This window comes from Callospermophilus lateralis, unplaced genomic scaffold, assembly GCF_048772815.1.
Source record: "Callospermophilus lateralis isolate mCalLat2 unplaced genomic scaffold, mCalLat2.hap1 Scaffold_659, whole genome shotgun sequence".
Taxonomy (NCBI): Eukaryota; Metazoa; Chordata; class Mammalia; order Rodentia; family Sciuridae; genus Callospermophilus; species Callospermophilus lateralis.
Window position 1 is genome coordinate 686,752 of NW_027514876.1, and position 72,089 is coordinate 758,840.

The 72,089-nt window shown below is 45.1% G+C and overlaps 1 protein-coding gene across 1 annotated transcript; it reads right to left on the reverse strand.

The window, feature by feature from the left end:
- Nucleotides 1-18,593: 18,593 nt before the first annotated feature.
- Nucleotides 18,594-50,298, reverse strand: LOC143386892 (palmitoyltransferase ZDHHC19-like). The gene is made up of 7 exons (XM_077108394.1): nt 50,168-50,298; nt 49,686-49,807; nt 49,000-49,139; nt 48,070-48,242; nt 47,530-47,619; nt 33,438-33,453; nt 18,594-18,683 (listed from the first exon to the last, which is right to left on the reverse strand). The coding sequence occupies exons 1-7, from the start codon at nt 50,296-50,298 to the stop codon at nt 18,594-18,596; spliced, it is 762 nt and encodes a 253-aa protein (XP_076964509.1).
- Nucleotides 50,299-72,089: the final 21,791 nt, after the last annotated feature.

Here is a 72,089-nt window from a genome sequence, read left to right on the forward strand (position 1 = left end):
AGGAGAAGTTTGGTGATGGTCATCCCCCTTTCAGGCCCAGTGCTAATTGGAGTCAACAGTGCTCATTGCTCATCCTAGCTCCACTTCTTCCTTTTTGTTGTAACAGAGCTCCAGTTTGGGGAAGGAGGTAGAAATCTACCAATTAAATATCTTCCCAGTTTACTCACTTCCATGGTGGGATTTATGATGTAATTCTCTCTCAAAAATAAAATGAGCTGGGGATGTGACTCAATGGTTAAACAATTCTAGGTTCAATCCCTGATGATGATGATAATAACAATACTAATAATAATTTGTACATATTTATGGCATATAACATAATTTTAAAAATGTTACATTGAAGAACGTCTGAGTCAAGCTTTTTAACATATACATTACTTCATATTCTTATTTGTGGTGAGGACCCTTAAAATCTACTCTTTGAGTCATTTTTAGTGTAGATAACATTATCAACTGTACTCATTCTGTTGTATGTTATTATTAACTGTAGTCATTATATTGCACAATAGATCCCTTAAACTCATCCCTCTCATCTAAGTGAAATTTGTTCTCCTGGGACCAGCATCTTCCCCCTCCACAGCCCAGCCACTCCTGGGCCCCTGGCAGTCACCATTCTGCTCTCTGTTTCTATGAGTTCAACTTTTATAGATTCCACATGTAGGTGAGATCATGTGATTGTTGCCCTGTGCGTGGCTATTTCCCCCAATAAAACGTCCTTTGGCCTCATTCATTTGTCATAAATGACAGAATTTCCTTATATTTTTTTAAATACTAAAGAGTATCCCCTTATATTTCTAAACCACATTTTCTGTATCCATTCATACACCGATTGGCTGGACCATAGGGTAGTTTTTTGTTTTTTGTTTTTGTTTTTTTTGGTGCTGGGGATTGAACCCAGGGCCTTGTCCATGCAAGGCAAGCACTCTCCCAACTGAGCTCTATTTTTAAGTTTTAAAGAAACTTCCCATACTAATTTCCATAATGACTGTACTAATTTACATTCCCCCAAACATAGTACAAGAATTCTAGTTTCTCCACATCCTGACCAGTACTTAAAATCTTTTGTCTTTCTTTTTCTTTTATTTATGATGGGGGTTGAACCCAGGGGGACTTTAACCCTGATAGCCATCTGGAGACCTTTTTACTTTTTATTTTGAGATCAGGTCTCACTGAGTTGCTGAGGTTTACCTTGAATTTATAATCCTCCTGCCTCAGCCTCCTGAGTTCCTGAGATTAAGGCATGTGCCACTGGTTCTTTTGTCTTTTTGATAATAACCATTCTAATAGGTGCGAGAGGGTATCCCATTATGATTTTAATTGCATTTCTCTAGTGATTAGTAATGTTGAATATTTTTTTTTTCAGATTTCTCTTGGTCAGTTGTGTTTCTACTGAGAATGAAGTGATGTTTGGGTCACAGTCTACCACCAAGTTTTATGTCAATTTCGGTTGTAGCACAAGAAGAAGGGATGACATGCATTGGGTCATGGAAAAAGGTTAGGAGTGGTACTAGAATCATAACTACCAGGTCTATTGAGCTTTGGAGCAGACCATGCTAGCCTTAGGGTTTCTCTTTTTGTTTTGTATTTTTCATTAGATATATATGACAGCACCATGCATTTTAATTCATTGTACACAACTGCAGCACAAATTTACATTTCTATGGTTGTACCTGATGTAGCGTTCACACCATATGTGCATTCATACATGTACCTAGGGTAATGATGTCCATCTCATTCCACCATCTTTCCTACCCCCATGCCCCCTCCTCACCTCTGCCTCCCCTTTGCCCCATCAAAGTTCCTCCATTTTTCCTTATCAGAGAGAATATTCAGCCTTTGGATTTTTGGGATTGGCTTACTTGATTTAGCATGATATTCTCTAACTCCATTCATTACATGTCGTAATTTTATTCTCTTTTAATGCTGAGTAATATTCCATTAGGTATATATACCACAGTTTTTCTATCCATTCATCTATTGACGGGCATCCAGGCTGTTTCCACAGTTTAGCAATTGTGAATTGAGCTGCTATAAACATTGATGTGACTGTGTCCCTGTAATATGCTGATTTTAAGTCATTTAGGTATAGACCTAAGAGAGGGATAGCTGGGTCAAATGGTGGTTCTATTCCAAGTTTTCTAAGGAATCTCCATACTGCTTTCCAGATTGGGTTGCACCAATTTGCAGTCCCACCAGCAGTGTATGAGTGTACCTTTTCCCCTTCTACATCAGCATATATCGTGGTCTGTCCTCAGCACACAGGGCACTTTGTGGCACAACCACTGTTCTATGTGGTTTACATGAATTAACCCACAATTCCTTGTTTTACAGATAGGGAAATTGAGTGACCAGGTGCTAAGTGCTACCCAAGGTCTCCCTGCTGGACAGTTGTAGAGCTGTGATTTGGACTTATGAGGTCTGGCTCCAGAGTCCTTGCCACCAACCACCAAGCAAGTGACTCCAGGAGGAGTTGCAGTCAGGGGGCTGAGTAGAAAGGGAATGAAGTTGGAGCATGGTATCAGTGCCTGAGATGGGTGCTGGCAATAATGGAAAGGAGCCCTGATTGGTGAATCCCAGAGGGCACACCACATTTAGGTCCCTTGAGAATAGTGATCCTGGACATGGAGGTAACCATTGTGAAAAGAGCCACCATTCTCCAGAACAGAAACCTACTCTCCAAGTACAAGGATTTCACCAGAGCCTTGTCCCTCAAGGGGGAAGGCGTTTCTCCTACTCCAGGCTCTTATCTCCTGCAAGGTGCTAGTGGTGGTGGAAAAGTAGGAAACACCAGTGAAAGTCACACCCCAGCAATACAGGCTCACTCAACACCATGATCTAATCATAGACCACAGAATCCTTCCTTCCTCTCTACTGTGCCACTATACCAAAAAGCCTCCGCACAACTTTAGAGAATTAGAGATGAAAGAGTTGAAGACACAAATTCTTTCTGGCAAGAAATGAAAATAAGCACATTATAGGAATCTGAAAGTTTCTGGCCTCTTTGGCAACAGAAAACACTAAACATGACTGAACTTCTAGACAGATGAGCACAAAATCTCACCAAATAAATGGCCTATTTACCTCAGTTCCTATTATTCAGTACACTGTCTAGCTTTCAATCAAAAATAATTATAAGGTATACATACTAAAAAGCAAGAAGAAAGGACATAAAGCAAGCATTCGAATGAGACCCTCAAATGATGAGGCTGTGGGAATTATCAGACAGGGATTTGAAACAACTATGATTGAGATCCTAAGGGTTATAGAGGGTTAGAGCTGAACAAGAATATTCAAGAAAAGATAGATAATGTAAGCTGATGATGGAAATGGTAAACAAGAAAAAAAAGGAAAGACTGGAGATAAAATGACTAAGATGAATGCTTAACACCTTTGATGGGCTCACTAGTACCCTGGACATGACTGGGGAGAATATTAGTGAACTTGCAGATAGGTCAGAAGAAATTTCTCAGGCAAAATTGCAAAGAGAAAAGAAAAATTGAAACAGAAAATTTAAGAACAACGGGGCAATTGCAAAAGATAAACACACGTGCAGTTGGAATAGGAGGAGGAGAAGCAAAATAGAACAGAGTTGAGGAAACACTTCGAGTAATAATGACAGAAAACTTTTATGAAGTAATAGATACAGGGAGTTCTGAGAACATCAAACAAGGCAAATACCCAAAATCTACACCTACCATCTTTCAAATTGCTGAAAATCAAAGCCAAAGAGATGGTATTTAAAGAAATCATCTTACTCATACAGGAGCCAAGATAAGAATCTTAGTGGACTTCTCCTAAAATGTGCTAGAGAAAGAGAGTTGAGTGAAATTTTGAAGTGTTGAAAGGAAAACCCACCAGCCTATAATCCTCTACCCAGTGTATCATGGTTTGATATTGTGTGTCCTCCAAAAGCTCATGTGGGAGACATGCCTTCAATATACATTTTAAATTGTTTTTCTGGACACAGTTTTGTTCCTGTATCTTCTTAAGATTTATCCTTGAGAAAAAGTTTTTTGAAAAATCTAGTCTCAGCCAGTCATTGCAGGACATGTCTCCTCATCCCCACTACGCAAAAGGCTGAGGCAGGAAGATGGCAAATTTGATGCCAGCTTGGGCAACTCAGGTGGACCCTGTCTAAAATCAAGGGGGATTGGCTGGGTATGGTGCTCGTTAGTAGAGCACTTGCCTAGCATGTGAAAGCCCCTATTTCAATCCCCTGTACCAAAAAATGGGGTCCTTGAAGAGGCTAATATCAAGGCAAAAAGGATGCAATGATCATTTCTTTTTAATTTTATTAAGTTGCTAAGGCTAGCCTTCAACTTGTGATAGTCTTGTCTCAGCCTCCTGAATTTAGGCATGTGCCACTGTCCTGGCCCAGAACTTTTTAAAATAAAATCAACCCCACAGCATTGTCATCTGATAATATCAAAAAGGTAACAAAAACTATATGAAAAAAATGTTTCCCCCAAATATATGTATATATATATATATATATATATATATATATTTAGTTGTAGTTGGACCCAATGTCTTTATTTATTTTTATGTGGTACTGAGGATCAAACCCAGTGCCTCACATGTGTGATTCGGGTGCTCTACCACTGAGCTACAGTCCCAGCCTTTCAGTTATCATTTCTAGTTGGAGGCACTTTGTGACAGAATAATATTATCTCTTTTTCTGGGTGGGGGGGTACTGGGGATTGAACTCATGACACTTGACCACTGAGCCCATATCCCCAGATCTATTTGGTATTTTATTTTAGAGACAGGGTCTCACTGAGTTGCTTAGCACCTTGATTTTACTGAGGCTGGCTTTGAATCTGAGATCCTCCTGTCTTAGCCTCCCAAGCTGCAGGGATTACAGGCAGGCGCCACTGTACCCAGCCCAATATTATCTTCTTTTAGTATGATCCAACCCAGTTGTTTTCTTGAATGTTTTAAAATAAATCTGTTCTCATCATCTGATACAATGCTCATGTACTCATCAAAACCAATGATACAGCTCTTATCATTATATTCATTTGCTCATAGAACCACCCCTGAAATTGGCACCTATTTTGCAAGCATCTGAAGAAGAGGGTGATGGGCTGCACCATTGCCTTCTGTGCTTTTGGCCCGACCATACCCGTGGTGGAATCTCTGACAGATCACTCTCACTGCATGCTACTACCTCAGAAAGCCACTTGTGAGTAAATATATTTCTGCAGAATCTCTAAACGACGGCTACATAAAAATCTATAACAAATTATTATAATTTATATTATAATTTATTTAATTCTCTGTAGTAATTTCAAGCTTTACACGTTACCTTTACACTGTGGTGACCTTCCTTCTATCTAACAAACATCTTTGTGTACCGAACCACTTGTTTCTTTAAAGGATTTGGGAGATCCCTGTGCTGTGGATCAAACCCAGAGCCTCACATGAGCTAGGCAATTGCTCCATCACTGAATGACACCGTTGGACCAGAATGGAGAGATTTTACTGGGAAATTTTATTCAAGCTCTGATAGTACCTAATGAAATGTTGCTTTTTGACAAAATAATGGGTTTCTAGAAAATGATTATTTGTACCCACCAGATACACTTATGATGCCAGCCATCTGATTGACAGATTTACTCTGGGGTTGTTGATAAGAAAATACATTGCTTTTTTTTCCCCCAAGTAAAAAATTGCAATCTATTTATTTATTTTTATTAGTAAAATTTTACATAATACTGGGATTCATTATACCATTTCCTTGCATGCACATAATTTGATCAGTCTCATGTTCCAGCTAACATATTCTTTTTTTTTTTTTTTTTTTGGTACTGGGAATTGAACCCAGGGGTGCTTAGCCACTGAGCAACATCCCCAGCATGTTTTTGTATTTTATTTAGAGATAGAGTCTCACTGAGTTTCTTAAGGCCTCACTAAGTTGCTAAGGCTGGCTTTGAACCCACAGTTCTCCTGCCTCATCCTCCAAAGCCACTTGGATCACAGGTGCCACCACACCTGTCTAACATATTCTTTTGGAGTGAGGGGAGGTGGTATCTTGAACTTTTCTTTTGTTTTAAATGCTGGGAATTGAACCCAGGGCCTCATGCAAGCAACCAATTTATCACTGAGGTACATCCCCAGCCCTTGAGCATTATTTTTAATAGGTCTATCTTTTGGACACGACCTAATGGCTGGGTATCATGAGAAATCCAGTATTTTATGTGTCTGGAACTTTAAGTATATTTTCACTCAAAATTCCTGTAGGACAGGAGTTTCGCAGAGTAATGAACTGGCTCTGGTCATATTCAACAAGATGAGACAACCAGCAAATATGGGAAAGACCTAAGATTGAAATTCAGATTTATAGTACACCAGGATTCAATATCTGGGTTATGTGGCTTCTCTGCAAGAGCAAGAAGAAAGTTTTTTTTTTTCTTTTAATACCAAGTATTTTGAGCCAGGTGTAGTGGCACTTGCCTGTAATCCTAGCAGCCGGGGAGACTGAGACAGGAGAACGAGAGTTCAAAGCCAGCCTCAGCAAAAGCAAGGCACTAAACAACTCAGTGAGATCCTGTCTCTAAATAAAAACACAAAATAGGGCTGGGGATGTGGCTCAGTGGTTGAATGCCCTTGGGTTCAATCCCCGGTACTAAAAAATAAATAAATATTTTATTGTATGTTGCTGCCAGTGTATATAAAATAATTACCATTGTGAAATAGAAATTCATGAAAATTCAGAGAGGTAGATGTTAAGGATTGACAAAAGTAGAAGATTGTATTTTGGTACATGTGTTACAGGGAAATTTTTTGTACAGGCTTCAAATTAAGCTCTCTTGAATATTCACTGGTTCTTGAGCAGTGGGTTTGGGAAACCTCAGAAAGATGACTACAAAAAGGAATAGACTTTCTGGGGTCTGAAGGAACTTGTACATGAAGATACTCCAGTCAGTAGGGGATCATGGTGAGCATTCTGCAGACAAAATTTTTTCAAGTCAGCAACTGCCTGGGAAACCTTCATGTGGTTGAGTCCGGCCTCCAGCCAGAGCTGATGAACCACCTTCTTCATAGTGTCAACGCTGGAGGAACAAGACATGGTGCATTCGAGGGCCAGGTGACTCTTCTGTCAGAGAGTCCACAGGTCACCGTCAGCTGGGCCAGATGACTGGGCAGCGTATAGCAGAGAAGATTCTTTTTTTGAGGGGGTCTGTGGATTGAACTCAGGGCACTTGACCGCAATGTCACATTCCCAGCCCTTTTTTGTATTTTCTTTAGACACAGGGTCTCACGAGTTGCTTAGCACCTCGCCATTGCTGAGGCTGGCTTTGAACTCACGATCCTCCTGTCTCAGACTCCCGAGCCACTGGGATTACTGGCTGTGCACCACTGCGATTGGCTAGAAAAGAGATTCTTATAGAAAAAGAGATGAATAATTGCCAGGAATTAAGGGCTGATTCTTTTTTTTTTAATTGTTCTATTCTACATGACAGTAGAATGCATTTTGACACAACATGTATAAATAGAGTATTACTTCTCATTCACCTGGTTAAGGGCTGATTCTTTATCTGAAAACCCAGAAAGAGAAGCATGTCTCTTGGGAGCATGCAAGCAGTCATTCCAGTGTAGCTGAAGTCTGGGAAAGCCCAAGACTAACTTCATGGAGACCCCATACTTCTGACACAGAAGGCAAAAGATAACCCAATATCTTTGATAAGGGCCTAAGAGTAAATGGGAAGTCTCAACTGGTTCTAAGGATGAGTCACTGTCTATGGGGACACATTCCCCACTGAGCTAACAGAACGAAACTCAGTTCCTTGTATCTAAATAGCATGTTTTAGGTTTCCATTTTCTTGTGAATTCAATGAACAAATATTTGTTCAGCTCCTATGTTAGCCTGGGAACTCCATGAAATACTTATTTTCTGTACCCCATTGTCCAGGTTCTTGTAGCTGTCTGGCCAGCTACATGAGGACTGTGATGGTCACTTTTTTCTTCTTCTGAAACTACACCCTTATATTTCCTCCTTTACCAGTAACCGCCGCCCCCCCCACCCAGCCCATCTCCCTTTTAGTATCAATGTGAATGACATTTGTCTTTCTTCACAGTGCAATATCTAATTCCCCTCTTCTATTACCACGATATTCTTTTTTGAAATGTTTCTTATTGTGTGAAGGCTTTATTGGAACAATTCTTAGTATGTGTCTTCCATTGCAGCCTCCCATCTTGGGAGTTGAAGACCCTTCTTTTATCTCCTTTGGGTTAATTATTTCAAACAGGTAATTTAGACCATTGAAGTCCCAGGAATTTGAATCCTGGATCAGAAGGGATGCTGGAGGTGGGGCTAATGGCAATTCTAGGGACAGATTATTCATGAACCTGTGGATTTGTGCCAGCTCCCTGGAACTGCCTTGATTCTGCAATCTGCCACAATCCAGATAACTGCCTTAATTCTATGAACTCCTGATACCCTTCCAGGAATTTCTCTATTTGCTTTGTATAACTAGAGTTGGTCCCTGTTCTATGCAAATCACAGCTGGAACTGATGCAGTAAAGCTTCCATTCATTCAACTGAATATGCAATAAATTTTATTGAACACCTATCCTGCCCCAGTCAGTCTCAGTGTCTGCCAAAGTGATTATCCAAACTGATTTGTGGTAATATGTCCAAGGAAAAGATTGGAATTCAGTTTGTTGATCAGCTTTGTGTCACTGACAAAATACTTAAGATATACAACTAGAAAAGAGAAAATATTTATATTTGGGTTATAGTTTCAGAGGTTTCATTCTATGATTAGCTGATTCTGTTGCTTTTAGGCCTATAGTGAGGCAGAACATCACTGAGGGAGCATGTGGTAGACCAAAGCTATTGACCTCGTGGTGCCTAGGAAGCAAAGGAGAATTTGCTTTTGTAACAAAGCCTCTCACTCAAAACCCAGTAAACTCTGAACCATAAATGAATGAATGCATTGTTGAAGTCAGAGTCCTTGTGATTTAATCTGTTCTCAAAGACCCCCATCTTTGAACACTGCTGCATTGGGGACCAACTCTTCAACACTTGAGCTTTAGGGGTCATCTAAGAATACCCAGAATTAGCAGAATTAAACCCTAAGCTGATATTTCTTTTTTTTAAAAAAAATGTTTATTTCTTAGTTTTAGGTGGACACAATATCTTCATTTTACACTTATGTGGTGCTGAAGATGGAACCCAGTGCCTTCTGCATGCTAGGCGAGCACTTTACCACTGAGCCACAACCCCAGCCCTCTAAGCTGATATTTCTTGAGAACCATCCCCACATTTCTATGTCAAGCTAGTTACTAGAAATCTTCAACAGCTGCAAATCATCAAAGAGAGACATTTCTCCCCTGCCAGATAACTTAAATTACCCTTTGATAGAGGCTATAACTAGGCAATTTATACCAAATAGAGTAGGAGGAAACCCAGGTTATTGGCCAAGGTATTTCAAGCCAAGTGAGTCTTATAGCATCTCTCAACTATTATCAGTAATGTGAGTAATGACAGATTAGCTACAAAGATACTTTGCAAACACAGAGGAGCCTGGCAATTGAAGTTCTAGAAATGGATAGTTTTCTTTGATATTCAGAAGTTGTCAGACTACCTGGTTTTTGTTTGAAACTTACTAAGAATTCATTACATATAGGATATTCCTAATTCCTCAAAATTCCCCAGCAACCGCCTCCAAATCCCACCCAGTTTCTTTCTTTCTTTTTTTAAAGAGAGAGAGAGAGAGAGAGAGAGAGAGAGAGAGAGAGAATTTTTTGATATTTATTTTATAAGTTTTTTTTTGAGCGGAAACAACATCTTTAATTTGTATGTGGTGCTGAGGATCGAACCCAGGGCACCGAGCATGCCAGGTGAGCACGCTACCACTTGAGCCACATCCACAGCCCCTCTTTCTTTCTTTCTTTTTTTTTAGTTGTTGATGGAGACAATATTTTTGTTTATGAATTTATTTTTTAATGTGGTGCTGAGGATCAAATCCAGTGCCTCACACGGGTGAGGCAAGCACTCTACCACTGAGCTTCAGCCCCAGGCCCCCACCCAGTTTCTTAAACAAAAATTCTTGCTATGGTCTGAATGTTTGTATTTCTACTTCCAACCCCCAAATTCATATGTTGAATTTCTAAGGCTCCAAGGGGATGGCATCAGGAAGTGGGACCTATGGGAGATGATGAAGTCATGAGGGCAGAGCCCTATATTCCTGTATACAGTGCATGCCTATTGCCAGAGATTACTATCTTTAAAAATGGGATAGTGTTCTTCAAAATAAGCCAAGGACGCTTATCTGCCCCTTTCAGTAAGTGAGGACACAGCAGGAAGTTATTTATGAATCAGGAAAGCTGGTACCATGACCTTACATTTTCCAGTCCCCAGAACTGTGAGGAATAAATTTGTTATTTTTTATTTTAGCATCCCAGGAATACTAAGGTAGTTCATAAACAAATAAGTAGACTCTTTGCTCTGAGAATGATGAAACAGAACCCATGTGGGGAACAAACTCTTATCTAGTTATGTTTGTTTATACTAAACAAAATAGTAGGGGAGATATAGGTATTCACTGTTTTAAGTGTAACCAGAAATGGTGGTGGTTGTTTTTTTTTTTCTTTTTTTTCCTTGGTTGTTTGGACACCATGGATTGAGCCCAAGGGCACTTAATCATTGAGTATATCATACATCCCCAGCCTTTTTTTTTATTTTTCATTTTGAGACAGGGCCTTGCTAAATTGCTGAGGTGGCTTTGAACTTGTTATCTTCCTGTCTCAGCCTACTGAACTGCTGGGATTACTGGTATGCACCATCATACTCAATCCCAGGATTGTTTGAAATGTGTGTTAAGTCACATAGACAAAGAAAGTACTGTCATGAAGGAAGAAGGGACTTATACTACTAATACCTACAAACAGAAGGCACTGCAGGCTGTGAATGGGGAGCACACAGGGAAATACCAGGTCAGTCAGAAAACAAGGTCAGAGCCTTTATTGTGGTTTTTAAGGGAAGGACTGGGTAAAGGAGCACAAGTTTTGAATTGTTTGGTTTGGCTAACTCCAATAGGCTGCAGCATTTAGGAATGTCTCTTGCAATCTGGTACCTGGCCCTGGGGCAATTAGGTAAAGGGAACATTAAGAGCTTGCTAAAAGAAGAGGTTAGAAGTATAGCCCCCACCCCTAGTGGTTGGTATGCATATAAGAGGTGTGCCTTAGGCAGTTTTTTACTGTCTTTAGGAAATGGATAACCCCAAAGAAGCAGTCCCTTATTTAAAAACTACAACAATAACAACAAAAAGCAGAATATAAAGGTATGATTAATACATTCACAGACAGTCCTACTTGTTTTGGCACTTTTCATCTTTTTTACTAACTCTTTAAGTGTCCATCTCCCTTTCTAGGTCTGTGAACAATGAGCACGGGGTCACATCTTTCTCTTGTCACTGGTGGGTATTCAGCATATGCCTCTAAATTAATGAGCCAGTGTGTGTGTTTAGGCAAAAGTGAGGGTAGGTATAGTCAGCCAAAAGAAAACAAGCAATCAAATAATAAAAACTGTGAGTCAGCTAGGCAAGAGAGTCAGCTTCTGTCCTGCTGCCCACTTTGGCTCTTCAGATACCACTGGGGCAAAAAGAAAGCCTCCCCCCACCCCTTTTGCAGCCTTCCCCCCATACCTGTATTCTCTCCAAAACTGCAAGAAAGGGAGTAGGTACGAATGAATAGGGAGACAGCCAGAGCTATCTTCTCAGTATTCCCTCCCCAAACCCCAAACCTGCACTCCTTTCTCGGCCCTTTCCCCATTTGCTTGGTCCTATGAAATTCTAGCTTGGTCTCTGTGTTTTCTTTAGACAAAAGAGACAAGCTTGAGGACAGGCAAGCAGTGGGAGTCACTGTGTTAAAATCTTGACAGGCTCTTGGCTCATGTCCTTGTAAAATGAGGGAAATACATAAACTCAGGGAAAACTGAGCTTACAATTGTGCAGCTCCACCCTGTCTCCACCTCAGTCCTGTCCCTGACTATGGCCCTTCTACATATGTTGGACCTCCAACTCAAGGAGGGGCTTCTCACTCTTGAGACAGATGGCATTCTCCCTTAAATGTGTATCTACTTTCTAAATAAACCTTTGTCTCTGCCTTTGCCAGACTCATGCTGAAATTCTTTGCTGCCCTTCTTGGAAGAGATCTCTTCTCCATGACAGTCAGTTACTGAATTAGGCATGGTCCTGGCCACCCGCCTCCCATAGATGGCATGCCAATCACTGAACCTGTCACAGGAGAAGATATTTCTCTGAAGAATGGTCTGAGAAGTTTCCAGAGAAAGGGAGAACTTGACTCAGGGCCAGCAGCGTTCTTGCAGACATGACAGAAAAGAATTTTACCATGCACCAGTCAAAGGCAGAGACAGAGTTTTATTTGTGAAGTCGATACATATTCAAGGAAGAATGGGGGCTTATCTTAAGAGAGAGACCCCTTTGGGTAAAAGCAGGCTATCTCCAGAGAGACAGACAGCAACCTGTTGGTATGGGGTGTTAGTATTTGCAGAGGGAGGATAGCTAGGGGCTGGTCTAGAGGTGGAGGCAGGGTAGAGCTACACAATTTTACACCCTCCTTTGCACATTGCCCTCAAAGTTGCAAGTGTTGGAGGGAGCCTTTCACATTTAGCGGTTTATGGCGCTGCTTTTGACACTTAGTGTGTCTCTCTGTCTTCCCAAATTACTATCTCAAAATGACCAGTTTTGCAAACGAGAAAAGGTTTATTTAGGAGGCAGCCAAGCCAGAAGACAGATCAAGTCTCAGATCTCTCCCCCATAAGGTTTAGGGATATTTATGATAACGAAGCAGGGAGGTCCAAGGTACGGGGAGAGGTGATTGGAAGTAAGGAAAATTGAAGTAATCAGTGGTCTGTACACGTGGAATCAAATTTCATTGTCTTCATAGGACACATATTCAGAAAGTGTTGTTGGTGGGGACAAAAGGACAGTGCAAGTAATAAATAATGGGTCAGATCAGAAAGATGGAGGCTGGTTTGAAAGGAAAAGTAATAAAATGTTAATACCTCTAGAGCACTTCCCCTTTTCCACCTGTTGCCAAGGTTACCAGCCTCCAGGGATTATTCCTCCCTGCAGGGAGTTGTAGGGGCTGTTAATGAATGCCTCCTAGGCTGCTCCCTTCTTGCCAGGACCCCTGATCCACTTCCTTCTGGCCCTTGGATCACTCCATCTTTTAGGTCAAGTAAGCAGGTTGTGAGGAAGTGAAGGCATGAGAACAAAGGAATTCTAAAGTGTGTAAAAGGGGCAGGACACCCCCACTTCCTCAGACAACCAGCTCCTCTGCCCCAGGGGTCCTAGCCTTGCCTCACCCTCAGCCACTTGCAGGCCTTCTTGGGTGGGGCCCTCAGGGCAGAGCAGGACAGGGCTGAGCCAGAGGCAGCAGGAGCACTATGGGCACAGTGCAGGGTTGGAGAGGGGTTCAAACTGGCCGCCTTTTCAGTAGACAGCCCTGTGCTGAACTTCACTGCCAGCTCTAAGTTTGCCTAGAGAGTGGGGCCCTGTGGTCACTGTCCAAGCCCTTCCCCTGCTGGAATGGCCCTGGAAGCAGGAATGAGAGTGGTCCCCTGGGAACCAGAGAAAGCCATCAGGCTGATGCCACCAGGTTATCTTGGGCAAACTCTTCCCTCTGCAGGACCTAAGAGCCCCATCTGCAAAACTGGGGGTGGCACAGAGCTGGACGAGGTATCCCGGAGTCCCTACCCTCCCTAAAGACTTAAGAGTCTGTGACCCTCAGTGTGATATCTATGATTACCTTGAGGACTCCAAGTTTTAGCAAAGGGAAGACAGATTCTCCTGTGGCACATTAGTTGGCGGCAGAGCTGGGTGACTAGGTTGAGTCTCATCCTATATGCCCTGACTTCCCAAGAGGCCCATGAGGAAAGGTCTGGAGATGCTAGGCTCTCCATCCCAGGTTCTGAGAAACTGATGTGACTCCATTTTTGAGAAATCAGCTTCTACCTCAAGGCCTGTCCAGAGGGAGGGGGCATGACTCTTGTCCTTGGAAAAACCCACAGAAGGTTCTTAGGCACATACCCACCCTGCTGAGTTGTTTAACAAAAGGGATCTGTGGTGCTAGGTGACCCTGACTCAGTTAAGCTAGGTGAGGACCCATAGCAACCCCCTAGCAACCACCAATCAGCAGGAGACAGGAAAAATATCTGAAATGTCAGGTGACCTCCCAGTAGTTTCCGTGATGTATAACATGATTAGGCAACCCTGCAGTTTGGCATAGAGACTCTTGCAACCCTTCCGGGCCTAAACCAATCAGTTCAAATATATCCATCATTTGAATTCACCCACTACCCTTACCCAACGTGTTCCGGCCAGTGAATGTGCTCATCAATGTTAAGAATTGTTGTTTGATTTTCCCGCGGTATAAAATGATTTTCTGTGTGATGTTGTGATGCATAGTGTATCCCCCCAAAACCTATAAATTCTCACTAACTAAGGGTTGGGACTCACTACTCAGGACCTCTGTATTGTAAACGGGTGAGAGTCCAGGTGCGAGCCTGCAATAAAGACTCTTGTGTAATTGCATCAGATTCGGCTCCTGGAGGTCTATTGGGGTCCCACGAATCTGGCATTACGGTTCTAGGAGCTTGTGGGCACCTGGTAGCCCTGCAGGCGTGGGGGCCATTTCTTGGCTCTGGCCCAAGGATGGCAGAGTTTCCTGGGTAGGTGGACAGTGGGCCCCATAACTGGTCCCCTATAACACCCCTTGCCTTATCCATGGGCCAAGGATTGGGTGGGGCAAGTCTGAGAATCAAGGGCACATTCAGCAGAAATGAGAAGTGGGCAAAAAGGGAAGGCGGTGCAGCCCAGTTGGGTCCTCTCAACTTGGCAAGGAGTCACAAGACTGGCCCAAGGCTTAGGGTAGAGGGTATGGTGGAGGACGTCAAAGGAAGGAATGTTCTATGTCCCACTTAATGCTCAAGAAGCAATGAGCCTGATCCAAGGGTCTTTCTTAAGGAAATCCTAGGAATCCTAGGCTGGGGGCAGGGGGCGGACACACCTAAAATCTTCATCCCAGAGCAGGAAGTCTTTGCCTTTGGAAAGGCCATGTCCTCTTTTGAGAATCTGAGGGAAATTACATCCTTTTCTAGTGGGGAAACTGAGGACCAGATTGTCAAGGAGATGTGTCACATCTAGCTTAGGACTTAAAAGGCCCTTGCCTGAGACTGAGTGAGGCCCTGTATACCTGAAGGCAGGGAGCCAATGAGTGCAGACCTGAACCAGGCAGGATGGCAGGGGGAATGGCAGGATGGCAGGGGGACAGCCAGCGGGGCTGGAGGAGGCAGCATGAACTCCTCAGAGACTGGGGCCTGGCCTTCTGGGCCCCGCTTGGAGCTGGACTCCCTCCAGCACTCCCCCACCCAGGCAGTTCCATGATGCACATCCAGGCCTTGGCACAGGCTCCTGGACCACCTCTCTCCTCCCTCACTCAGATCCAGTTTATTGGGAGGGCTGTCCTTTGGGAATGAGCTTGGGAGCCTCTGGCTTCCCCACTCGGCCTTTCCCCCTGTTGGTCAGCAGGGTTGAGCCATCCCTACTGCACACACAGATTCACAGGCACTAAAACCTGGGCACAGGGACTCCTCCCCTCTTTCTCTGCCATGTGCCCATGAACTTGGGCTTCCCAGACAGAGGAAGTGAGCAGGAATAAGATTTGAGAAAAGCCTTAAGCCCCAAAAGGACTTGAGCCCAGGGAGATAGATATTGGGACAGGGAAAGGTGATGAGAAGTGTTGGAGTTCAAGCCAAGGCAGGCGGGTGGGGCTGGGCCTGGGCTTCCCAGGAGAGGTTGAGGAGGAAAGGAAGAGGGAAGAGCAGTCTTGTCGTGGGACTTTGTGGTCTGGAGACTTGGAGACACATCCTGCATCATAGGTCACCCACCTCCTAAAGTTGGTCAGAAAGGATAAGGGGCTCTGCGAACACACCCCGGAGGATGAGCTCATACCAAACATGTGCATACTCTCTCTCTCTCTCTCTCTCTCTCTCTCTCTCTCTCTCTCTCTCTCTCACACACACACACACACACACAAACACACACACACACCCTAGGGACATGCATCTGACCCCTTGGGTGACATCCTTTTGCCTCCACCTTTATCACACAAGATGGTTTCAACCAGATACAAGTATGGAAAGAAGCAGTATAGTTTGTCTGTCCTGATGCTTCATGTGGCAAGATGATATGGGGTCCTTGATACAAATTCAGAGAGCCCCACAACCACTAATAGTACTCTGGAAATTCTGACATGGTTGGGTCGCCCAACTAGTGGAGAAAATAACCATAAATCATTCCAGCTGCATCCATTGCTTGCCTGCTGTGCACTAGATGAAACACCTCACCTCCTCCTCCAACAACCTACTACGAAGGTGATATTATTCCCAGTCCCAAGATCACACTCTGGAGACTAACAGACACACGGTTTGATGTGCCCCCTGCCCAACACTCTGGGGCCTGCAGACTCAAAATTCCTGAGTCTACCCCAGGGACAGGACCAGAACCAGCACCTGATGCACCCCAGGAGGAAGGGACCAGGGTGGGACACAGTTGCAGGAGAGATGCAGGATGAATGCCCCCACCCTCCCACATCTGGGGAGGAGGCGCCCAGGAGGGGGCTCCAGACTGACTCAGGCTGGCTCACCTCCCACTAGAGGGCTGGGCCAGACTTGGTTTTCAAATTCCTGGGCAGCTGGCACCCCCTGTAGTCAGACAGGGATGCTGCAGGACAGGGCTTGCTCCATCCCTAGTGCTAGCTGGGGGTTTTTTCTCCTCCCATCTCCAGCTCTTGCCAGGAAGCCAGCCAGGTCAGTCACTGTGATTATTACTGATGCCACACTTTAAGGATGATAGAAATGACAAGTGTCTTGCTCAAGGTCAATGAGCTAGACAATGTTGGTTCCCTAGCTTGGGTTCTCAGAGAGCAAGGATCTTTCCCTTCCAAGAGGGCTTTGTTCCAACCCCTCAGAGCCTCCCTACATCCCCAGGAAACACCGCTTCTCTAAACCTAGAACAAACAGACAGAGCAGCCATAGGAAGAAGTAAAAACTATTTACAAATGTACAACAGGAATGGAAGTCTTAGCACTCCCAATAGGGGAGTGATTGAGGGCTCAGCTACGAGAGGCCTCCACATGGAGGCTCAAAAGATGAAGTTCAGATGTCCTGGTATCCAGCATTTTGAATGGGTGAGTGAGAGGCTCGTGGATGGGAGGCCAAGTCTTCTCTGTGGGCTTTTTGCTGCGGCATCGGGCTGATGGAAATCTAAACACATAAGTCAATACATGGGTGTTCTTTCTAGATTCTACCCTGCAGTTCACAGTCATGGCTCTGGGCCCCAGGAGACAGGACAAAGGAGAGGGCTTTTACCCCAAGTAATGCAAGGGCCCTTGGTGGGCACCATGGGTTATCTACCCTACTGCACTCCTAATGCTCCACTTCATATATTTCACATGGGATTTCAAGTACAAATTTCCATAAAAAAAAAAAATAAATAAAGAGCCAGGCACAGTGGCACATGACTATAATTCTAGTGGCCTGGGAGGCTGAGGCAGGAGGATCACAAGTTCAAAGCCAGCCTCAGCAAAAGTGAGGCACTAAGTAACTTAGTGAGATCCTGTCTCTAAATAAAATACAAAATAGGGCTGGGGATGTGGCTCAGGGGTCGAGTGCCCTGAGTTCAATTCCCTGTCCCCCTCCCCCCCAAAAAAGAATCTCCTTTAAAACATAAATTACTAGTCTCAGTCCTCATTAATAACTGAGGAAACTGAGGCCTAGAAAGGTAAGGGACTGGCCAAGGCCAACTAGCAAATTAGTGGTGCAGTCTTTTCTCTTTGTCTATTCAGCAACACCTGGGAGTACTCTGAAACCTGGAACCCGCACACTCAGGTTCATATTTCCGTTCCTTAAGCTCCATGTGCTTCAGCTTCAGGGCCAGCCCAACCTCAGGAGCCTCCCCCAACACATGTGTGACCCACAGACATCCTTCTCCCAATGCACACCCACTATTCCTCACCTCCTGTAAAGCTGCAGCCTCGCCACTCCCTGGGGGGCCCTGCCCATGTGTTGGAGATGTGGGCCCAGGGAGCTCTGTGGGACGGTGTTGACGGGAATATTGTGGCGAGAACCGTGTGTGCACTGGGTCCCCTTGCTCAGGGTCCCACTCCGTGCCTTCCGCCTGCTGCATCCAAGTAGCTGCAGACATGTACCTGGGGCGTGATAGACCAAATGCAGGGAGTCACTACCCACCTTGGCCTGGTCCCCCTGACCACCCTCACCCTCAGCTTGGAAAGCACAGAGCCCAGGGTTCCCAGCCAGGAGTCTCATCCAGGCTGCATTTCCCCTCTACTCCATTTCTTAGGGCAAGAACCTAGAAGGGCAATGAATAGGGACGTTCCCAGAGGCTCCCAGAGTGCCCAGGAGAAAACCCCAAAGGAAAGGAAAATGGGTGACAGGGCCTGGGAGCTGGGGTCAGGGACCAAAGAAGAAAACCCAGCTTTATCTCACCCCACTCCCACCAGCCCCAGAGATCCACCACTTGAGCCTTCAGTTTACCAACTCACTTGGGTCCCACTGGCATACAAATGGTCAAATACCAGTTGTTGGCACAGCCCTGGTCAAAGGGGTTGTTGTTCTGGAGTGATTTGCCCTGGAGGGAGATGGGGATGGGAAGAGGAGCTCAGAATCAGCAGGACTGGGCAAGGCCATCTCACAGTGACTCCTCCTAAGTCAGTCAGCTTAGCCAGGGCTCAGCCCAGGCCTGGAGCAAGATTCTAGGGGAAGGGGAGCCCAAGAGTGACCCAGGTCCTCCTGCCTTCCTATGCTCCTCGGAAGAGTGACCTCCCTTGACCCACTTGTGAGCAGCTCTCCGCAGACAGTGCTGACACTGCACTCCTTTCTCCTGCCTTCTCAGGGCTCCTCATCATCCTGTGCCTCCCTGTGCAAGATCCTTGTTCTGTCTCCATTGGCCACACCTGTCCTCTTACCTCATCCTTCCACACACCCCCCTTTTTAAAAAAAATATTTTTTAGTTGTTGATAGACCTTATTATTTTTTTTTAATTTATATGGGGTGCTGAGGATCAAACTCAGTGCCTCACACATGCTAGGCAAGTTCTCTGCCACTGAGCTACAACCCCAGCCCCTTTCAGATACCTTTTAAACTCTTCCTTGTGCTGCTCAATTGCTCCAAAGACAATGTCACCACACCACTCCCACTTCATTTCCCCACCTCTCATTTTTTTTTTCTAAAATTACGCCTTAACTGAATTTCACTATCTGGGAGGACAGGGGCAGTGGGGAGGCCCCATCATGTTTCCTTGTCAAAAATCACATGGCCCAGGAAAATCTGGGCTGAAGGCCTTCAGTACACAAAGCAGTAAAGGTCAAGCTCAAAGTAAAGGCAGACCACAGGGCTGATGAATAAAGGCCAAGCACAGAGTCTCAGGTGGGAGGAGGACCAGATATGGCAGTGGTGGGCTGGGGACTAAAAGGATGGGAGGTGATGAGCAGGTAGGCTCCTCTGTCTGTTCACTGTCTCGGGGTCTGCAGCATCCCCTCCCCCACTGATGCTGCCCACCAGTCTTACTGAAAGAGCCTTTAGTCAAGAGATTGCCATACTAAAGGAATCCCAGGGCAGAGATGCCCACCCCTATCATTCCTATTCAACACTAAAAAGAAAAAGCAATAAAGATACACAGATTGGAAAGAAGGTAATGAAACTGTTCTTCACAGATGACAATTTTCTATGTAGAATGTACAACAGCCACAAAATGCTGAGGGAGAACTCAGTGGTTGAGCACCCCGGATTCAACCCCTAGTCCTAGAAAAACAACACTAAGGACTCCTGCTCTTGGGAAGATGCTATGAAGAAAATGGAATGACAAGTCACAGATTGCAAGAAGAGATGTGCAAAACCTAGATCTGAATCTGATGTAGAAAACTCTTAAAACTCAATAAGAAAACAACCGTTTTTTCAAATGGGCAAAAGATTGGAGTAAACGCTTTTGGGGGAGTGGGTACCACGGATTGAATATAGGGACACTCAACCACTGAGCCACATCCCCAGTCCATTTTTTTTTTGTATTTTATTAGAGACAGGGTCTCACAGAGTTGCTTAGTTCCTCGCTTTGCTGAGGCTGGCTTTGAACTCGGAATCCTCCTGTCTCAGCCTCCCAAGCTGCTGGGATTACAGGTGTGTGCCACTGTGCCCTGCCAGGAGTAAACATTTTACCAAAGACCCACTGAAGTCAAACAGACATGAAAATAGGCTCAACACCATTACTCATTAGGAAAACACAACCTGGAACCTTAATGAAATACTACGACTCATTTAATAAGACAGGTTTGATTAAAAGACAAAACAAAATAACAAAGGACAGTGTGAGGGGCTGGGGTTGTGGCTCAGTGGTACAATGCTTGCCTAGTGTGTGTGAGGCACTAATTTGATTCTTAGCACTGCATATAAATAAATACAAGGTCAACTGATACCTAAAATATATTTGAAAAAAAAAAGTGTGAAATGTTGGTGAGGATGTGAAGCAACTGGAATTCCCAACATTGCTGGTAGAATTTAGAAACCTTACAGTTGTTTTGGAAGACAAATTTGGCAATTTCCTACAAAGTTCCACACGTGTTTACCTTATGACTCAGCAATGCCACCCTTAAGAATTTATTCAACAAAAATGAAAACTTATGTTCACATGCCTGTGCATCAATGTTTGGGGCAGCTTTATTTATAACTACCCCAAACTAGCTAGGCATAGTGGCCCACACCTATAATCCCAGAGGCTTGGGAGACTGAAGCAAGAGGATGGCAAGTTCAAAGTCAGCCTCAGCAACTTAGTGATGCGCTAAGCAACTTAGTGAGACCCTGTCTCAAAATTAAAAAAAAAAAAATTTTAAACATAATTTGAGGGGTGCTAGGAATGTGCCTCAGTGATTAAACACCCCCCGGTTCAATTTCTAGTATGAAACAAACAAAACAAAACAAACAAAAATACTCGCAAAAACTAGACATAATGTAAAAAATCCTTCGTTTGATGAATGTATAAACAATCTATAGGGCATCCATACGCTTCTACACAGCAATAAAAGAAATAAAATACTGATATGAGCGACAACATGGATGAATCTCAAATACATTGTCCTAAATAAATAAAGCCAGAGAAAAGAAGGCAATGACTCCATTTACATGTGATCCTGGAAAAAAAGAAAAACCAGAAGGACATAGGGAGAGAGACTGACAACAACAGGTGAATGAAAGGATATTCTGGAGTAAAGAAACTGCCTAAACTTGATCATGCTGGAGAATGCAGGACAGTATCCAGTTGTCAAAATCCCGTATCCTAGACAAAAAGGGTGAATTTTGCAGTTTTAATTTATTCCTCAATAAATGAGTTTTTGTTGTTTTTTTTTTTTAAATCCCACCATGGCTCCCAGGTTTCCACTTCATCAAAACTAAATTTCACGCTCAACTTTTAGGGGCTTTTTAATCTTGACTCCTCCTTATAAATTATCTGGCACCTTGGGTTTGATTTAGAATCGTTCCTTCCTCATTTCCTTAACATCCTACATTCGGGTTTCTCTGCCTTTTTGCAAAGGTGTGCCTCTCACAGACAACACCCTCCTGTCTTCCACCTTTGCAAAATCACACCTAGGACAGGAAGAGTGGCACGTCCTCCTCTACAATGCTGGCCTCGCCAAACTCAGTTTCTTGCAGGCTGCTACACCACTCAGGACCGACCCCCGTCTCAAGCGTTTCCCTAGGTGTCTGCTGGTGTTATTCTGATCACAGGGTTCTTATCAACACAAGCGCATGATGCACCCATCCCTCAAATAACAGGCTCTCCATGCAATGCACCCACGAGGAAGAATGACCACTGAGCTCCAGGGGGAGGAAAGATCTGAGCTGCATCTTAAGGGGTGGGTCTGGAAGGACTCATGAGGCACCATCAGGACCAAGGGCAGTGAAGATCAGCCGAAAGTGCCGGATTCCCAAAGATGCAAGATGCCTCCGCACCGTCTGGTATTGCAGTACTCGCTTACCTTGCTCACCGACACAGCCTGTATCATCAGGAGCAGAATGACAGGCAGCAGGAGTACCAAGACGGGTACAGCTACTGCGATGCTGTGCATACACAAGCTAAGAAGAACAGACAAACTCTTCTCTCCTGGCCCCGCCCAACGACCCACAGCCCTCATTAGCCCCGCCCTGGCTGGCCCCGCCCACCCACTTTTTCCTCCCTGGACTGGACAATTAATCCAGCACACCCAAGAGAAACCTCACCCCACCATGCTGGCCTCCCACTTGACCCTTTTCAACCTTCATTACCCCACTTCTTGGCCTCCCTAGATTCTTAACTCCATAGTCCATCCTACCACGCCCATCTCCCTGACCCCACTCGCCTTCAATCTGTCCTTCATAGGTCCTCCCAAGTAGCTTCTCCCTTTAGCCCTGCCCACAACATCAGCCCTCCCTCGGTTAACCCCACCTCTTGGCTGTCCTGCCCCTTGGCTGTCCGTCCCTCCCCACAACCCATTCTCTTCCCAGTGTGGGCCCTTGGGACTGGGTGGATACGCCATGGCTGAGTCCAGCGACAAGGGCATGTGTCTTGTACGAATGAGAAAAAAGCACACTGGTAGCCAGAAGAACAACCAGATAAAGGCACAGGGACACCAGCAGCAGCACGAATACGCAGAAATTTCTTTGACCTACACAATTGTTTACCCACAGGCAATGGTGGTCAAAGTCCTAGGGGAGAGAAGGCAGACCTTGAGGGTCTATTTGGCTTAGCCCAATACCCCCAAATCTTGAGGCCCCCCCTCAACCCAGCCCCTAGACCTCCTGCTCTTGGCCCTGCACGTGAGCTCCCATCTCCAGGGTGAAACCAGCACGTCCATGGATAGAGCACAGTTAGGACGCCATGGCTCATCAGGTCATTTGTCATGAGTGAGGTCTCTAGAGACAAGACCTGCCTGGTGTCACTTTGAGCAGGATACAGAAAAGCTGTGAAGCTGTATTTTTTCAGATACTGGGTAAGGATGAGAAGAATTTCTAGCCCAGCCAGCCTTCTGTACTTGGAAACCTGTGCAAGGTGTGCACATGAGAGAAGAGCACTCGGAACCCAGGAAACCCTCAATTGGACACCCAGAGGTGGACAGGCAACAATACCCAGAACAGGGCAGCAGCCGGCCTAAAGTTATGGGTATCTAGTATCAGCAAGCTAGTGGGACAGTCACTGCCTTTCCTCCCCTTCACTCCACCAGGCTCAGCACAGATGGTGCCCTTTGCATATCAGCACCTGTGCAAGCAAGGCCAGCGTCTCAGGACAAGTGCAGAACTGGAGGCAATAACATATATAAGTGACCAAGAGTGGCTGAGAGCCACTTGTAGCAGTGTGGGAAGATGATCTCATATCCACCCCTGGACCACATATGATGTGAGGTTCCTGGTCCTGGCCAGGTGCCCTGGGATGGGTTGGTGAGTGGACAGGAAGGAGGAGTACTTACCTCCACACAGATATTACAGAAGGGACAGTGGTGGGTCCGGGGTGGACGATGGAAAGAACACTTCGAGCACCACTGCAGGCGAAAGGCCGTGTTGTTCACTCGTGCTATGTATTGAATGTTGGGGTCCTCATCTAAGGAGCCTGGCAGGGGAAGAGATTTGGGCAGTGGCAGGAGGCCCTTCCACCACTCTACTGCTTGGGGCCGCCCCATAGCATCATTGGGCTACAAGAAGGGTGGGGAGGAGGAGGGCAGGGGAATCCCGGTCCCTGTTGAGCAAGCTGACCACTCAGATGGGCGGCAGTCAGAGAGAAAGGGCTGTCCAGCCACAGGAGCTCTATACAGAGCTCTCCCCTTTTGGAATAGTGATCAGTGCTTGAAGTCGTGTGTAAAATGGGAAGGCGGAGGAGTGAACTGCGTGGTTTGGAAGGGCCTGCTGGCCTCTCTTGCCAGCCTGCCCAGTCCTTCCTTCGAAAGCAGCTGGAACACCTCCAGGATTCTGTTTTTTCGCACTTCAGTGGCTTGGGAAATGAAGTGCCAGGGCCCAAGTAATGATGACATGGAGGGAAGGGCTCCTGAGGCCACGGGGGCAGGGGGTGGGGTTGAGGGGGGTTAGCATGTTTGAAATCACCCCTATAGGCATCAGCCCTTGGGATACCACCTCCTTCTCCAGGGGTCTGAGGCCTTACCTTTGTGCAAAATGCCTGGGTCTGACCCGTTGAGGAAAATGAGGCTGCAGAAGGACAGTATAAAGAATAGGCCCGAAACCACGGCAAATTCCCACTGCCCATTCTGAGCCAACCACCGGCACCTAAAACCACAGCCAGACTCAGTCCTAGTCTGGGGAAACCCAGAGCTCCCCACAAGGCCTAGTTCACCTGAGGTTGGACTCACTCGCCTTAAGGACTGATCTAAATATCCAGGTTAGAGACAGACCATGGAGACTCCACAAAATGTCACCAGCATTACCAGTCTCTCATAGTTCCCTAAATGCGTCAGGCACTCCAGACCTCTGTGCTTTCACATTGGGTTCCCTCTAAGTCTATATCCTCCTTCCCCTGCTGACCCTCTCTCTCCACTTCCCTCCCTGCCTCTGTACTGTCCTTGTCTATTTTCTCTTCTGTGTCTAAGACACTGACACCTTCAATGGGAGACTCACGGAAAGGCGAAGAAGATTCCACTTATTGTAATAAGAAGCATTGCATTAAAAGCTGGAAACAGGCTTGGTTTCAGCCATGAGGATTCGATCGGAGGTTCATTTGGGGGCGTGATACTCTGTGAAGAGGCCATGGCTAGACCACCAAGCCTCACAGACTGAAGCCACCAACGAACTCTTCTGGGTTGGCACCCAGACTGCCATGACAACAGAAGTGACATCACAGAGGTTCTGGAATGGGGGCTCTGGCTGCTTCCAGTGACTTGTGAGATCTACCTTCCCCAACCCCCACATACGCACATGTTGTAGACTGGGACATCCTGCTCTTATGATGGTAGCTTTGTTGGAGCTTGTGATGATATGATGTGGTTTGTCCCAAAGGTTCAAAGGCTGGAGGGTTGGTCCTCAGTGATGAGGTGGTAGAACCTGAAAGAGGTGGGCCTAGTGGGAGGTAACTCAGTCACTCTGCAAGATGCCCTCTCAAGGGAGTAATGGACTTCTCATGGGCCCCCATTTGCTCCTGTAAGAGGGAGTTGTTATCAAAAGAGCCAGATTGGTCCCTCCCTGTTTTCTGACACACAATCTGGTGAACACCCTCACCAGAGATCACTTGCAGGAGCTGCCAAATCTTGGATACTGAGTTAAATAAAACTTACCTCCTTATAAATTATCTGTTCTCGGGTATTTTGTTAGAGCAACAGAAAGCAGGCTAATACAGAGGCCATAAATTATGTGAAGATGGCATGGGGAGAAGTTTGGTGATGGTCATCCCCCTTTCAGGCCCAGTGCTAATTGGAGTCAACAGTGCTCATTGCTCATCCTAGCTCCACTTCTTCCTTTTTGTTGTAACAGAGCTCCAGTTTGGGGAAGGAGGTAGAAATCTACCAATTAAATATCTTCCCAGTTTACTCACTTCCATGGTGGGATTTATGATGTAATTCTCTCTCAAAAATAAAATGAGCTGGGGATGTGACTCAATGGTTAAACAATCCTAGGTTCAATCCCTGATGATGATGATAATAATAATAATAATTTGTACATATTTATGGCATATAACATAATTTGAAAAATGTTACATTGAAGAACGTCTGAGTCAAGCTTTTTAACATATACATTACTTTATATTCTTATTTGTGGTGAGGACCCTTAAAATCTACTCTTTGAGTCATTTTTAGTGTAGATAACATTATCAACTGTACTCATTCTGTTGTATGTTATTATTAACTGTAGTCATTATATTGCACAATAGATCCCTTAAACTCATCCCTCTCATCTAAGTGTAATTTGTTCTCCTGGGACCAGCATCTTCCCCCTCCACAGCCCAGCCACTCCTGGGCCCCTGGAAGTCACCATTCTGCTCTCTGTTTCTATGAGTTCAACTTTTATAGATTCCACATGTAGGTGAGATCATGTGATTGTTGCCCTGTGCGTGGCTATTTCCCCCAATAAAACGTCCTTTGGCCTCATTCATTTGTCATAAATGACAGAATTTCCTTATATTTTTTTTAAAGACTAAAGAGTATCCCCTTATATTTCTAAACCACATTTTCTGTATCCATTCATGCACCGATTGGCTGGACCATAGGGTAGTTTTTTGTTTTTTGTTTTTGTTTTTTTTGGTGCTGGGGATTGAACCCAGGGCCTTGTCCATGCAAGGCAAGCACTCTCCCAACTGAGCTCTATTTTTAAGTTTTAAAGAAACTTCCCATACTAATTTCCATAATGACTGTACTAATTTACATTCCCCCAAACATAGTACAAGAATTCTAGTTTCTCCACATCCTGACCAGTACTTAAAATCTTTTGTCTTTCTTTTTCTTTTATTTATGATGGGGGTTGAACCCAGGGGGACTTTAACCCTGATAGCCATCTGGAGACCTTTTTACTTTTTATTTTGAGATCAGGTCTCACTGAGTTGCTGAGGTTTACCTTGAATTTATAATCCTCCTGCCTCAGCCTCCTGAGTTCCTGAGATTAAGGCATGTGCCACTGGTTCTTTTGTCTTTTTGATAATAACCATTCTAATAGGTGCGAGAGGGTATCCCATTATGATTTTAATTGCATTTCTCTAGTGATTAGTAATGTTGAATATTTTTTTTCAGATTTCTCTTGGTCAGTTGTGTTTCTACTGAGAATGAAGTGATGTTTGGGTCACAGTCTACCACCAAGTTTTATGTCAATTTCTGTTGTAGCACAAGAAAAAGGGATGACATGCATTGGGTCATGGAAAAAGGTTAGCAGTGGTACTAGAATCATAACTACCAGGTCTATTGAGCTTTGGAGCAGACCATGCTAGCCTTAGGGTTTCTCTTTTTGTTTTGTATTTTTCATTAGATATATATGACAGCACCATGCATTTTAATTCATTGTACACAACTGCAGCACAAATTTACATTTCTATGGTTGTACCTGATGTAGCGTTCACACCATATGTGCATTCATACATGTACCTAGGGTAATGATGTCCATCTCATTCCACCATCTTTCCTACCCCCATGCCCCCTCCTCACCTCTGCCTCCCCTTTGCCCCATCAAAGTTCCTCCATTTTTCCTTATCAGAGAGAACATTCAGCCTTTGGATTTTTGGGATTGGCTTACTTGAGTTAGCATGATATTCTCTAACTCCATTCATTACATGTCGTAATTTTATTCTCTTTTAATGCTGAGTAATATTCCATTAGGTATATATACCACAGTTTCTCTATCCATTCATCTATTGACGGGCATCCAGGCTGTTTCCACAGTTTAGCAATTGTGAATTGAGCTGCTATAAACATTGATGTGACTGTGTCCCTGTAATATGCTGATTTTAAGTCATTTAGGTATAGACCTAAGAGAGGGATAGCTGGGTCAAATGGTGGTTCTATTCCAAGTTTTCTAAGGAATCTCCATACTGCTTTCCAGATTGGGTTGCACCAATTTGCAGTCCCACCAGCAGTGTATGAGTGTACCTTTTCCCCTTCTACATCAGCATATATCGTGGTCTGTCTTCAGCACACAGGGCACTTTGTGGCACACCACTGTTCTATGTGGTTTACATGAATTAAACCACAATTCCTTGTTTTACAGATAGGGAAATTGAGTGACCAGGTGCTAAGTGCTACCCAAGGTCTCCCTGCTGGACAGTTGTAGAGCTGTGATTTGGACTTATGAGGCCTGGCTCCAGAGTCCTTGCCACCAACCACCAAGCAAGTGACTCCAGGAGGAGTTGCAGTCAGGGGGCTGAGTAGAAAGGGAATGAAGTTGGAGCATTGGATCAGTGCCTGAGATGGGTGCTGCCAATAATGGAAAGGAGCCCTGATTGGTGAATCCCAGAGGGCACACCACATTTAGGTCCCTTGAGAATAGTGATCCTGGACATGGAGGTAACCATTGTGAAAAGAGCCACCATTCTCCAGAACAGAAACCTACTCTCCAAGTACAAGGATTTCACCAGAGCCTTGTCCCTCAAGGGGGAAGGCGTTTCTCCTACTCCAGGCTCTTATCTCCTGCAAGGTGCTAGTGGTGGTGGAAAAGTAGGAAACACCAGTGAAAGTCACACCCCAGCAATACAGGCTCACTCAACACCATGATCTAATCATAGACCACAGAATCCTTCCTTCCTCTCTACTGTGCCACTATACCAAAAAGCCTCCGCACAACTTTAGAGAATTAGAGATGAAAGAGTTGAAGACACAAATTCTTTCTGGCAAGAAATGAAAATAAGCACATTATAGGAATCTGAAAGTTTCTGGCCTCTTTGGCAACAGAAAACACTAAACATGACTGAACTTCTAGACAGATGAGCACAAAATCTCACCAAATAAATGGCCTATTTACCTCAGTTCCTATTATTCAGTACACTGTCTAGCTTTCAATCAAAAATAATTATAAGGTATACATACTAAAAAGCAAGAAGAATGACATAAAGCAAGCATTCGAATGAGACCCTCAAATGATGAGGCTGTGGGAATTATCAGACAGGGATTTGAAACAACTATGATTGAGATCCTAAGGGTTATAGAGGGTTAGAGCTGAACAAGAATATTCAAGAAAAGATAGATAATGTAAGCTAATGATGGAAATGGTAAACAAGAAAAAAAAAGGAAAGACTGGAGATAAAATGACTAAGATGAATGCTTAACACCTTTGATGGGCTCACTAGTACCCTGGACATGACTGGGGAGAATATTAGTGAACTTGCAGATAGGTCAGAAGAAATTTCTCAGGCAAAATTGCAAAGAGAAAAGAAAAATTGAAACAGAAAATTTAAGAACAACGGGGCAATTACAAAAGATAAACACACGTGCAGTTGGAATAGGAGGAGGAGAAGCAAAATAGAACAGAGTTGAGGAAAGACTTCGAGTAATAATGACAGAAAACTTTTATGAAGTAATAGATACAGGGAGTTCTGAGAACATCAAACAAGGCAAATACCCAAAATCTACACCTACCATCTTTCAAATTGCTGAAAATCAAAGCCAAAGAGATGGTATTTAAAGAAATCATCTTACTCATACAGGAGCCAAGATAAGAATCTTAGTGGACTTCTCCTAAAATGTGCTAGAGAAAGAGAGTTGAGTGAAATTTTGAAGTGTTGAAAGGAAAACCCACCAGCCGATAATCCTCTACCCAGTGTATCATGGTTTGATATTGTGTGTCCTCCAAAAGCTCATGTGGGAGACATGCCTTCAATATACATTTTAAATTGTTTTTCTGGACACAGTTTTGTTCCTGTATCTTCTTAAGAGATATGCTTGAGAAAAAGTTTTTTGAAAAATCTAGTCTCAGCCAGTCATTGCAGGACATGTCTCCTCATCCCCACTACGCAAAAGGCTGAGGCAGGAAGATGGCAAATTTGATGCCAGCTTGGGCAACTCAGGTGGACCCTGTCTAAAATCAAGGGGGATTGGCTGGGTATGGTGCTCGTTAGTAGAGCACTTGCCTAGCATGTGAAAGCCCCTATTTCAATCCCCTGTACCAAAAAATGGGGTCCTTGAAGAGGCTAATATCAAGGCAAAAAGGATGCAATGATCATTTCTTTTTACTTTTTATTAAGTTGCTAAGGCTAGCCTTCAACTTGTGATAGTCTTGTCTCAGCCACCTGAATTTAGGCATGTGCCACTGTCCTGGCCCAGAACTTTTTAAAATAAAATCAACCCCACAGCATTGTCATCTGATAATATCAAAAAGGTAACAAAAACTATATGAAAAAAATGTTTCCCCCAAATATATGTATATATATATATATATATATATATATATATATATATATATATATATATGTAGTTGTAGTTGGACACAATGTCTTTATTTATTTTTATGTGGTACTGAGGATCAAACCCAGTGCCTCACATGTGTGATTCGGGTGCTCTACCACTGAGCTACAGTCCCAGCCTTTCAGTTATCATTTCTAGTTGGAGGCACTTTGTGACAGAATAATATTATCTCTTTTTCTGGGTGGGGGGGTACTGGGGATTGAACTCATGACACTTGACCACTGAGCCCATAACCCCAGACCTATTTGGTATTTTATTTTAGAGACAGGGTCTCACTGAGTTGCTTAGCACCTTGATTTTACTGAGGCTGGCTTTGAATCTGAGATCCTCCTGTCTTAGCCTCCCAAGCTGCAGGGATTACAGCCAGGCGCCACTGTACCCAGCCCAATATTATCTTCTTTTAGTATGATCCAACCCAGTTGTTTTCTTGACTGTTTTAAAACAAATCTGTTCTCATCATCTGATACAATGCTCATGTACTCATCAAAACCAATGATACAGCTCTTATCATTATATTCATTTGCTCATAGAACCACCCCTGAAATTGGCACCTATTTTGCAAGCATCTGAAGAAGAGGGTGATGGGCTGCACCATTGCCTTCTGTGCTTTTGGCCCGACCATACCCGTGGTGGAATCTCTGACAGACCACTCTCACTGCATGCTACTACCTCAGAAAGCCACTTGTGAGTAAATATATTTCTGCAGAATCTCTAAACGACGGCTACATAAAAATCTATAACAAATTATTATAATTTATATTATAATTTATTTAATTCTCTGTAGTAATTTCAAGCTTTACACGTTACCTTTACACTGTGGTGACCTTCCTTCTATCTAACAAACATCTTTGTGTACCGAACCACTTGTTTCTTTAAAGGATTTGGGAGATCCCTGTGCTGTGGATCAAACCCAGAGCCTCACATGAGCTAGGCAATTGCTCCATCACTGAATGACACCGTTGGACCAGAATGGAGAGATGTTACTGGGAAATTTTATTCAAGCTCTGATAGTACCTAATGAAATGTTGCTTTTTGACAAAATAATGGGTTTCTAGAAAATGATTATTTGTACCCACCAGATACACTTATGATGCCAGCCATCTGATTTACAGATTTACTCTGGGGTTGTTGATAAGAAAATACATTGCTTTTTTTCCCCCAAGTAAAAAATTGCAATCCATTTATTTATTTTTATTAGTAAAATTTTACATAATACTGGGATTCATTATACCATATCCTTGCATGCACATAATTTGATCAGTCTCATGTTCCAGCTAACATATTCTTTTTTTTTTTTTTTTTTTTTTGTACTGGGAATTGGACCCAGGGGTGCTTAGCCACTGAGCAACATCCCCAGCATGTTTTTGTATTTTATTTAGAGATAGAGTCTCACTGAGTTTCTTAAGGCCTCACTAAGTTGCTAAGGCTGGCTTTGAACCCACAGTTCTCCTGCCTCATCCTCCAAAGCCACTTGGATCACAGGTGCCACCACACCTGTCTAACATATTCTTTTGGAGTGAGGGGAGGTGGTATCTTGAAATTTTCTTTTGTTTTAAATGCTGGGAATTGAACCCAGGGCCTCATGCAAGCAACCAATTTATCACTGAGGTACATCCCCAGCCCTTGAGCATTATTTTTAATAGGTCTATCTTTTGGACACGACCTAATGGCTGGGTATCATGAGAAATCCAGTATTTTATGTGTCTGGAACTTTAAGTATATTTTCACTCAAAATTCCTGTAGGACAGGAGTTTCGCAGAGTAATGAACTGGCTCTGGTCATATTCAACAAGATGAGACAACCAGCAAATATGGGAAAGACCTAAGATTGAAATTCAGATTTATAGTACACCAGGATTCAATATCTGGGTTATGTGGCTTCTCTGCAAGAGGAAAAAGAAAGTTTTTTTTTTTTTTCTTTTAATACCAAGTATTTTGAGCCAGGTGTAGTGGCACGTGCCTGTAATCCTAGCAGCCGGGGAGACTGAGACAGGAGAACGAGAGTTCAAAGCCAGCCTCAGCAAAAGCAAGGCACTAAACAACTCAGTGAGATCCTGTCTCTAAATAAAACACAAAATAGGGCTGGGGATGTGGCTCAGTGGTTGAATGCCCTTGGGTTCAATCCCCGGTACTAAAAAATAAATAAATATTTTATTGTATGTTGCTGCCAGTGTATATAAAATAATTACCATTGTGAAATAGAAATTCATGAAAATTCAGAGAGGTAGATGTTGAGGATTGACAAAAGTAGAAGATTGTATTTTGGTACATGTGTTACACGGAAATTTTTTGTACAGGCTTCAAATTAAGCTCTCTTGAATATTCACTGGTTCTTGAGCAGTGGGTTTGGGAAACCTCAGAAAGATGACTACAAAAAGGAATAGACTTTCTGGGGTCTGAAGGAACTTGTACATGAAGATACTCCAGTCAGTAGGGGATCATGGTGAGCATTCTGCAGACAAAATTTTTTCAAGTCAGCAACTGCCTGGGAAACCTTCATGTGGTTGAGTCCGGCCTCCAGCCAGAGCTGATGAACCACCTTCTTCATAGTGTCAACGCTGGAGGAACAAGACATGGTGCATTCGAGGGCCAGGTGACTCTTCTGTCAGAGAGTCCACAGGTCACCGTCAGCTGGGCCAGATGACTGGGAAGCGTGCAGCAGAGAAGATTCTTTTTTTGAGGGGGTCTGTGGATTGAACTCAGGGCACTTGACCGCAGAGTCACATTCCCAGCCCTTTTTTGTATTTTCTTTAGACACAGGGTCTCACGAGTTGCTTAGCACCTCGCCATTGCTGAGGCTGGCTTTGAACTCACGATCCTCCTGTCTCAGACTCCCGAGCCACTGGGATTACTGGCTGTGCACCACTGCGATTGGCTAGAAAAGAGATTCTTATAGAAAAAGAGATAAATAATTTCCAGGAATTAAGGGCTGATTCTTTTTTTTTTAATTGTTCTATTCTACATGACAGTAGAATGCATTTTGACACAACATGTATAAATAGAGTATTACTTCTCATTCACCTGGTTAAGGGCTGATTCTTTATCTGAAAACCCAGAAAGAGAAGCATGTCTCTTGGGAGCATGCAAGCAGTCATTCCAGTGTAGCTGAAGTCTGGGAAAGCCCAAGACTAACTTCATGGAGACCCCATACTTCTGACACAGAAGGCAAAAGATAACCCAGTATCTTTGATAAGGGCCTAAGAGTAAATGGGAAGTCTCAACTGGTTCTAAGGATGAGTCACTGTCTATGGGGACACATTCCCCACTGAGCTAACAGAACGAAACTCAGTTCCTTGTATCTAAATAGCATGTTTTAGGTTTCCATTTTCTTGTGAATTCAATGAACAAATATTTGTTCAGCTCCTATGTTAGCCTGGGAACTCCATGAAATACTTATTTTCTGTACCCCATTGTCCAGGTTCTTGTAGCTGTCTGGCCAGCTACATGAGGACTGTGATGGTCACTTTTTTCTTCTTCTGAAACTACACCCTTATATTTCCTCCTTTACCAGTAACCGCCGCCCCCCCCACCCAGCCCATCTCTCTTTTAGTATCAATGTGAATGACATTTGTCTTTCTTCACAGTGCAATATCTAATTCCCCTCTTCTATTACCACCATATTCTTTTTTGAAATTTTTCTTATTGTGTGAAGGCTTTATTGGAACAATTCTTAGTATGTGTCTTCCATTGCAGCCTCCCATCTTGGGAGTTGAAGACCCTTCTTTTATCTCCTTTGGGTTAATTATTTCAGACAGGTAATTTAGACCATTGAAGTCCCAGGAATTTGAATCCTGGATCAGAAGGGATGCTGGAGGTGGGGCTAATGGCAATTCTAGGGACAGATTATTCATGAACCTGTGGATTTGTGCCAGCTCCCTGGAACTGCCTTGATTCTGCAATCTGCCACAATCCAGATAACTGCCTTAATTCTATGAACTCCTTATACCCTTCCAGGAATTTCTCTATTTGCTTTGTATAACTAGATTTGGTCCCTGTTCTATGCAAATCACAGCTGGAACTGATGCAGTAAAGCTTCCATTCATTCAACTGAATATGCAATAAATTTTATTGAACACCTATCCTGCCCCAGTCAGTCTCAGTGTCTGCCAAAGTAATTATCCAAACCTATTTGTGGTAATATGTCCAAGGAAAAGATTGGAATTCAGTTTGTTGATCAGCTTTGTGTCACTGACAAAATACTTAAGATATACAACTACAAAAGAGAAAATATTTATATTTGGGTTATAGTTTCAGAGGTTTCATTCTATGATTAGCTGATTCTGTTGCTTTTAGGCCTATAGTGAGGCAGAACATCACTGAGGGAGATGTGGTAGACCAAAGCTATTGACCTCGTTGTGCCTACGAAGCAAAGAGAATTTGCTTTTATAACAAAGCCTCTCACTCAAAACCCAGTAAACTCTGAACCATAAATGAATGAATGCATTGTTGAAGTCAGAGTTCTTGTGATTTAATCTGTTCTCAAAGACCCCCATCTTTGAACACTGCTGCATTGGGGACCAACTCTTCAACACTTGAGCTTTAGGGGTCATCTAAGAATACCCAGAATTAGCAGAATTAAACCCTAAGCTGATATTTCTTTTTTAAAAAAAATGTTCATTTCTTAGTTTTAGGTGGACACAATATCTTCATTTTACACTTATGTGGTGCTGAAGATGGAACCCAGTGCCTTCTGCATGCTAGGCGAGCACTTTACCACTGAGCCACAACCCCAGCCCTCTAAGCTGATATTTCTTGAGAAACATCCCCACATTTCTATGTCAAGCTAGTTACTAGAAATCTTCAACAGCTGCAAATCATCAAAGAGAGACATTTCTCCCCTGCCAGATAACTTAAATTACCCATTGATAGAGGCTATAACTAGGCAATTTATACCAAATAGAGTAGGAGGAAACCCAGGTTATTGGCCAAGGTATTACAAGCCAAGTGAGTCTTATAGCATCTCTCAACTATTATCAGTAATGTGAGTAATGACAGATTAGCTATAAAGATACTTTGCAAACACAGAGGAGCCTGGCAATTGAAGTTCTAGAAATGGATAGTTTTCTTTGATATTCAGAAGTTGTCAGACTACCTGGTTTTTGTTTGAAACTTACTAAGAATTCATTACATATAGGATATTCCTAATTAATCAAAATTCCCCAGCAACCGCCTCCAAATCCAACCCAGTTTCTTTCTTTCTTTTTTTAAAGAGAGAGAGAGAGAGAGAGAGAGAGAGAGAGAGAGAGAGAGAATTTTTTGATATTTATTTTATAGTTTTTTCTTTTGAGCGGACACAACATCTTTAATTTGTATGTGGTGCTGAGGATCGAACCCAGGGCACCGAGCATGCCAGGTGAGCACGCTACCACTTGAGCCACATCCACAGCCCCTCTTTCTTTCTTTCTTTTTTTTTTAGTTGTTGATGGAGACAATATTTTTGTTTATGAATTTATTTTTTAATGTGGTGCTGAGGATCAAATCCAGTGCCTCACATGGGTGAGGCAAGCGCTCTACCACTGAGCTTCAGCCCCAGGCCCCCACCCAGTTTCTTAAACAAAAATTCTTGCTATGGTCTGAATGTTTGTATTCCTACTTCCAACCCCCAAATTCATATGTTGAATTTCTAAGCCTCCAAGGGGATGGCATCAGGAAGTGGAACCTATGGGAGATGATGAAGTCATGAGGGCAGAGCCCTATATTCCTGTATACAGTGCATGCCTATTGCCAGAGATTACTATCTTTAAAAATGGGATAGTGTTCTTCAAAATAAGCCAAGGGGGCTTATCTGCCCCTTTCAGTAAGTGAGGACACAGCAGGAAGTTATTTATGAATCAGGAAAGCTGGTACCATGACCTTACATTTTCCAGTCCCCAGAACTGTGAGGAATAAATTTGTTATTTTTTATTTTAGCATCCCAGGAATACTAATGTAGTTCATAAACAAATAAGTAGACACTTTGCTCTGAGAATGATGAAACAGAACCCATGTGGGGAACAAACTCTTATCTAGTTATGTTTGTTTATACTAAACAAAATAGTAGGGGAGATATAGGTATTCACTGTTTTAAGTGTAACCAGAAATGGTGGTGGTTGCTTTTTTTTTTTTTTCCTTGGTTGTTTGGACACCATGGATTGAGCCCAAGGGCACTTAATCATTGAGTATATCATACATCCCCAGCCTTTTTTTTATTTTTCATTTTGAGACAGGGCCTTGCTAAATTGCTGAGGTGGCTTTGAACTTGTTATCTTCCTGTCTCAGCCTACTGAACTGCTGGGATTACTGGTATGCACCATCATACCCAATCCCAGGATTGTTTGAAATGTGTGTTAAGTCACATAGACAAAGAAAGTACTGTCATGAAGCAAGAAGGGACTTATACTACTGATCCCTACAAACAGAAGGCACTGCAGGCTGTGAATGGGGAGCACACAGGGAAATACCAGGTCAGTCAGAAAACAAGGTCAGAGCCTTTATTGTGGTTTTTAAGGGAAGGACTGGGTAAAGGAGCATAAGTTTTGAATTGTTTGGTTTGGCTAACTCCAATAGGCTGCAGCATTTAGGAATGTCTCTTGCAATCTGGTACCTGGCCCTGGGGCAATTAGGTAAAGGGAACATTAAGAGCTTGCTAAAAGAAGAGGTTAGAAGTATAGCCCCCACCCCCAGTGGTTGGTATGCATATAAGAGGTGTGCCTTAGGCAGTTTTTTACTGTCTTTAGGAAATGGATAACCCCAAAGAAGCAGTCCCTTATTTAAAAACTACAACAATAACAACAAAAAGCAGAATATAAAGGTATGATTAATACATTCACAGACAGTCCTACTTGTTTTGGCACTTTTCATCTTTTTTACTAACTCTTTAAGTGTCCATCTCCCTTTCTAGGTCTGTGAACAATGAGCACGGGGTCACATCTTACTCTTGTCACTGGTGGGTATTCAGCATATGCCTCTAAATTAATGAGCCAGTGTGTGTGTTTAGGCAAAATTGAGGGTAGGTATAGTCAGCCAAAAGAAAACAAGCAATCAAATAATAAAAACTGTGAGTCAGCTAGGCAAGAGAGTCAGCTTCTGTCCTGCTGCCCACTTTGGCTCTTCAGATACCACTGGGGCAAAAAGAAAGCCTCCCCCCACCCCTTTTGCAGCCTTCCCCCCATACCTGTATTCTCTCCAAAACTGCAAGAAAGGGAGTAGGTACGAATGAATAGGGAGACAGCCAGAGCTATCTTCTCAGTATTCCCTCCCCAAACCCCAAACCTGCACTCCTTTCTCGGCCCTTTCCCCATTTGCTTGGTCCTATGAAATTCTAGCTTGGTCTCTGTGTTTTCTTTAGACAAAAGAGACAAGCTTGAGGAAGGGAAGCAGTGGGAGTCACTGTGTTAAAATCTTGACAGGCTCTTGGCTCATGTCCTTGTAAAATGAGGGAAATACATAAACTCAGGGAAAACTGAGCTTACAATTGTGCAGCTCCACCCTGTCTCCACCTCAGTCCTGTCCCTGACTATGGCCCTTCTACATATGTTGGACCTCCAACTCAAGGAGGGGCTTCTCACTCTTGAGACAGATGGTATTCTCCCTTAAATGTGTATCTACTTTCTAAATAAACCTTTGTCTCTGCCTTTGCCAGACTCATGCTGAAATTCTTTGCTGCCCTTCTTGGAAGAGATCTCTTCTCCATGACAGTCAGTTACTGAATTAGGCATGGTCCTGGCCACCCGCCTCCCATAGATGGCATGCCAATCACTGAACCTGTCACAGGAGAAGATATTTCTCTGAAGAATGGTCTGAGAAGTTTCCAGAGAAAGGGAGAACTTGACTCAAGGCCAGCAGGGTTCTTGCAGACATGACAGAAAAGAATTTTACCATGCACCAGTCAAAGGCAGAGACAGAGGTTTATTTGTGAAGTCGATACATATTCAAGGAAGAATGGGGGCTTATCTTAAGAGAGAGACCCCTTTGGGGAAAAGCAGGCTATCTCCAGAGAGACAGACAGCAACCTGTTGGTATGGGGTGTTAGTATTTGCAGAGGGAGGATAGCTAGGGGCTGGTCTAGAGGTGGAGGCAGGGTAGAGCTACACAATTTTACACCCTCCTTTGCACATTGCCCTCAAAGTTGCAAGTGTTGGAGGGAGCCTTGCACATTTAGCGGTTTATGGCGCTGCTTTTGACACTTAGTATGTCTCTCTGTCTTCCCAAATTACTATCCCAAAATGACCAGTTTTGCAAACGAGAAAAGGTTTATTTAGGAGGCAGCCAAGCCAGAAGACAGATCAAGTCTCAGATCTCTCCCCCATAAGGTTTAGGGATATTTATGATAACGAAGCAGGGAGGTCCAAGGTACGGGGAGAGGTGATTGGAAGTAAGGAAAATTGAAGTAATCAGTGGTCTGTACACGTGGAATCAAATTTCATTGTCTTCATAGGACACATATTCAGAAAGTGTTGTTGGTGGGGACAAAAGGACAGTGCAAGTAATAAATAATGGGTCAGATCAGAAAGATGGAGGCTGGTTTGAAAGGAAAAGTAATAAAATGTTAATACCTCTAGAGCACTTCCCCTTTTCCACCTGTTGCCAAGGTTACCAGCCTCCAGGGATTATTCCTCCCTGCAGGGAGTTGTAGGGGCTGTTAATGAATGCCTCCTAGGCTGCTCCCTTCTTGCCAGGACCCCTGATCCACTTCCTTCTGGCCCTTGGATCACTCCATCTTTTAGGTCAAGTAAGCAGGTTGTGAGGAAGTGAAGGCATGAGAACAAAGGAATTCTAAAGTGTGTAAAAGGGGCAGGACACCCCCACTTCCTCAGACAACCAGCTCCTCTGCCCCAGGGGTCCTAGCCTTGCCTCACCCTCAGCCACTTGCAGGCCTTCTTGGGTGGGGCCCTCAGGGCAGAGCAGGACAGGGCTGAGCCAGAGGCAGCAGGAGCACTATGGGCACAGTGCAGGGTTGGAGAGGGGTTCAAACTGGCCGCCTTTTCAGTAGACAGCCCTGTGCTGAACTTCACTGCCAGCTCTAAGTTTGCCTAGAGAGTGGGGCCCTGTGGTCACTGTCCAAGCCCTTCCCCTGCTGGAATGGCCCTGGAAGCAGGAATGAGAGTGGTCCCCTGGGAACCAGAGAAAGCCATCAGGCTGATGCCACCAGGTTATCTTGGGCAAACTCTTCCCTCTGCAGGACCTAAGAGCCCCATCTGCAAAACTGGAGGTGGCAGACAGCTGGATGAGGTATCCCGGAGTCCCTACCCTCCCTAAAGACTTAAGAGTCTGTGACCCTCAGTGTGATATCTATGATTACCTTGAGGACTCCAAGTTTTAGCAAAGGGAAGACAGATTCTCCTGTGGCACATTAGTTGGCGGCAGAGCTGGGTGACTAGGTTGAGTCTCATCCTATATGCCCTGACTTCCCAAGAGGCCCATGAGGAAAGGTCTGGAGATGCTAGGCTCTCCATCCCAGGTTCTGAGAAACTGATGTGACTCCATTTTTGAGAAATCAGCTTCTACCTCAAGGCCTGTCCAGAGGGAGGGGGCATGACTCTTGTCCTTGGAAAAACCCACAGAAGGTTCTTAGGCACATACCCACCCTGCTGAGTTGTTTAACAAAAGGGATCTGTGGTGCTAGGTGACCCTGACTCAGTTAAGCTAGGTGAGGACCCATAGCAACCCCCTAGCAACCACCAATCAGCAGGAGACAGGAAAAATATCTGAAATGTCAGGTGACCTCCCAGTAGTTTCCGTGATGTATAACATGATTAGGCAACCCTGCAGTTTGGCATAGAGACTCTTGCAACCCTTCCGGGCCTAAACCAATCAGTTCAAATATATCCATCATTTGAATTCACCCACTACCCTTACCCAACGTGTTCCGGCCAGTGAATGTGCTCATCAATGTTAAGAATTGTTGTTTGATTTTCGCGCGGTATAAAATGATTTTCTGTGTGATGTTGTGATGCATAGTGTATCCCCCCAAAACCTATAAATTCTCACTAACTAAGGGTTGGGACTCACTACTCAGGACCGCTGAATTGCAAACGGTTGAGAGTCCAGGCGCGAGCCTGCAATAAAGACTCTTGTGTAATTGCATCAGATTCGGCTCCTGGAGGTCTATTGGGGTCCCACGAATCTGGCATTACGGTTCTAGGAGCTTGTGGGCACCTGGTAGCCCTGCAGGCGTGGGGGCCATTTCTTGGCTCTGGCCCAGGGATGGCAGAGTTTCCTGGGTAGGTGGACAGTGGGCCCCATAACTGGTCCCCTATAGCACCCCTTGTCTTATCCATGGGCCAAGGATTGGGTGGGGCATGTCTGAGAATCAAGGGCACATTCAGCAGAAATGAGAAGGGGGCAAAAAGGGAAGGGGGTGCAGCCCAGTTGGGTCCTCTCAACTTGGCAAGGAGGCACAAGACTGGCCCAAGGCTTAGGGTAGAGGGTATGGTGGAGGACGTCAAAGGAAGGAATGTTCTATGTCCCACTTAATGCTCAAGAAGCAATGAGCCTGATCCAAGGGTCTTTCTTAAGGAAATCCTAGGAATCCTAGGCTGGGGGCAGGGGGCGGACACACCTAAAATCTTCATCCCAGAGCAGGAAGTCTTTGCCTTTGGAAAGGCCATGTCCTCTTTTGAGAATCTGAGGGAAATTACATCCTTTTCTAGTGGGGAAACTGAGGACCAGATTGTCAAGGAGATGTGTCACATCTAGCTTAGGACTTAAAAGGCCCTTGCCTGAGACTGAGTGAGGCCCTGTATACCTGAAGGCAGGGAGCCAATGAGTGCAGACCTGAACCAGGCAGGATGGCAGGGGGATAGGCAGGATGGCAGGGGGACAGCCAGCGGGGCTGGAGGAGGCAGCATGAACTCCTCAGAGACTGGGGCCTGGCCTTCTGGGCCCCGCTTGGAGCTGGACTCCCTCCAGCACTCCCCCACCCAGGCAGTTCCATGATGCACATCCAGGACTTGGCCCAGGCTCCTGGACCACCTCTCTCCTCCCTCACTCAGATCCAGTTTATTGGGAGGGCTGTCCTTTGGGAATGAGCTTGGGAGCCTCTGGCTTCCCCACTCGGCCTTTCCCCCTGTTGGTCAGCAGGGTTGAGACATCCCTACTGCACACACAGATTCACAGGCACTAAAACCTGGGCACAGGGACTCCTCCCCTCTTTCTCTGCCATGTGCCCATGAACTTGGGCTTCCCAGACAGAGGAAGTGAGCAGGAATAAGATTTGAGAAAAGCCTTAAGCCCCAAAAGGACTTGAGCCCAGGGAGATAGATATTGGGACAGGGAAAGGGGATGAGAAGTGTTGGAGTTCAAGCCAGGGCAGGGGGGTGGGGCTGGGCCTGGGCTTCCCAGGAGAGGTTGAGGAGGGAAGGAAGAGGGAAGAGCAGTCTTGTCGTGGGACTTTGTGGTCTGGAGACTTGGAGACACATCCTGCATCATAGGTCACCCACCTCCTAAAGTTGGTCAGAAAGGATAAGGGGCTGGGCGAACACACCCCCGAGGATGAACTCATACCAAACATGTGCATACTCTCTCTCTCTCTCTCTCTCTCTCTCTCTCTCTCTCTCTCTCTCTCTCTCTCACACACACACACACACACACACACACACACACACACACACCCTAGGGACATGCATCTGACCCCTTGGGTGACATCCTTTTGCCTCCACCTTTATCACACAAGATGGTTTCACCCAGATACAAGTATGGAAAGAAGCAGTATAGTTTGTCTGTCCTGATGCTTCATGTGGCAAGATGATATGGGGTCCTTGATACAAATTCAGAGAGCCCCACAACCACTAATAGTACTCTGGAAATTCTGACATGGTTGGGTCGCCCAACTAGTGGAGAAAATAACCATAAATCATTCCAGCTGCATCCATTGCTTGCCTGCTGTGCACTAGATGAAACACCTCACCTCCTCCTCCAACAACCTACTACGAAAGTGATATTATGCCCAGTCCCAAGATCACACTCTGGAGACTAACAGACACACGGTTTGATGTGCCCCCTGCCCAACACTCTGGGGCCTGCAGACTCAAAATTCCTGAGCCTACCCCAGGGACAGGACCAGAACCAGCACCTGATGCACCCCAGGGGGAAGGGACCAGGGTGGGACACAGTTGCAGGAGAGATGCAGGATGAATGCCCCCACCCTCCCACATCTGGGGAGGAGGCGCCCAGGAGGGGGCTCCAGACTGACTCAGGCTGGCTCACCTCCCACTAGAGGGCTGGGCCAGACTTGGTTTTCAAATTCCTGGGCAGCTGGCACCCCCTGTAGTCAGACAGGGATGCTGCAGGACAGGGCTTGCTCCATCCCTAGTGCTAGCTGGGGGTTTTCTCTCCTCCCATCTCCAGCCCTTGCCAGGAAGCCAGCCAGGTCAGTCACTGTGATTATTACTGTTGCCACATTTTAAGGATGAGAGAAATGACAAGTGTCTTGCTCAAGGTCAATGAGCTAGACAATGTTGGTTCCCTAGCTTGGGTTCTCAGAGAGCAAGGATCTTTCCCTTCCAAGAGGGCTTTGTTCCAACCCCTCAGAGCCTCCCTACATCCCCAGGAAACACCGCTTCTCTAAACCTAGAACAAACAGACAGAGCAGCCATAGGAAGAAGTAAAAACTATTTACAAATGTACAACAGGAATGGAAGTCTTAGCACTCCCAATAGGGGAGTGATTGAGGGCTCAGCTACGAGAGGCCTCCACATGGAGGCTCAAAAGATGAAGTTCAGATGTCCTGGTATCCAGCAGTTTGAATGGGTGAGTGAGAGGCTCGTGGATGGGAGGCCAAGTCTTCTCTGTGGGCTTTTTGCTGCGGCATCGGGCTGATGGAAATCTAAACACATAAGTCAATACATGGGTGTTCTTTCTAGCTTCTACCCTGCAGTTCACAGTCATGGCTCTGGGCCCCAGGAGACAGGACAAAGGAGAGGGCTTTTACCCCAAGTAATGCAAGGGCCCTTGGTGGGCACCATGGGTTATCTACCCTACTGCACTCCTAATGCTCCACTTCATATATTTCACATGGGATTTCAAGTACAAATTTCCATTAAAAAAAAAAGAGCCAGGCACAGTGGCACATGACTATAATTCTAGTGGCCTGGGAGGCTGAGGCAGGAGGATCACAAGTTCAAAGCCAGCCTCAGCAAAAGTGAGGCACTAAGTAACTTAGTGAGAACCTGTCTCTAAATAAAATACAAAATAGGGCTGGGGATGTGGCTCAGGGGTCGAGTGCCCTGAGTTCAATTCCCTGTCCCCCTTCCCCCCAAAAAAGAATCTCCTTTAAAACATAAATTACTAGTCTCCGTCCTCATTAATAACTGAGGAAACTGAGGCCTAGAAAGGTAAGGGACTGGCCAAGGCCAACTAGCAAATTAGTGGTGCAGTCTTTTCTCTTTGTCTATTCAGCAACACCTGGGAGTACTCTGAAACCTGGAACCCGCACACTCAGGTTCATATTTCCGTTCCTTAAGCTCCATGTGCTTCAGCTTCAGGGCCAGCCCAACCTCAGGAGCCTCCCCCAACACATGTGTGACCCACAGACATCCTTCTCCCAATGCACACCCACTATTCCTCACCTCCTGTAAAGCTGCAGCCTCGCCACTCCCTGGGGGGCCCTGCCCATGTGTTGGAGATGTGGGCCCAGGGAGCTCTGTGGGACGGTGTTGACGGGAATATTGTGGCGAGAACCGTGTGTGCACTGGGTCCCCTTGCTCAGGGTCCCACTCCGTGCCTTCCGCCTGCTGCATCCAAGTAGCTGCAGACTTGTACCTGGGGCGTGATAGACCAAATGCAGGGAGTCACTACCCACCTTGGCCTGGTCCCCCTGACCACCCTCACCCTCAGCTTGGAAAGCACAGAGCCCAGGGTTCCCAGCCAGGAGTCTCATCCAGGCTGCATTTCCCCTCTACTCCATTTCTTAGGGCAAGAACCTAGAAGGGCAATGAATAGGGACGTTCCCAGAGGCTCCCAGAGTGCCTTGGGGAAAACCCCAAAGGAAAGGACAATGGGTGACAGGGCCTGGGAGCTGGGGTCAGGGACCAAAGAAGAAAACCCAGCTTTATCTCACCCCACTCCCACCAGCCCCAGAGATCCACCACTTGAGCCTTCAGTTTACCAACTCACTTGGGTCCCACTGGCATACAAATGGTCAAATACCAGTTGTTGGCACAGCCCTGGTCGAAGGGGTTGTTGTTCCGGAGTGATTTGCCCTGGAGGGAGATGGGGATGGGAAGAGGAGCTCAGAATCAGCAGGACTGGGCAAGGCCATCTCCCAGTGACTCCTCCTAAGTCAGTCAGCTTAGCCAGGGCTCAGCCCAGGCCTGGAGCAAGATTCTAAGGGCAGGGGAGCCCAAGAGTGACCCAGGGCCTCCTGCCTTCCTATGCTCCTAGGAAGAGTGACCTCCCTTGACCCACTTGTGAGCAGCTCTCCGCAGACAGTGCTGACACTGCACTCCTTTCTCCTGCCTTCTCAGGGCTCCTCATCATCCTGTGCCTCCCTGTGCAAGATCCTTGTTCTGTCTCCATTGGCCACACCTGTCCTCTTACCTCATCCTTCCACACACCCCCCTTTTTAAAAAAAATATTTTTTAGTTGTTGATAGACCTTATTATTATTTTTTAATTTGTATGGGGTGCTGAGGATCAAACTCAGTGCCTCACACATGCTAGGCAAGTTCTCTGCCACGGAGCTACAACCCCAGCCCCTTTCAGATACCTTTTAAACTCTTCCTTGTGCTGCTCAATTGCTCCAAAGACAATGTCACCACCCCACTCCCACTTCATTTCCCCACCTCTCATTTTTTTTTTCTAAAATTATGCCTTAACTGAATTTCACTATCTGGGAGGACAGGGGCAGTGGGGAGGCCCCATCATAGTTTCCTAGTCAAAAATCACATGGCCCAGGAAAATCTGGGCTGAAGGCCTTCAGTACACAAAGCAGTAAAGGTCAAGCTCAAAGTAAAGGCAGACCACAGGGCTGATGAATAAGGGCCAAGCACAGAGTCTCAGGTGGGAGGAGGACCAGATATGGCAGTGGTGGGCTGGGGATTAAAAGGATGGGAGGTGATGAGCAGGTAGGCTCCTCTGTCTGTTCACTGTCTCGGGGTCTGCAGCGTCCCCTCCCCCACTGATGCTGCCCACCAGTCTTACTGAAAGAGCCTTTAGTCAAGAGATTGCCATACTAAAGGAATCCCAGGGCAGAGATGCCCACCCCTATCATTCCTATTCAACACTAAAAAGAAAAAGCAATAAAGATACACAGATTGCAAAGAAGGTAATGAAACTGTTCTTCACAGATGACAATTTTCTATGTAGAATGTACAACAGCCACAAAATGCTGAGGGAGAACTCAGTGGTTGAGCACCCCGGATTCAACCCCTAGTCCTAGAAAAACAACACTAAGGACTCCTGCTCTTGGGAAGATGCTATGAAGAAAATGGAATGACAAGTCACAGATTGCAAGAAGAGATGTGCAAAACCTAGATCTGAATCTGATGTAGAAAACTCTTAAAACTCAATAAGAAAACAACCGTTTTTTCAAATGGGCAAAAGATTGGAGTAAACGCTTTTGGGGGGGAGTGGGTACCACGGATTGAATATAGGGACAGTCAACCACTGAGCCACATCCCCAGTCCTTTTTTTTTTTTTGTATTTTATTAGAGACAGGGTCTCACAGAGTTGCTTAGTGCCTCGCTTTGCTGAGGCTGGCTTTGAACTCGGAATCCTCCTGTCTCAGCCTCCCAAGCTGCTGGGATTACAGGTGTGCGCCACTGTGCCCTGCCAGGAGTAAACATTTTACCAAAGACCCACTGAAGGCCAAACAGACATGAAAATAGGCTCAACATCATTACTCATTAGGAAAACACAACCTGGAACCTTAATGAAATACTACGACTCATTTAATAAGACAGGTTTGATTAAAAGACAAAACAAAATAACAAAGGACAGTGTGAGGGGCTGGGGTTGTGGCTCAGTGGTACAATGCTTGCCTAGTGTGTGTGAGGCACTGAATTTGATTCTTAGCACTGCATATAAATAAATACAAGGTCAACTGATACCTAAAATATATTTGAAAAAAAAAGTGTGAAATGTTGGTGAGGATGTGAAGCAACTGGAATTCCCAACATTGCTGGTAGAATTTAGAAACCTTACAGTTGTTTTGGAAGACAAATTTGGCAATTTCCTACAAAGTTCCACACGTGTTTACCTTATGACTCAGCAATGCCACCCTTAAGAATTTATTCAACAAAAAACAAAACTTATGTTCACATGCCTGTGCATCAATGTATGGGGCAGCTTTATTTATAACTACCCCAAACTAGCTAGGCATAGTGGCCCACACCTATAATCCCAGAGGCTTGGGAGCCTGACGCAAGAGGATGGCAAGTTCAAAGTCAGCCTCAGCAACTTAGTGATGTGCTAAGCAACTTAGTGAGACCCTGTCTGAAAATTAAAAAAAAAAAAAAATTTAAACATAATGGGATGGGTGCTAGGGATGTGCCTCAGTAATTAAACACCCCCCGGTTCAATTTCTAGTATGAAACAAACAAAACAAAACAAACAAAAATACTCGCAAAAACTAGACATAATGTAAAAAATCCTTCGTTTGATGAATGTATAAACAATCTATAGGGCATCCATACGCTTCTACACAGCAATAAAAGAAATAAAATACTGATATGAGCGACAACATGGATGAATCTCAAATACATTGTCCTAAATAAATAAAGCCAGAGAAAAGAAGGCAATGACTCCATTTACATGTGATCCTGGAAAAAAAGAAAAACCAGAAGGACATAGGGAGAGAGACTGACAACAACAGGTGAATGAAAGGATATTCTGGAGTAAAGAAACTGCCTAAACTTGATCATGCTGGAGAATGCAGGACAGTATACAGTTGTCAAAATCCCATATCCTAGACTAAAAGGGTGAATTTTGCAGTTTTAATTTATTCCTCAATAAATGAGTTTTTGTTGTTTTTTCTTTTAAATCCCACCATGGCTCCCAGGTTTCCACTTCATCAAAACTAAATTTCACGCTCAACTTTTAGTGGCTTTTTAATCTTGACTCCTCCTTATAAATTATCTGGCACCTTGGGTTTGATTTAGAATCGTTCCTTCCTCATTTCCTTAACATCCTACATTCGGGTTTCTCTGCCTTTTTGCAAAGGTGTGCCTCTCACAGACAACACCCTCCTGTCTTCCACCTTTGCAAAATCACACCTAGGACAGGAAGAGTGGCACGTCCTCCTCTACAATGCTGGCCTCGCCAAACTCAGTTTCTTGCAGGCTGCTACACCACTCAGGACCGACCCCCGTCTCAAGCGTTTCCCTAGGTGTCTGCTGGTGTTATTCTGATCACAGGGTTCTTATCAACACAAGCGCATGATGCACCCATCCCTCAAATAACAGGCTCTCCATGCAATGCACCCACGAGGAAGAATGACCACTGAGCTCCAGGGGGAGGAAAGATCTGAGCTGCATCTTAAGGGGTGGGTCTGGAAGGACTCATGAGGCACCATCAGGACCAAGGGCAGTGAAGATCAGCCGAAAGTGCCGGATTCCCAAAGATGCAAGATGCCTCCGCACCGTCTGGTATTGCAGTACTCGCTTACCTTGCTCACCGACACAGCCTGTATCATCAGGAGCAGAATGACAGGCAGCAGGAGTACCAAGACGGGTACAGCTACTGCGATGCTGTGCATACACAAGCTAAGAAGAACAGACAAACTCTTCTCTCCTGGCCCCGCCCAACGACCCACAGCCCTCATTAGCCCCGCCCTGGCTGGCCCCGCCCACCCACTTTTTCCTCCCTGGACTGGACAATTAATCCAGCACACCCAAGAGAAACCTCACCCCACCATGCTGGCCTCCCACTTGACCCTTTTCAACCTTCATTACCCCACTTCTTGGCCTCCCTAGATTCTTAACTCCATAGTCCATCCTACCACGCCCATCTCCCTGACCCCACTCGCCTTCAATCTGTCCTTCATAGGTCCTCCCAAGTAGCTTCTCCCTTTAGCCCTGCCCACAACATCAGCCCTCCCTCGGTTAACCCCACCTCTTGGCTGTCCTGCCCCTTGGCTGTCCGTCCCTCCCCACAACCCATTCTCTTCCCAGTGTGGGCCCTTGGGACTGGGTGGATACGCCATGGCTGAGTCCAGCGACAAGGCCATGTGTCTTGTACGAATGAGAAAAAGCACACTGGTAGCCAGAAGAACAACCAGATAAAGGCACAGGGACACCAGCAGCAGCACGAATACGCGGAAATTTCTTTGACCTACACAATTGTTTACCCACAGGCAGTGGTGGTCAAAGTCCTAGGGGAGAGAAGGCAGACTTGAGGGTCTATTTGGCTTCACCCAATACCCCCAAATCTTGAGGCCCCCCCTCAACCCAGCCCCTAGACCTCCTGCTCTTGGCCCTGCACGTGAGCTCCCATCTCCAGGGTGAAACCAGCACGTCCATGGATAGAGCACAGTTAGGACGCCATGGCTCATCAGGTCATTTGTCATGAGTGAGGTCTCTAGAGACAAGACCTGCCTGGTGTCACTTTGAGCAGGATACAGAAAAGCTGTGAAGCTGTATTTTTTCAGATACTGGGTAAGGATGAGAAGAATTTCTAGCCCAGCCAGCCTTCTGTACTTGGAAACCCGTGCAAGGTGTGCACATGAGAGAAGAGCACTCGGAACCCAGGAAACCCTCAATTGGACACCCAGAGGTGGACAGGCAACAATACCCAGAACAGGGCAGCAGCCAGCCTAAAGTTATGGGTATCTAGTATCAGCAAGCTAGTGGGACAGTCACTGCCTTTCCTCCCCTTGACTCCACCAGGCTCAGCACAGATGGTGCCCTTTGCATGTCAGCACCTGTGCAAGCAATGCCAGCATCTCAGGACAAGTGCAGAACTGGAGGCAATAACATATATAAGTGACCAAGAGTGGCTGAGAGCCACTTGTAGCAGTGTGGGAAGATGATCTCATACCCACCCCTGGACCACATATGATGTGAGGTTCCTGGACCTGGCCAGGTGCCCTGGGATGGGTTGGTGAGTGGACAGGAAGGAGGAGTACTTACCTCCACACAGATATTACAGAAGGGACAGTGGTGGGTCCGGGGTGGACAATGGAAAGAACACTTCGAGCACCACTGCAGGCGAAAGGCCGTGTTGTTCACTCGTGCTATGTATTGAATGTTGGGGTCCTCTTCTAAGGAGCCTGGCAGGGGAAGAGATTTGGGCAGTGGCAGGAGGCCCTTCCACCATTCTACTGCTTGGGGCTGCCCCATAGCATCATTGGGCAACAAGAAGTGTGGGGAGGAGGAGTGCAGGGGAATCCCGGTCCCTGTTGAGCAAGCTGACCACTCAGATGGGCGGCAGTCAGAGAGAAAGGGCTGTCCAGCCACAGGAGCTCTATACAGAGCTCTCCCCTTTTGGAATAGTGATCAGTGCTTGAAGTCGTGTGTAAAATGGGAACGCGGAGGAGTGAACTGCGTGGTTTGGAAGGGCCTGCTGGCCTCTCTTGTCAGCCTGCCCAGTCCTTCCTTCGAAAGCAGCTGGAACACCTCCAGGATTCTGTTTTTTCGCACTTCAGTGGCTTGGGAAATGAAGTGCCAGGGCCCAAGTAATGATGACATGGAGGGAAGGGCTCCTGAGGCCACGGGGGCAGGGGGTGGGGTTGAGGGGGGTTAGCATGTTTGAAATCACCCCTATAGGCATCAGCCCTTGGGATACCACCTCCTTCTCCAGGGGTCTGAGGCCTTACCTTTGTGCAAAATGCCTGGGTCTGACCCGTTGAGGAAAATGAGGCTGCAGAAGGACAGTATAAAGAATAGGCCCGAAACCACGGCAAATTCCCACTGCCCATTCTGAGCCAACCACCGGCACCTGAAACCAGAGCCAGACTCAGTCCTAGTCTGGGGAAACCCAGAGCTCCCCACAAGGCCTAGTTCACCTGAGGTAGGACTCACTCGCCTTAAGGACTGATCTAAATATCCAGGTTAGAGACAGACCATGGAGACTCCAGCCATGTCATCAGACCATGTCACCAGCATTACCAGTCTCTCATAGTTCCCTAAATGCGTCAGGCACTCCAGACCTCTGTGCTTTCACATTGGGTTCCCTCTAACTCTATATCCTCCTTCCCCTGCTGACCCTCTCTCTCTACTTCCCTCCCTGCCTCTGTACTGTCCTTGTCTATTTTCTCTTCTGTGTCTAAGACACTGACACCTTCCATGGGAGACTCACGGAAAGGCGAAGAAGATGCCACTTATTGTAATAAGAAGCATTGCATTAAAAGCTGGAAACAGGCTTGGTTTCAGCCATGAGGATTCGATCGGAGGTTCATTTGGGGGCGTGATACTCTGTGAAGAGGCCATGGCTAGACCACCAAGTCTCACAGACTGAAGCCACCAACGAACTCTTCTGGGTTGGCACCCAGACTGCCATGACAACAGAAGTGACATCACAGAGGTTCTGGAATGGGGGCTCTGGCTGCTTCCAGTGACTTGTGAGATCAACCTTCCCCAACCCCCACATACGCACATGTTGTAGACTGGGACATCCTGCTCTGATGATGGTAGCTTTGTTGGAGCTTGTGATGATATGATGTGGTTTGTCCCAAAGGTTCAAAGGCTGGAGGGTTGGTCCTCAGTGATGAGGTGGTAGAACCTGAAAGAGGTGGGCCTAGTGGGAGGTAACTCAGTCACTCTGCAAGATGCCCTCTCAAGGGAGTAATGGACTTCTCATGGGCCCCCATTTGCTCCTGTAAGAGGGAGTTGTTATCAAAAGAGCCAGATTGGTCCCTCCCTGTTTTCTGACACACAATCTGGTGAACACCCTCACCAGAGATCACTTGCAGGAGCTGCCAAATCTTGGATACTGAGTTAAATAAAACTTACCTCCTTATAAATTATCTGTTCTCGGGTATTTTGTTAGAGCAACAAAAAGCAGGCTAATACAGAGGCCATAAATTATGTGAAGATGGCATGGGGAGAAGTTTGGTGATGGTCATCCCCCTTTCAGGCCCAGTGCTAATTGGAGTCAACAGTGTTCATTGCCTATCCTAGCTCCACTTCTTCCTTTTTGTTGTAACAGAGCTCCAGTTTGGGGAAGGAGGTAGAAATCTACCAATTAAATATCTTCCCAGTTTACTCACTTCCATGGTGGGATTTATGATGTAATTCTCTCTCAAAAATAAAATGAGCTGGGGATGTGACTCAATGGTTAAACAATCCTAGGTTCAATCCCTGATGATGATGATAATAACAATACTAATAATAATTTGTACATATTTATGGCATATAACATAATTTGAAAAATGTTACATTGAAGAACGTCTGAGTCAAGCTTTTTAACATATACATTACTTCATATTCTTATTTGTGGTGAGGACCCTTAAAATCTACTCTTTGAGTCATTTTTAGTGTAGATAACATTATCAACTGTACTCATTCTGTTGTATGTTATTATTAACTGTAGTCATTATATTGCACAATAGATCCCTTAAACTCATCCCTCTCATCTAAGTGTAATTTGTTCTCCTGGGACCAGCATCTTCCCCCTCCACAGCCCAGCCACTCCTGGGCCCCTGGCAGTCACCATTCTGCTCTCTGTTTCTATGAGTTCAACTTTTATAGATTCCACATGTAGGTGAGATCATGTGATTGTTGCCCTGTGCGTGGCTATTTCCCCCAATAAAACGTCCTTTGGCCTCATTCATTTGTCATAAATGACAGAATTTCCTTATATTTTTTTTAAAGACTAAAGAGTATCCCCTTATATTTCTAAACCACATTTTCTGTATCCATTCATGCACCGATTGGCTGGACCATAGGGTAGTTTTTTGTTTTTTGTTTTTGTTTTTTTTGGTGCTGGGGATTGAACCCAGGGCCTTGTCCATGCAAGGCAAGCACTCTCCCAACTGAGCTCTATTTTTAAGTTTTAAAGAAACTTCCCATACTAATTTCCATAATGACTGTACTAATTTACATTCCCCCAAACATAGTACAAGAATTCTAGTTTCTCCACATCCTGACCAGTACTTAAAATCTTTTGTCTTTCTTTTTCTTTTATTTATGATGGGGGTTGAACCCAGGGGGACTTTAACCCTGATAGCCATCTGGAGACCTTTTTACTTTTTATTTTGAGATCAGGTCTCACTGAGTTGCTGAGGTTTACCTTGAATTTATAATCCTCCTGCCTCAGCCTCCTGAGTTCCTGAGATTAAGGCATGTGCCACTGGTTCTTTTGTCTTTTTGATAATAACCATTCTAAAAGGTGCGAGAGGGTATCCCATTATGATTTTAATTGCATTTCTCTAGTGATTAGTAATGTTGAATATTTTTTTTCAGATTTCTCTTGGTCAGTTGTGTTTCTACTGAGAATGAAGTGATGTTTGGGTCACAGTCTACCACCAAGTTTTATGTCAATTTCTGTTGTAGCACAAGAAAAAGGGATGACATGCATTGGGTCATGGAAAAAGGTTAGCAGTGGTACTAGAATCATAACTACCAGGTCTATTGAGCTTTGGAGCAGACCATGCTAGCCTTAGGGTTTCTCTTTTTGTTTTGTATTTTTCATTAGATATATATGACAGCACCATGCATTTTAATTCATTGTACACAACTGCAGCACAAATTTACATTTCTATGGTTGTACCTGATGTAGCGTTCACACCATATGTGCATTCATACATGTACCTAGGGTAATGATGTCCATCTCATTCCACCATCTTTCCTACCCCCATGCCCCCTCCTCACCTCTGCCTCCCCTTTGCCCCATCAAAGTTCCTCCATTTTTCCTTATCAGAGAGAACATTCAGCCTTTGGATTTTTGGGATTGGCTTACTTGATTTAGCATGATATTCTCTAACTCCATTCATTACATGTCGTAATTTTATTCTCTTTTAATGCTGAGTAATATTCCATTAGGTATATATACCACAGTTTCTCTATCCATTCATCTATTGACGGGCATCCAGGCTGTTTCCACAGTTTAGCAATTGTGAATTGAGCTGCTATACACATTGATGTGACTGTGTCCCTGTAATATGCTGATTTTAAGTCATTTAGGTATAGACCTAAGAGAGGGATAGCTGGGTCAAATGGTGGTTCTATTCCAAGTTTTCTAAGGAATCTCCATACTGCTTTCCAGATTGGGTTGCACCAATTTGCAGTCCCACCAGCAGTGTATGAGTGTACCTTTTCCCCTTCTACATCAGCATATATCGTGGTCTGTCTTCAGCACACAGGGCACTTTGTGGCACAACCACTGTTCTATGTGGTTTACATGAATTAACCCACAATTCCTTGTTTTACAGATAGGGAAATTGAGTGACCAGGTACTAAGTGCTACCCAAGGTCTCCCTGCTGGACAGTTGTAGAGCTGTGATTTGGACTTATGAGGTCTGGCTCCAGAGTCCTTGCCACCAACCACCAAGCAAGTGACTCCAGGAGGAGTTGCAGTCAGGGGGCTGTGTAGAAAGGGAATGAAGTTGGAGCATGGTATCAGTGCCTGAGATGGGTGGTGGCAATAATGGAAAGGAGTCCTGATTGGTGAATCCCAGAGGGCAGACCACATTTAGGTCCCTTGAGAATAGTGATCCTGGACATGGAGGTCCATTGTGAAAAGAGCCACCATTCTCCAGAACAGAAACCTACTCTCCAAGTACAAGGATTTCACCAGAGCCTTGTCCCTCAAGGGGGAAGGCGTTTCTCCTACTCCAGGCTCTTATCTCCTGCAAGGTGCTAGTGGTGGTGGAAAAGTAGGAAACACCAGTGAAAGTCACACCCCAGCAATACAGGCTCACTCAACACCATGATCTAATCATAGACCACAGAATCCTTCCTTCCTCTCTACTGTGCCACTATACCAAAAAGCCTCCGCACAACTTTAGAGAATTAGAGATGAAAGAGTTGAAGACACAAATTCTTTCTGGCAAGAAATGAAAATAAGCACATTATAGGAATCTGAAAGTTTCTGGCCTCTTTGGCAACAGAAAACACTAAACATGACTGAACTTCTAGACAGATGAGCACAAAATCTCACCAAATAAATGGCCTATTTACCTCAGTTCCTATTATTCAGTACACTGTCTAGCTTTCAGTCAAAAATAAGGGGTCCTTGAAGAGGCTAATATCAAGGCAAAAAGGATGCAATGATGATTTCTTTTTACTTTTTATTAAGTTGCTAAGGCTAGCCTTCAACTTGTGATAGTCTTGTCTCAGCCTCCTGAATTTAGGCATGTGCCACTGTCCTGGCCCAGAACTTTTTAAAATAAAATCAACCCCACAGCATTGTCATCTGATAATATTAAAAAGGTAACAAAAACTATATGAAAAAAATGTTTCCCCCAAATATATATATATATATATATATATATATATATATATATATATATATATATATATATATATATATTTAGTTGTAGTTGGACCAAATGTCTTTATTTAATTTATGTGGTAGTGAGGATCAAACCCAGTGCCTCACATGTGTGATTCGGGTGCTCTACCACTGAGCTACAGTCCCAGCCTTTCAGTTATCATTTCTAGTTGGAGGCACTTTGTGACAGAATAATATTATCTCATTTTCTGGGTGGGGGGGTACTGGGGATTGAACTCATGACACTTGACCACTGAGCCCATATCCCCAGACCTATTTGGTATTTTATTTTAGAGACAGGGTCTCACTGAGTTGCTTAGCACCTTGATTTTACTGAGGCTGGCTTTGAATCTGAGATCCTCCTGTCTTAGCCTCCCAAGCTGCAGGGATTACAGGCAGGCGCCACTGTACCCAGCCCAATATTATCTTCTTTTAGTATGATCCAACCCAGTTGTTTTCTTGAATGTTTTAAAATAAATCTGTTCTCATCATCTGATACAATGCTCATGTACTCATCAAAACCAATGATACAGCTCTTATCATTATATTCATTTGCTCATAGAACCACCCCTGAAATTGGCACCTATTTTGCAAGCATCTGAAGAAGAGGGTGATGGGCTGCACCATTGCCTTCTGTGCTTTTGGCCCGACCATACCCGTGGTGGAATCTCTGACAGACCACTCTCACTGCATGCTACTACCTCAGAAAGCCACTTGTGAGTAAATATATTTCTGCAGAATCTCTTAACGACGGCTACATAAAAATCTATAACAAATTATTATAATTTATATTATAATTTATTTAATTCTCTGTAGTAATTTCAAGCTTTACACGTTACCTTTACACTGTGGTGACCTTCCTTCTATCTAACAAACATCTTTGTGTACCGAACCACTTGTTTCTTTAAAGGATTTGGGAGATCCCTGTGCTGTGGATCAAACCCAGAGCCTCACATGAGCTAGGCAATTGCTCCATCACTGAATGACACCGTTGGACCAGAATGGAGAGATTTTACTGGGAAATTTTATTCAAGCTCTGATAGTACCTAATGAAATGTTGCTTTTTGACAAAATAATGGGTTTCTAGAAAATGATTATTTGTACCCACCAGATACACTTATGATGCCAGCCATCTGATTTACAGATTTTCTCTGGGGTTGTTGATAAGAAAATACATTGCTTTTTTTCCCCCAAGTAAAAAATTGCAATCTATTTATTTATTTTTATTAGTAAAATTTTACATAATACTGGGATTCATTATACCATTTCCTTGCATGCACATAATTTGATCAGTCTCATGTTCCAGCTAACATATTCTTTTTTTTTTTGTACTGGGATTGGACCCAGGGGTGCTTAGCCACTGAGCAACATCCCCAGCATGTTTTTGTATTTTATTTAGAGATAGAGTCTCACTGAGTTTCTTAAGGCCTCACTAGGTTGCTAAGGCTGGCTTTGAACCCACAGTTCTCCTGCCTCATCCTCCAAAGCCACTTGGATCACAGGTGCCACCACACCTGTCTAACATATTCTTTTGGAGTGAGGGGAGGTGGTATCTTGAACTTTTCTTTTGTTTTAAATGCTGGGAATTGAACCCAGGGCCTCATGCAAGCAACCAATTTATCACTGAGGTACATCCCCAGCCCTTGAGCATTATTTTTAATAGGTCTATCTTTTGGACACGACCTAATGGCTGGGTATCATGAGAAATCCAGTATTTTATGTGTCTGGAACTTTAAGTATATTTTCACTCAAAATTCCTGTAGGACAGGAGTTTCGCAGAGTAATGAACTGGCTCTGGTCATATTCAACAAGATGAGACAACCAGCAAATATGGGAAAGACCTAAGATTGAAATTCAGATTTATAGTACACCAGGATTCAATATCTGGGTTATGTGGCTTCTCTGCAAGAGGAAGAAGAAAGTTTTTTGTTTTTTTTTTTTTTTTTAATACCAAGTATTTTGAGCCAGGTATAGTGGCACGTGCCTGTAATCCTAGCAGCCGGGGAGACTGAGACAGGAGATCGAGAGTTCAAAGCCAGCCTCAGCAAAAGCAAGGCACTAAACAACTCAGTGAGATCCTGTCTCTAAATAAAAACACAAAATAGGGCTGGGGATGTGGCTCAGTGGTTGAATGCCCTTGGGTTCAATCCCCGGTACTAAAAAATAAATAAATATTTTATTGTATGTTGCTGCCAGTGTATATAAAATAATTACCATTGTGAAATAGAAATTCATGAAAATTCAAAGAGGTAGATGTTGAGGATTGACAAAAGTAGAAGATTGTATTTTGGTACATGTGTTACAGGGAAATTTTTTGTACAGGCTTCAAATTAAGCTCTCTTGAATATTCACTGGTTCTTGAGCAGTGGGTTTGGGAAACCTCAGAAAGATGACTACAAAAAGGAATAGACTTTCTGGGGTCTGAAGGAACTTGTACATGAAGATACTCCAGTCAGTAGGGGATCATGGTGAGCATTCTGCAGACAAAATTTTTTCAAGTCAGCAACTGCCTGGGAAACCTTCATGTGGTTGAGTCCGGCCTCCAGCCAGAGCTGATGAACCACCTTCTTCATAGTGTCAACGCTGGAGGAACAAGACATGGTGCATTCGAGGGCCAGGTGACTCTTCTGTCAGAGAGTCCACAGGTCACCGTCAGCTGGGCCAGATGACTGGGCAGCGTGCAGCAGAGAAGATTCTTTTTTTGAGGGGGTCTGTGGATTGAACTCAGGGCACTTGACGGCAGAGTCACATTCCCAGCCCTTTTTTGTATTTTCTTTAGACACAGGGTCTCACGAGTTGCTTAGCACCTCGCCATTGCTGAGGCTCGCTTTGAACTCACGATCCTCCTGTCTTAGACTCCCGAGCCACTGGGATTACAGGCTGTGCACCACTGCGATTGGCTAGAAAAGAGATTCTTATAGAAAAAGAGATGAATAATTGCCAGGAATTAAGGGCTGATTCTTTTTTTTTTTTTTAATTGTTCTATTCTACATGACAGTAGAATGCATTTTGACACAACATGTATAAATAGAGTATTACTTCTCATTCACCTGGTTAAGGGCTGATTCTTTATCTGAAAACCCAGAAAGAGAAGCATGTCTCTTGGGAGCATGCAAGCAGTCATTCCAGTGTAGCTGAAGTCTGGGAAAGCCCAAGACTAACTTCATGGAGACCCCATACTTCTGACACAGAAGGCAAAAGATAACCCAGTATCTTTGATAAGGGCCTAAGAGTAAATGGGAAGTCTCAACTGGTTCTAAGGATGAGTCACTGTCTATGGGGACACATTCCCCACTGAGCTAACAGAAGAAAACTCAGTTCCTTGTATCTAAATAGCATGTTTTAAGTTTCCATTTTCTTGTGAATTCAATGAACAAATATTTGTTCAGCTCCTATGTTAGCCTGGGAACTCCATGAAATACTTATTTTCTGTACCCCATTGTCCAGGTTCTTGTAGCTGTCTGGCCAGCTACATGAGGACTGTGATGGTCACTTTTTTCTTCTTCTGAAACTACACCCTTATATTTTCTCCTTTACCAGTAACCGCCGCCCCCCCCCACCCAGCCCATCTCCCTTTTAGTATCAATGTGAATGACATTTGTCTTTCTTCACAGTGCAATATCTAATTCCCCTCTTCTATTACCACCATATTCTTTTTTGAAATTTTTCTTATTGTGTGAAGGCTTTATTGGAACAATTCTTAGTATGTGTCTTCCATTGCAGCCTCCCATCTTGGGAGTTGAAGACCCTTCTTTTATCTCCTTTGGGTTAATTATTTCAAACAGGTAATTTAGACCATTGAAGTCCCAGGAATTTGAATCCTGGATCAGAAGGGATGCTGGAGGTGGGGCTAATGGCAATTCTAGGGACAGATTATTCATGAACCTGTGGATTTGTGCCAGCTCCCTGGAACTGCCTTGATTCTGCAATCTGCCACAATCCAGATAACTGCCTTAATTCTATGAACTCCTGATACCCTTCCAGGAATTTCTCTATTTGCTTTGTATAACTAGAGTTGGTTTCTGTTCTATGCAAATCACAGCTGGAACTGATGCAGTAAAGCTTAAATTCATTCAACTGAATATGCAATAAATTTTATTGAACACCTATCCTGTCCCAGTCAGTCTCAGTGTCTGCCAAAGTGATTATCCAAACTGATTTGTGGTAATATGTCCAAGGAAAAGATTGGAATTCAGTTTGTTGATCAGCTTTGTGTCACTGACAAAATACTTAAGATATACAACTAGAAAAGAGAAAATATTTATATTTGGGTTATAGTTTCAGAGGTTTCATTCTATGATTAGCTGATTCTGTTGCTTTTAGGCCTATAGTGAGGCAGAACATCACTGAGGGAGCATGTGGTAGACCAAAGCTATTGACCTCGTGGTGCCTAGGAAGCAAAGGAGAATTTGCTTTTATAACAAAGCCTCTCACTCAAAACCCAGTAAACTCTGAACCATAAATGAATGAATGCATTGTTGAAGTCAGAGTCCTTGTGATTTAATCTGTTCTCAAAGACCCCCATCTTTGAACACTGCTGCATTGGGGACCAACTCTTCAACACTTGAGCTTTAGGGGTCATCTAAGAATACCCAGAATTAGCAGAATTAAACCCTAAGCTGATATTTCTTTTTTTAAAAAAAAATGTTTATTTCTTAGTTTTAGGTGGACACAATATCTTCATTTTACACTTATGTGGTGCTGAAGATGGAACCCAGTGCCTTCTGCATGCTAGGCGAGCACTTGACCACTGAGCCACAACCCCAGCCCTCTAAGCTGATATTTCTTGAGAAACATCCCCACATTTCTATGTCAAGCTAGTTACTAGAAATCTTCAACAGCTGCAAATCATCAAAGAGAGACATTTCTCCCCTGCCAGATAACTTAAATTACCCTTTGATAGAGGCTATAACTAGGCAATTTATACCAAATAGAGTAGGAGGAAACCCAGGTTATTGGCCAAGGTATTTCAAGCCAAGTGAGTCTTATAGCATCTCTCAACTATTATCAGTAATGTGAGTAATGACAGATTAGCTATAAAGATACTTTGCAAACACAGAGGAGCCTGGCAATTGAAGTTCTAGAAATGGATAGTTTTCTTTGATATTCAGAAGTTGTCAGACTACCTGGTTTTTGTTTGAAACTTACTAAGAATTCATTACATATAGGATATTCCTAATTCCTCAAAATTCCCCAGCAACCGCCTCCAAATCCCACCCAGTTTCTTTCTTTCTTTTTTTAAAGAGAGAGAGAGAGAGAGAGAGAGAGAGAGAGAGAGAGAGAGAGAGAATTTTTTGATATTTATTTTATAGTTTTTTTTTTTGAGCGGACAAAACATCTTTAATTTGTATGTGGTGCTGAGGATCGAACCCAGGGCACCGAGCATGCCAGGTGAGCACGCTACTACTTGAGCCACATCCACAGCCCCTCTTTCTTTCTTTCTTTTTTTTAAGTTGTTGATGGAGACAATATTTTTGTTTATGAATTTATTTTTTAATGTGGTGCTGAGGATCAAATCCAGTGCCTCACACGGGTGAGGCAAGCGCTCTACCACTGAGCTTCAGCCCCAGGCCCCCACCCAGTTTCTTAAACAAAAATTCTTGCTATGGTCTGAATGTTTGTATTCCTACTTCCAACCCCCAAATTCATACGTTGAATTTCTAAGGCTCCAAGGGGATGGCATCAGGAAGTGGGACCTATGGGAGATGATGAAGTCATGAGGGCAGAGCCCTATATTCCTGTATACAGTGCATGCCTATTGCCAGAGATTACTATCTTTAAAAATGGGATAGTGTTCTTCAAAATAAGCCAAGGACGCTTATCTGCCCCTTTCAGTAAGTGAGGACACAGCAGGAAGTTATTTATGAATCAGGAAAGCTGGTACCATGACCTTACATTTTCCAGTCCCCAGAACTGTGAGGATTAATTTGTTATTTTTTATTTTAGCATCCCAGGAATACTAAGGTAGTTCATAAACAAATAAGTAGACTCTTTGCTCTGAGAATGATGAAACAGAACCCATGTGGGGAACAAACTCTTATCTAGTTATGTTTGTTTATACTAAACAAAATAGTAGGGGAGATATAGGTATTCACTGTTTTAAGTGTAACCAGAAATGGTGGTGGTTGTTTTTTTTTTTTTCCTTGGTTGTTTGGACACCATGGATTGAGCCCAAGGGCACTTAATCATTGAGTATATCATACATCCCCAGCCTTTTTTTTTATTTTTCATTTTGAGACAGGGCCTTGCTAAATTGCTGAGGTGGCTTTGAACTTGTTATCTTCCTGTCTCAGCCTACTGAACTGCTGGGATTACTGGTATGCACCTTCATACCCAATCCCAGGATTGTATGAAATGTGTGTTAAGTCACATAGACAAAGAAAGTACTGTCATGAAGGAAGAAGGGACTTATACTACTGATCCCTACAAACAGAAGGCACTGCAGGCTGTGAATGGGGAGCACACAGGGAAATACCAGGTCAGTCAGAAAACAAGGTCAGAGCCTTTATTGTGGTTTTTAAGGGAAGGACTGGGTAAAGGAGCATAAGTTTTGAATTGTTTGGTTTGGCTAACTCCAACAGGCTGCAGCGTTTAGGAATGTCTCCTGCAATCTGGTACCTGGCCCTGGGGCAATTAGGTAAAGGGAACATTAAGAGCTTGCTAAAAGAAGAGGTTAGAAGTATAGCCCCCACCCCCAGTGGTTGGTATGCATATAAGAGGTGTGCCTTAGGCAGTTGTTTAGTGTCTTTAGGAAATGGATAACCCCAAAGAAGCAGTCCCTTATTTAAAAACTACAACAATAACAACAAAAAGCAGAATATAAAGGTATGATTAATACATTCACAGACAGTCCTACTTGTTTTGGCACTTTTCATCTTTTTTACTAACTCTTTAAGTGTCCATCTCCCTTTCTAGGTCTGTGAACAATGAGCACGGGGTCACATCTTTCTCTTGTCACTGGTGGGTATTCAGCATATGCCTCTAAATTAATGAGCCAGTGTGTGTGTTTAGGCAAAATTGAGGGTAGGTATAGTCAGCCAAAAGAAAACAAGCAATCAAATAATAAAAACTGTGAGTCAGCTAGGCAAGAGAGTCAGCTTCTGTCCTGCTGCCCACTTTGGCTCTTCAGATACCACTGTGGCAAAAAGAAAGCCTCCCCCCACCCCTTTTGCAGCCTTCCCCCCATACCTGTATTCTCTCCAAAACTGCAAGAAAGGGAGTAGGTACGAATGAATAGGGAGACAGCCAGAGCTATCTTCTCAGTATTCCCTCCCCAAACCCCAAACCTGCACTCCTTTCTCGGCCCTTTCCCCATTTGCTTGGTCCTATGAAATTCTAGCTTGGTCTCTGTGTTTTCTTTAGACAAAAGAGACAAGCTTGAGGACAGGCAAGCAGTGGGAGTCACTGTGTTAAAATCTTGACAGGCTCTTGGCTCATGTCCTTGTAAAATGAGGGAAATACATAAACTCAGGGAAAACTGAGCTTACAATTGTGCAGCTCCACCCTGTCTCCACCTCAGTCCTGTCCCTGACTATGGCCCTTCTACATATGTTGGACCTCCAACTCAAGGAGGGGCTTCTCACTCTTGAGACAGATGGCATTCTCCCTTAAATGTGTATCTACTTTCTAAATAAACCTTTGTCTCTGCCTTTGCCAGACTCATGCTGAAATTCTTTGATGCCCTTCTTGGAAGAGATCTCTTCTCCATGACAGTCAGTTACTGAATTAGGCATGGTCCTGGCCACCCGCCTCCCATAGATGGCATGCCAATCACTGAACCTGTCACAGGAGAAGATATTTCTCTGAAGAATGGTCTGAGAAGTTTCCAGAGAAAGGGAGAACTTGACTCAGGGCCAGCAGCGTTCTTGCAGACATGACAGAAAAGAATTTTACCATGCACCAGTCAAAGGCAGAGACAGAGTTTTATTTGTGAAGTCGATACATATTCAAGGAAGAATGGGGGCTTATCTTAAGAGAGAGACCCCTTTGGGGAAAAGCAGGCTATCTCCAGAGAGACAGACAGCAACCTGTTGGTATGGGGTGTTAGTATTTGCAGAGGGAGGATAGCTAGGGTCTGGTCTAGAGGTGGAGGCAGGGTAGAGCTACACAATTTTACACCCTCCTTTGCACATTGCCCTCAAAGTTGCAAGTGTTGGAGGGAGCCTTTCACATTTAGCGGTTTATGGCGCTGCTTTTGACACTTAGTATGTCTCTCTGTCTTCCCAAATTACTATCTCAAAATGACCAGTTTTGCAAACGAGAAAAGGTTTATTTAGGAGGCAGCCAAGCCAGAAGACAGATCAAGTCTCAGATCTCTCCCCCATAAGGTTTAGGGATATTTATGATAACGAAGCAGGGAGGTCCAAGGTACTGGGAGAGGTGATTGGAAGTAAGGAAAATTGAAGTAATCAGTGGTCTGTACACGTGGAATCAAATTTCATTGTCTTCATAGGACACATATTCAGAAAGTGTTGTTGGTGGGGACAAAAGGACAGTGCAAGTAATAAATAATGGGTCAGATCAGAAAGATGGAGGCTGGTTTGAAAGGAAAAGTAATAAAATGTTAATACCTCTAGAGCACTTCCCCTTTTCCACCTGTTGCCAAGGTTACCAGCCTCCAGGGATTATTCCTCCCTGCAGGGAGTTGTAGGGGCTGTTAATGAATGCCTCCTAGGCTGCTCCCTTCTTGCCAGGACCCCTGATCCACTTCCTTCTGGCCCTTGGATCACTCCATCTTTTAGGTCAAGTAAGCAGGTTGTGAGGAAGTGAAGGCATGAGAACAAAGGAATTCTAAAGTGTGTAAAAGGGGCAGGACACCCCCACTTCCTCAGACAACCAGCTCCTCTGCCCCAGGGGTCCTAGCCTTGCCTCACCCTCAGCCACTTGCAGGCCTTCTTGGGTGGGGCCCTCAGGGCAGAGCAGGACAGGGCTGAGCCACAGGCAGCAGGAGCACTATGGGCACAGTGCAGGGTTGGAGAGGGGTTCAAACTGGCCGCCTTTTCAGTAGACAGCCCTGTGCTGAACTTCACTGCCAGCTCTAAGTTTGCCTAGAGAGTGGGGCCCTGTGGTCACTGTCCAAGCCATTCCCCTGCTGGAATGGCCCTGGAAGCAGGAATGAGAGTGGTCCCCTGGGAACCAGAGAAAGCCATCAGGCTGATGCCACCAGGTTATCTTGGGCAAACTCTTCCCTCTGCAGGACCTAAGAGCCCCATCTGCAAAACTGGAGGTGGCAGACAGCTGGATGAGGTATCCCGGAGTCCCTACCCTCCCTAAAGACTTAAGAGTCTGTGACCCTCAGTGTGATATCTATGATTACCTTGAGGACTCCAAGTTTTAGCAAAGGGAAGACAGATTCTCCTGTGGCACATTAGTTGGCGGCAGAGCTGGGTGACTAGGTTGAGTCTCATCCTATATGCCCTGACTTCCCAAGAGGCCCATGAGGAAAGGTCTGGAGATGCTAGGCTCTCCATCCCAGGTTCTGAGAAACTGATGTGACTCCATTTTTGAGAAATCAGCTTCTACCTCAAGGCCTGTCCAGAGGGAGGGGGCATGACTCTTGTCCTTGGAAAAACCCACAGAAGGTTCTTAGGCACATACCCACCCTGCTGAGTTGTTTAACAAAAGGGATCTGTGGTGCTAGGTGACCCTGACTCAGTTAAGCTAGGTGAGGACCCATAGCAACCCCCTAGCAACCACCAATCAGCAGGAGACAGGAAAAATATCTGAAATGTCAGGTGACCTCCCAGTAGTTTCCGTGATGTATAACATGATTAGGCAACCCTGCAGTTTGGCATAGAGACTCTTGCAACCCTTCCGGGCCTAAACCAATCAGTTCAAATATATCCATCATTTGAATTCACCCACTACCCTTACCCAACGTGTTCCGGCCAGTGAATGTGCTCATCAATGTTAAGAATTGTTGTTTGATTTTCGCGCGGTATAAAATGATTTTCTGTGTGATGTTGTGATGCATAGTGTATCCCCCCAAAACCTATAAATTCTCACTAACTAAGGGTTGGGACTCACTACTCAGGACCGCTGAATTGCAAACGGTTGAGAGTCCAGGCGCGAGCCTGCAATAAAGACTCTTGTGTAATTGCATCAGATTCGGCTCCTGGAGGTCTATTGGGGTCCCACGAATCTGGCATTACGGTTCTAGGAGCTTGTGGGCACCTGGTAGCCCTGCAGGCGTGGGGGCCATTTCTTGGCTCTGGCCCAGGGATGGCAGAGTTTCCTGGGTAGGTGGACAGTGGGCCCCATAACTGGTCCCCTATAACACCCCTTGCCTTATCCATGGGCCAAGGATTGGGTGGGGCATGTCTGAGAATCAAGGGCACATTCAGCAGAAATGAGAAGGGGGCAAAAAGGGAAGGGGGTGCAGCCCAGTTGGGTCCTCTCAACTTGGCAAGGAGGCACAAGACTGGCCCAAGGCTTAGGGTAGAGGGTATGGTGGAGGACGTCAAAGGAAGGAATGTTCTATGTCCCACTTAATGCTCAAGAAGCAATGAGCCTGATCCAAGGGTCTTTCTTAAGGAAATCCTAGGAATCCTAGGCTGGGGGCAGGGGGCGGACACACCTAAAATCTTCATCCCAGAGCAGGAAGTCTTTGCCTTTGGAAAGGCCATGTCCTCTTTTGAGAATCTGAGGGAAATTACATCCTTTTCTAGTGGGGAAACTGAGGACCAGATTGTCAAGGAGATGTGTCACATCTAGCTTAGGACTTAAAAGGCCCTTGCCTGAGACTGAGTGAGGCCCTGTATACCTGAAGGCAGGGAGCCAATGAGTGCAGACCTGAACCAGGCAGGATGGCAGGGGGATAGGCAGGATGGCAGGGGGACAGCCAGCGGGGCTGGAGGAGGCAGCATGAACTCCTCAGAGACTGGGGCCTGGCCTTCTGGGCCCCGCTTGGAGCTGGACTCCCTCCAGCACTCCCCCACCCAGGCAGTTCCATGATGCACATCCAGGACTTGGCCCAGGCTCCTGGACCACCTCTCTCCTCCCTCACTCAGATCCAGTTTATTGGGAGGGCTGTCCTTTGGGAATGAGCTTGGGAGCCTCTGGCTTCCCCACTCGGCCTTTCCCCCTGTTGGTCAGCAGGGTTGAGACATCCCTACTGCACACACAGATTCACAGGCACTAAAACCTGGGCACAGGGACTCCTCCCCTCTTTCTCTGCCATGTGCCCATGAACTTGGGCTTCCCAGACAGAGGAAGTGAGCAGGAATAAGATTTGAGAAAAGCCTTAAGCCCCAAAAGGACTTGAGCCCAGGGAGATAGATATTGGGACAGGGAAAGGGGATGAGAAGTGTTGGAGTTCAAGCCAGGGCAGGGGGGTGGGGCTGGGCCTGGGCTTCCCAGGAGAGGTTGAGGAGGGAAGGAAGAGGGAAGAGCAGTCTTGTCGTGGGACTTTGTGGTCTGGAGACTTGGAGACACATCCTGCATCATAGGTCACCCACCTCCTAAAGTTGGTCAGAAAGGATAAGGGGCTGGGCGAACACACCCCCGAGGATGAACTCATACCAAACATGTGCATACTCTCTCTCTCTCTCTCTCTCTCTCTCTCTCTCTCTCTCTCTCTCTCTCACACACACACACACACACACACACACACACACACACACACACACCCTAGGGACATGCATCTGACCCCTTGGGTGACATCCTTTTGCCTCCACCTTTATCACACAAGATGGTTTCACCCAGATACAAGTATGGAAAGAAGCAGTATAGTTTGTCTGTCCTGATGCTTCATGTGGCAAGATGATATGGGGTCCTTGATACAAATTCAGAGAGCCCCACAACCACTAATAGTACTCTGGAAATTCTGACATGGTTGGGTCGCCCAACTAGTGGAGAAAATAACCATGAATCATTCCAGCTGCATCCATTGCTTGCCTGCTGTGCACTAGATGAAACACCTCACCTCCTCCTCCAACAACCTACTACGAAAGTGATATTATGCCCAGTCCCAAGATCACACTCTGGAGACTAACAGACACACGGTTTGATGTGCCCCCTGCCCAACACTCTGGGGCCTGCAGACTCAAAATTCCTGAGCCTACCCCAGGGACAGGACCAGAACCAGCACCTGATGCACCCCAGGGGGAAGGGACCAGGGTGGGACACAGTTGCAGGAGAGATGCAGGATGAATGCCCCCACCCTCCCACATCTGGGGAGGAGGCGCCCAGGAGGGGGCTCCAGACTGACTCAGGCTGGCTCACCTCCCACTAGAGGGCTGGGCCAGACTTGGTTTTCAAATTCCTGGGCAGCTGGCACCCCCTGTAGTCAGACAGGGATGCTGCAGGACAGGGCTTGCTCCATCCCTAGTGCTAGCTGGGGGTTTTCTCTCCTCCCATCTCCAGCCCTTGCCAGGAAGCCAGCCAGGTCAGTCACTGTGATTATTACTGTTGCCACATTTTAAGGATGAGAGAAATGACAAGTGTCTTGCTCAAGGTCAATGAGCTAGACAATGTTGGTTCCCTAGCTTGGGTTCTCAGAGAGCAAGGATCTTTCCCTTCCAAGAGGGCTTTGTTCCAACCCCTCAGAGCCTCCCTACATCCCCAGGAAACACCGCTTCTCTAAACCTAGAACAAACAGACAGAGCAGCCATAGGAAGAAGTAAAAACTATTTACAAATGTACAACAGGAATGGAAGTCTTAGCACTCCCAATAGGGGAGTGATTGAGGGCTCAGCTACGAGAGGCCTCCACATGGAGGCTCAAAAGATGAAGTTCAGATGTCCTGGTATCCAGCAGTTTGAATGGGTGAGTGAGAGGCTCGTGGATGGGAGGCCAAGTCTTCTCTGTGGGCTTTTTGCTGCGGCATCGGGCTGATGGAAATCTAAACACATAAGTCAATACATGGGTGTTCTTTCTAGCTTCTACCCTGCAGTTCACAGTCATGGCTCTGGGCCCCAGGAGACAGGACAAAGGAGAGGGCTTTTACCCCAAGTAATGCAAGGGCCCTTGGTGGGCACCATGGGTTATCTACCCTACTGCACTCCTAATGCTCCACTTCATATATTTCACATGGGATTTCAAGTACAAATTTCCATAAAAAAAATAAATAAATAAAGAGCCAGGCACAGTGGCACATGACTATAATTCTAGTGGCCTGGGAGGCTGAGGCAGGAGGATCACAAGTTCAAAGCCAGCCTCAGCAAAAGTGAGGCACTAAGTAACTTAGTGAGATCCTGTCTCTAAATAAAATACAAAATAGGGCTGGGGATGTGGCTCAGGGGTCGAGTGCCCTGAGTTCAATTCCCTGTCCCCCTCCCCCCCAAAAAAGAATCTCCTTTAAAACATAAATTACTAGTCTCAGTCCTCATTAATAACTGAGGAAACTGAGGCCTAGAAAGGTAAGGGACTGGCCAAGGCCAACTAGCAAATTAGTGGTGCAGTCTTTTCTCTTTGTCTATTCAGCAACACCTGGGAGTACTCTGAAACCTGGAACCCGCACACTCAGGTTCATATTTCCGTTCCTTAAGCTCCATGTGCTTCAGCTTCAGGGCCAGCCCAACCTCAGGAGCCTCCCCCAACACATGTGTGACCCACAGACATCCTTCTCCCAATGCACACCCACTATTCCTCACCTCCTGTAAAGCTGCAGCCTCGCCACTCCCTGGGGGGCCCTGCCCATGTGTTGGAGATGTGGGCCCAGGGAGCTCTGTGGGACGGTGTTGACGGGAATATTGTGGCGAGAACCGTGTGTGCACTGGGTCCCCTTGCTCAGGGTCCCACTCTGTGCCTTCCGCCTGCTGCATCCAAGTAGCTGCAGACATGTACCTGGGGCGTGATAGACCAAATGCAGGGAGTCACTACCCACCTTGGCCTGGTCCCCCTGACCACCCTCACCCTCAGCTTGGAAAGCACAGAGCCCAGGGTTCCCAGCCAGGAGTCTCATCCAGGCTGCATTTCCCCTCTACTCCATTTCTTAGGGCAAGAACCTAGAAGGGCAATGAATAGGGACGTTCCCAGAGGCTCCCAGAGTGCCCTGGGGAAAACCCCAAAGGAAAGGACAATGGGTGACAGGGCCTGGGAGCTGGGGTCAGGGACCAAAGAAGAAAACCCAGCTTTATCTCACCCCACTCCCACCAGCCCCAGAGATCCACCACTTGAGCCTTCAGTTTACCAACTCACTTGGGTCCCACTGGCATACAAATGGTCAAATACCAGTTGTTGGCACAGCCCTGGTCGAAGGGGTTGTTGTTCCGGAGTGATTTGCCCTGGAGGGAGATGGGGATGGGAAGAGGAGCTCAGAATCAGCAGGACTGGGCAAGGCCATCTCACAGTGACTCCTCCTAAGTCAGTCAGCTTAGCCAGGGCTCAGCCCAGGCCTGGAGCAAGATTCTAAGGGCAGGGGAGCCCAAGAGTGACCCAGGGCCTCCTGCCTTCCTATGCTCCTAGGAAGAGTGACCTCCCTTGACCCACTTGTGAGCAGCTCTCCGCAGACAGTGCTGACACTGCACTCCTTTCTCCTGCCTTCTCAGGGCTCCTCATCATCCTGTGCCTCCCTGTGCAAGATCCTTGTTCTGTCTCCATTGGCCACACCTGTCCTCTTACCTCATCCTTCCACACAACCCCCTTTTTAAAAAAAATATTTTTTAGTTGTTGATAGACCTTATTATTTTTTTTTTAATTTGTATGGGGTGCTGAGGATCAAACTCAGTGCCTCACACATGCTAGGCAAGTTCTCTGCCACTGAGCTACAACCCCAGCCCCTTTCAGATACCTTTTAAACTCTTCCTTGTGCTGCTCAATTGCTCCAAAGACAATGTCACCACCCCACTCCCACTTCATTTCCCCACCTCTCATTTTTTTTTTTTCTAAAATTATGCCTTAACTGAATTTCACTATCTGGGAGGACAGGGGCAGTGGGGAGGCCCCATCATAGTTTCCTAGTCAAAAATCACATGGCCCAGGAAAATCTGGGCTGAAGGCCTTCAGTACACAAAGCAGTAAAGGTCAAGCTCAAAGTAAAGGCAGACCACAGGGCTGATGAATAAGGGCCAAGCACAGAGTCTCAGGTGGGAGGAGGACCAGATATGGCAGTGGTGGGCTGGGGACTAAAAGGATGGGAGGTGATGAGCAGGTAGGCTCCTCTGTCTGTTCACTGTCTCGGGGTCTGCAGCATCCCCTCCCCCACTGATGCTGCCCACCAGTCTTACTGAAAGAGCCTTTAGTCAAGAGATTGCCATACTAAAGGAATCCCAGGGCAGAGATGCCCACCCCTATCATTCCTATTCAACACTAAAAAGAAAAAGCAATAAAGATACACAGATTGCAAAGAAGGTAATGAAACTGTTCTTCACAGATGACAATTTTCTATGTAGAATGTACAACAGCCACAAAATGCTGAGGGAGAACTCAGTGGTTGAGCACCCCGGATTCAACCCCTAGTCCTAGAAAAACAACACTAAGGACTCCTGCTCTTGGGAAGATGGTATGAAGAAAATGGATTGACAAGTCACAGATTGCAAGAAGAGATGTGCAAAACCTAGATCTGAATCTGATGTAGAAAACTATTAAAACTCAATAAGAAAACAACCGTTTTTTCAAATGGGCAAAAGATTGGAGGAAACGCTTTTGGGGGGAGTGGGTACCACGGATTGAATATAGGGACACTCAACCACTGAGCCACATCCCCAGTCCATTTTTTTTTTTGTATTTTATTAGAGACAGGGTCTCACAGAGTTGCTTAGTTCCTCGCTTTGCTGAGGCTGGCTTTGAACTCGGAATCCTCCTGTCTCAGCCTCCCAAGCTGCTGGGATTACAGGTGTGCGCCACTGTGCCCTGCCAGGAGTAAACATTTTACCAAAGACCCACTGAAGGCCAAACAGACATGAAAATAGGCTCAACACCATTACTCATTAGGAAAACACAACCTGGAACCTTAATGAAATACTACGACTCATTTAATAAGACAGGTTTGATTAAAAGACAAAACAAAATAACAAAGGACAGTGTGAGGGGCTGGGGTTGTGGCTCAGTGGTACAATGCTTGCCTAGTGTGTGTGAGGCACTGAATTCGATTCTTAGCACTGCATATAAATAAATAAAAGGTCAACTGATACCTAAAATATATTTGAAAAAAAAAAGTGTGAAATGTTGGTGAGGATGTGAAGCAACTGGAATTCCCAACATTGCTGGTAGAATTTAGAAACCTTACAGTTGTTTTGGAAGACAAATTTGGCAATTTCCTACAAAGTTCCACACGTGTTTACCTTATGACTCAGCAATGCCACCCTTAAGAATTTATTCAACAAAAATGAAAACTTATGTTCACATGCCTGTGCATCAATGTTTGGGGCAGCTTTATTTATAACTACCCCAAACTAGCTAGGCATAGTGGCCCACACCTATAATCCCAGAGGCTTGGGAGCCTGAAGCAAGAGGATGGCAAGTTCAAAGTCAGCCTCAGCAACTTAGTGATGCGCTAAGCAACTTAGTGAGACCCTGTCTCAAAATTAAAAAAAAAAAAAATTTAAACATAATTTGAGGGGTGCTAGGAATGTGCCTCAGTGATTAAACACCCCCCGGTTCAATTTCTAGTATGAAACAAACAAAACAAAACAAACAAAAATACTGGCAAAAACTAGATATAATGTAAAAAATCCTTCGTTTGATGAATGTATAAACAATCTATAGGGCATCCATACGCTTCTACACAGCAATAAAAGAAATAAAATACTGATATGAGCGACAACATGGATGAATCTCAAATACATTGTCCTAAATAAATAAAGCCAGAGAAAAGAAGGCAATGACTCCATTTACATGTGATCCTGGAAAAAAAGAAAAACCAGAAGGACATAGGGAGAGAGACTGACAACAACAGGTGAATGAAAGGATATTCTGGAGTAAAGAAACTGCCTAAACTTGATCATGCTGGAGAATGCAGGACAGTATCCAGTTGTCAAAATCCCGTATCCTAGACTAAAAGGGTGAATTTTGCAGTTTTAATTTATTCCTCAATAAATGAGTTTTTGTTGTTTTTTTTTTTTTTTTAAATCCCACCATGGCTCCCAGGTTTCCACTTCATCAAAACTAAATTTCACGCTCAACTTTTAGGGGCTTTTTAATCTTGACTCCTCCTTATAAATTATCTGGCACCTTGGGTTTGATTTAGAATCGTTCCTTCCTCATTTCCTTAACATCCTACATTTGGGTTTCTCTGCCTTTTTGCAAAGGTGTGCCTCTCACAGACAACACCCTCCTGTCTTCCACCTTTGCAAAATCACACCTAGGACAGGAAGAGTGGCACGTCCTCCTCTACAATGCTGGCCTCGCCAAACTCAGTTTCTTCCAGGCTGCTACACCACTCAGGACCGACCCCCGTCTTAAGCGTTTCCCTAGGTGTCTGCTGGTGTTATTCTGATCGCAGGGTTCTTATCAACACAAGCGCAGGATGCACCCATCCCTCAAATAACAGGCTCTCCATGCAATACACCCACGAGGAAGAATGACCACTGAGCTCCAGGGGGAGGAAAGATCTGAGCTGCATCTTAAGGGGTGGGTCTGGAAGGACTCATGAGGCACCATCAGGACCAAGGGCAGTGAAGATCAGCCGAAAGTGCCGGATTCCCAAAGATGCAAGATGCCTCCGCACCATCTGGTATTGCAGTACTCGCTTACCTTGCTCACCGACACAGCCTGTATCATCAGGAGCAGAATGACAGGCAGCAGGAGTACCAAGACGGGTACAGCTACTGCGATGCTGTGCATACACAATCTAAGAAGAACAGACAAACTCTTCTCTCCTGGCCCCGCCCAACGACCGACAGCCCTC

Bases quoted from the DNA above. Each gene is read 5' to 3' on its own strand.
- LOC143386892 (XM_077108394.1), bottom strand. From the start codon at position 50,298: ATGGCCTCTTCACAGAGTATCACGCCCCCAAATGAACCTCCGATCGAA. The intron at 49,140-49,685 runs GTAAGGCCTCAG...TTCCCCTGCCAG, and splicing joins CCCAGGCATTTTGCACAAAG to GCTCCTTAGAAGAGGACCCC. The intron at 47,620-48,069 runs GTATCCACCCAG...GTGTATGCACAG, and splicing joins TCGCTGGACTCAGCCATGGC to CATCGCAGTAGCTGTACCCG.